This window comes from Lissotriton vulgaris, chromosome 9, assembly GCF_964263255.1.
Source record: "Lissotriton vulgaris chromosome 9, aLisVul1.2, whole genome shotgun sequence".
Classification (NCBI taxonomy): Eukaryota; Metazoa; Chordata; class Amphibia; order Caudata; family Salamandridae; genus Lissotriton; species Lissotriton vulgaris.
Genome location: NC_141697.1, coordinates 684,548,498 through 684,620,586, shown reverse-complemented (window position 1 = coordinate 684,620,586; position 72,089 = coordinate 684,548,498).

The window sequence follows — 72,089 nt, the reverse complement described above, 5'->3', positions numbered from 1 at the left end:
AGCGTGAAAGGGGTGTGCAATGGGTGTTGCTATGGGCGTTCCACTGCAGTGCCCATTTATCTTGATGCTGACCCAGATTTACAAGGAGGTGTAAATCTCATGCAGCAACTAAAAACTAACGCCATGCAAAAGTAGGCGTTAGAATGGCGAAATGAGTAGAAATACTTTTATCTCCTCTCGTTGTTGGCTTTTTCTATGTGTGTTGCATTCACACATAAAGTAACAAATCACCATTAATGATCGTTTATGTACTAGAAGGGGCCCCTTCCTGCACATAAACAATCATTCCCTGTAATGCAAGCACTGTTGCACTAGGGTGCAAGGGTGCCTGCATTAGCGCTAGACAGCTAAACTTAGCGTTAGTGCTAGGGAAAATACAGGGGTGTTCTGAATTCTTGTGAATACGGCGAATCCCTGCGTTTTGAAAATGTTGGAGCGCTGTGCTGACCAATCTAGTGCAGTGCAGTGCTCCGACATTTTCTCGTAAATATGCCACTTACTGTCTGGGCAGTTACCCCATCGACAGTGACTTGGGAGGCAGTATGGAATGATTGACCTTGCACTCGTGTCTATAATGCCTCCCACTGTGCAGGACTAAGGCAAATGAACAAGCCCTGACACTGACCATGCCTTACTGAGAGAAAAAGAAATTGAGCCAATAGAACACCCAGGGAAAAGAACAGAGATTGAGGCACAAAGCTGTTTAATATAGCATATGAAACAATTTACCCAACATCTATCCAGCAAAGGTAGAGGAGCACATATGAGGGCTTGAGGACATGCAGTAATTACCTTGACTAACCTCAGGTGAAATTCAGGGCCCATGGTTGGTGACCGCAGCTACCTGACGCCTGTGGCCTCAATGCCCCAGACTCCTTCCCCAGCTGCTCCTTGCAAGGTTTCATGCCATTGTCATTACCACAATCCCCTTTCTGGCCTGCAGGTCACACAGGACTTTCATCACCTCCCAAGATCCCTGGGGTTTCAACTGGTGGCACCTCCTGGCTTGGAAAAGTCTGCTGATCACATCCACATATCACTAGTAGCCCACATGCTTGTGCATCTCCTACACCCAGGAGTGTGGGCGTGTCAAAATCTGCACTATCATGCCTAGGGCTTCAAGGTACCCATGGCTAAGACAACTTTCTGTGCTACGGCTGAAGTGGAACATCTTATACAGTAGGACTCTTACAACGTATTAACTAAACTATTACTACACTGAGCAAAGTGATTCCATCATCCTGGCTGCAGGCACTGTGATTGTTTTCATTTCCATTATATATGAAGTGTTTATGGAGTGCTGCATGTCGGGCTAATCTTGCTTTTCAAATGCTGGTATTTGGCTTTTGAGAACTGAGATTCAGAAAGATGCAGCAACTTGCCCAGGAGCACACAACTGGGCCTCGGCATTGTCATCAGCCTATTGCTACAGTGGGTTTTAAGCTGGCCAGACAAAACGTGTTAGGCCAAACTCCGACTCATCTCAATTGTCAGGTAGTTGGAATGTGTCCAGTCCATCAGCCTTTATTCAGGTGTGGGGCCTAAATACGTGGCATGGTGCCCAGTCATCACTCAAATTTAGTATCAGTGCCAGCATGGGAGAGGAAGCTTCTCCAAAGAATGCAATGTTTTCTTTGAAAATCCAAACAATTGGATAGGCCCCCTTTGAGCAGGGCATTGTGTATGTTTTTCATAATTGAGCCTTTTCATAAAAGCAGGTACACAAAAAGGAGGGGTGGCGTTTGTTCTTCTGGCCTCTACATTATTGGGAGGGAAGTTCAGAATTTAAGAAAACTCTTCCTCATCAAGGCACTGAATCATAGTCTTTCTACTACTGCTGAAGTGGTAGGAGTTGCAGGGAACTGGCCAGCTGTCTTGACTCTCCTCTTCCAGCCATAGACATAATAACAAATCTACTTGACATATGCCACTCTTGTATGGTTGTTACCCTTCTCCTGCAGAAGAATAGAGTGACAACAATATTTTGCTTATCGGTGGAGGCTTCGATCTTCTCCATGGCAAAGATAAAATAGCCTAATGCCTAATTAATTAGTAGCTCTTGAATCTCAACAGAAATTGGTGGTGTCCTTCTGGAACACACCCTTACCCCAATGCATTTACATATCAAATTTAAGGAGCAAGTTTTGAATAACATTCTAGTTCGTGCATATTCAGTTACTACTCTCATTCCACACAACTGCTGTTCTCAGGAGATCTCCCCTTGCTTTTACAAAGAGGGGTATAGAAGCAATACAATGGAAAGAACAATATGACATTCGAGGGAAAGTGTGGAGCCAATCTTCTAATAAACAGTGGGAAAACATTAAAAAAAGAAAAGTGCAAGGAAACAGGGAAACATGCACAGAGCGCGACCAAGTCAACATCGTACCACCCACCTCTAATACCCGTGGGTAGCGACCTTCCCTTTTCTGGAATAGAAGTGTGTGTGGGGGGGGTGGGGGGAACCAGATGCCCATTTCCTGCTGGTTTCCTCCCGGCTTCAGAACATGTAACACTCCGGCCAGGAGCGCACCTCCCATCTCGCCTATTGGGTGGGGCTATCTGTACTCCCCTTCCCCTACTTCTGGGCAGAACCCCGGGGCTAGGATCTTATGCGTGCTCCTCGACTCATCTCTTAGTTATCTCATCATCTCAGCCTCCTGGTGTCCTAGCTTCTTCCTCACTAGGTGTGTCATCTCTCATCTCCAGGTCTTCCCCAGGGCCATTCTTTGGATGCTCCCATGCCACTATAACCTCAGTTTATAGATACGCTTTAGAGCGGATCTCCAACCCCCTGGCCTCTTCTCGGACCAGTGACCTTTCTTCAGCTCTTGGCCACTGGGTCCCAGCAGCCCTCCAGACCTAGACTCTCAATCCTACTGTCAATTTCCAGGTCATTTCCAGCCCATAAACCTCGGACAAACTTTTTGTGTGTTCGGCCGTGGAAATAATCCCAAAATACAAGCCACTAGAGAATGGGGGGGGGGGGGGGGGGGAGGGGGAGCACCCAAGAGTGGAGTCTAGAGCAGAGAGCATCTCTTCCCAATAGGGTTGCAGTCGGGGGCAAAACCACACCATATGAGCAAAGTCAGCATCTAAGTGTACGCATCTAGGGCAGGGGGGTGGGGCGCTTCCATAAACCACTTGGATTCTATGTCGTGTCATGTATGTCATTTGTACATAATTGGATGGGGGTATTTCAACCTCGTGTTCCTATAGATTTTTGGGGGGAGTTAATATTCTATACCACTCAGGATCCATTAGCTCTAGCTGCAGCATCTGCTATCATCTGTCTCTCAAAGTAGTTAAGGTACAGCGGACCATACCCGAGGGGATGGGTAAAACTAGGTCACTAGGTGTTAAGCTATGACCATTGAGAACAATACTGCAGGACAGTGTCTGTCACAGTTTCCTCCTGGTCTCTGGCCCACAGGTTCCGGAAAGCTTGTGTCAGTGCCTCATATGTAAGAAACTGGCCCAATGGCAAATTATCACACTCCATCAGGTCCTCCAGTGGAAGAAAGGAGAACTGCTGATGGTAGTCCCAGACCATAACCAGCCCGGCGTCTGTCCAGGCTGATAATTGGTCAACAGTAAAATATGAGAGGGGTTCACCATGAGGAAGCCCCACCAAGGGCAGTGCCGGTGCACACCGTAGCGTTCCCGCAGTTTTTAGAACGCATATGCGCCAGCATTTCAGAGCTGACTACAGCACACCTGGCTGTTGGATATTTATTGTCTGGCAAAGCAGTTTTGCCAATTGAGTTGCCATGTGCACACTCTGCCCTGTGATCCCCTGCTTGTCTTGATTTGCTCCATCCAGCTACAGCGTGATCCACTGGAGCTCGGATGCCAGGACATAAAAGTTTGAACTCCGGGACGCCCAAACCCTTTCTTCAGGAGGTCGCTGAAGGAGAGCCAGGGACACCCTATGCTGACTCCCATCCCATATCAGGTCCTGTAACAAAGTGTCCAGTTGATTAAACCAAGAGGCTGGCACTCTACCTGGCAAATTTGTTAAGACATTTAGGAACCTCTGGAGCATAACCATTTTAGAGACTGATATCTAGGCCATAATGAGCAGCTTAAGTGAGCTCCTGAAGGGAAGGCAAGACCTCAGGGAGCAGAGAGCCCTCCCTAAATTGCCCTTTTGGAGATCCTCCAATGTATGAAAAATATGGATCCCCAGATATCTAAAACAAGAGGGTGACCACATCAGGTCGGGAGGTAGACCCGGCAGTCGCTCTGCCCTGGGAGAAGCAAAGAATATATTGGTCTTGGTCTTATAAACCCCGGATGCTGGACACCACTTTAAAATCCCGCTTGAGCGTGATACTCCATGGCGACTCCAGAGGTGCCATCTCTCAGGTAGAGTATATCTCATATGTGTAGAGTGAGATAATATGTTCTCATCCCTCAACCATCACTCCGCTGCCCCGGCCCTTGTCCAAAAAGTTCAGCAAGAGACTCAATAGCAAGGGAAAAGAGCAGTGCGGACAGTGGGTATCCCTACCTTATACCCTGCATACCCAGTATTGTGGGGAGAGCATAGCGGCAGTCTTGACTCTGACCATCGGGTCAGCGTATAGCAGGTTACCCCAAGTGACCCAGTTCCCTCCCTGGCCTATGTGTGCTATTACCTCGAATAAAAAACTCCATTGCACTGTGTCGATAGCCTTTTCAAGGTCCACTGACACCTGTACTGCATTCTGATTCGAGAGGGCTTCATGATGGTACATCACATGATAAAGTCACGTAATAATTTGAGTAGTATTGTGGGTGGGGATAAAACCACTCTAGTCATCACACACTAATTCCCGCAGGCATGGGAGCAATCCGAGAGCAAACACCTTACTAAGGATCTTGAAGTCTAGGTACAGCATAGAAAGAGGGCAGAACTCAGTGACCCGGGCTCCTTGTTTCATAGTCTAGGGCAGGAGGACAACCACAGCAGCATTAGTGGAGTATGGTAGTTTACCAAGCTGCCAAGAGTCTGCATATAACTTCTCAAACCACGGGCTAAGGTCCAGGAATACATTGCATGGAACTCGGTCGGGAGGCCGTCAGGGACCTGTGTTTTGCTCTTCACCATCCTCTTGATAGCCTTTCAGATCTCCTGGATGGTTCTGGGGCTCCCAAGTCCTTGCAGTGCTCTTCAGGTAATCTATTTAGTGATATAGCTGGCAAAAAGGCAGACCGAGCCTTCACCGAGAGAGGCACAGGGGTGGCATACAAACCTTCATAGTTAAAGCAGAACTTCCTATTAATGGAGGCGGGAGAGTACAAGAACTGAGCATCCCCTTGCCGGATGTGAGTAATGGGGCCCCCATGAGATTCCAGCTTATTGAGCCATGCCAATAATCGGCCCAACGTCCCTTCTTTGTTATGGTCCTTATTAATATACCGGTTGTAATCATGTTTGCGCAGCCTCTCTAGGGTAGCATTATACTGTTCTCTCATCTCCCTGACCTAATCCAATGTTTCTGGTCAGGTACCAAGGGCATTATCCAGGGTATGCAGTTTGTCCTCCAGACCCTGGAGTTCTCTATGGAATTCATTCTGGGTACCAGCTGTTTGACCAATACAACGGCCCTATATCACAACCGTAAAGGTCTCCCATTTTATTATACTCGAGGATGCAGAACCCTGGTTATGAATGAAGTAGTCTGAGATCACCCCCCCAAGGTATTACAATAGCATGCGTCCTCCAGAAAAGCCGGGTTGAGCCACCATGTAGGGGCAGGTGGGCACTCCCTCCTCAGTGCAAACCCCAACAAAATAGGGCTGTGATCAGATAAAGTGCATCCTAAGTACTCAGAGCGAACAATGTTTTAGGTAAGTTTCTGGGAGTACCCAAAATGATCTATTCGGGTCATTAGGTTATGGACATGAGAGAAATATGAGAAGTTGTGTTCTTCCCCGTGGTGGGTCCTCCAGATATCCACCATCCCGCAGCGTCCCAACACGGCCACATAAGACCTTTGCCAGCTTACCTGCCATTGTCCCCACTAACAGAAGAGTTGAGTGGACAAGTTGTACATCCATCACACAGTTTAAATCGCCCCCCAGCAGTAGGCGATTAATTAGTAGGCCAGCTATGTGAGTGGAGAGGGAGTGAAGGAAGGTAATCTGATCCTGATTAAGAGCACAGTGTAATTTCTTTTTTCAAACAATCTGCCCTCCAGAAGGACAACTCTACCTTCCATGTCTATAATTGAGTGAGTGAGCTCAAACGGGGTCCAGGCCCTTATCCATGTCAAGGTCCCACTAAGGATGCTGACTAAGAAGTGGCATAAAGCTGGCCCCGCCATCTATGTTGCAGTCAATCTATCTCAGCCCCAACTAGGTGTGTCTCCTGGAGCATGGCCACTGGTACTCCCCTCCGCCAAAGATACCTATGGATACCATGTCTCTTGGAGGCCGATCCATTCCACTGATATTCCATGGCAAAAAGGTCAATGGCTATTGGGGGTTAGCCATGTGATAATATAAGAGTACCACACCATCCATCATCCCCTGGTTCTCCCTCCCCAACCCTCTAGGTCCCATAGCATTTTGTGCAGTCGCTGTGCAAACAAAGAGAATGGGCTAAAAAACGAAAACATGAAAAATCCCCAAAAGTACCTCATCAACCAAAGGGTAGCTAAGCAACAGCTGGCAAGCCAAACTGATGAATTCAAGCATACTCTTAGTGAATACTTCTCCCAGTCAGCCTATAGGGGCATCTCTGTGGGGGCAGGTCAAAAGGGGCATACCAGAACCACCATGCAATATCTGCCCAACGCATGTTTAACAAACCAAAGTTTCCATGGATGGCAATCTGTACTGCACACAATGTGGTGTATTCAAGGAATGTAAGAGGGTATGTGATTTAGACCTAACCCCACCCCCTTCCCCTCTACAGAAACACCACCCATACTTGTACCAGCAGAGCGACAAATAATAAAGGATATCAAACTAGGTCGTCTGTGTCTGAGGCGTCACCACAGGGAGTCCAGTCTCATCTCCATGTGAAGACATCAAATCAGACCTCACTGATTTATGTTCAGAGAAGGAATCCACCTCCGAGGCCTTCTTATGCGCCAACCCAATATCCGCCACTGCCTGCAGTGCTGATGCTTGTTCCAGTTTGGACTGCTAAGGAGATGGGCTGCTCCTGGGGCCACCACACACAACCCTATGTGGGCACCTGCACACTCTCCGCCTGGGTGCCATTGATTTCGAGCGCACCATCAGGAGGGCAGTCCCCACCTAGTATGCCTCCAGCCTTGCCCAGGCTGACTCTGTATCCTCACAAAAGTATGTAGAGTCATCAAGAGCTATCCAGAGCCTGGAGGGGAACATTAGGGAGTACTGTATATTATTGTCCAGGAGGGTCTTTTTAACCCTCCAGAAACAAGGCTCTCCTGGCCTGCACCACTGTGGTAAAATCTGAGAATATGGAGACTCTACCATTGTCTACTGTAATGGGGCCCATGAACATGCCCTATGTAGTATGACATCTTGGTAGTGTAGCAGCCTTGCCACCACCGGTCTAGGAGGCATTCCCGAGCCAGCGATCACTACGGAACACAATGAGCTCATTCCAATGCAAACAAGGAGGTCAGCAGGCCTTTAGCTACCTCTGTACGCAGTACAAAAGGGGGTGGTGATGGACGGAGCATCTGAATCAATCAAACACTCACACCAAGTCAAAAGATCTGGGTTTAATCCATCACCGTTCTTTAGCCCACTCTGCCACCCCTGTTCAGACATGGCTATATGCAAATCAGTCTAGCCCTGTGCCTCATGGGAACAGTCCAGCCCGAACTGCCAAGCCATGTCTTCCCTGGACAAGAAACAAGCTTCCGAGGACAGGTTTCCGGCATTCCAGCCATCTTCAGCCCGGCTTGCTTGAATCCAGTGGCAAAGTGAGCAAGGGACTCACGTCTGAGCATACCCTGCCACACTTATGGCAGCCAAAAGCGGTGCAAAAGGGAGTGGTGATGGACGGAGCATCTGAATCAGTCAAACACTCACACCCAGTCAAAAGATCTGGGTTTAATCCATCACTGTTCTTTAGCCCACTCTGCCACCCCAGTTCAGACATGGCTATATGCAAATCAGTCTGACCCGGTGCCTCATGGGAACAGTCCAGCCCGAACTGCCAAGCCATGTCTTCCCTGGACCGGAAACAAGCTTCTGAGGACCGGTTTATGGCATATAGCCATGTCTGAACTGGGGTGGCAGAGTGGGCTAAAGAACGGTGATGGATGCTCCGTCCATCACCACCCCCTTTTGACCCGCTTTTGGCTGCCATAAGTGTGGGAGGGTATGCTCGGACGTGAGTCTCTTGCTCACTTTGCCACTGGATTCAAGCAAGCCGGGCTGAAGACGGCTGGAATGCCAGAAACCGGTCCTCGGAAGCTTGTTTCCGGTCCAGGGAAGACATGGCTTGGCAGTTCGGGCTGGACTGTTCCCATGAGGCACAGGGTCAGACTGATTTGCATATAGCCATGTCTGAACTGGGGTGGCAGAGTGGGCTAAAGAACAGTGATGGATTAAACCCAGATCTTTTGACTGGGTGTGAGTGTTTGATTGATTCAGATGCTCCGTCCATCACCACCCCCTTTTGTACCGCTTTTGGCCGCCATAAGTGTGGCAGGGTATGCTCAGACGTGAGTCCCTTGCTCACTTTGCCACTGGATTCAAGCAAGCCGGGCTGAAGACGGCTGGAATGCCCGAAACCGGTCCTCGGAAGCTTGTTTCCGGTCCAGGGAAGACATGGCTTGGCAGTTCGGGCTGGACTGTTCCCATGAGGCACAGGGTCAGACTGAGTTGCATATAGCCATATCTGAGCTGGGGTGGCAAAGTGGGCTAAAGAACGGTGATGGATTAAACCCAGATCTTTTGACTAGGTGTGACTGTTTGATTGATTCAGATGCTCCGTCCATCGCAACCCCCTTTTGTACCGCGTTTGGCCGCCATAAGTGTGGCAGGGTATGCTCAGACGTGAGTCCCTTGCTCACTTTGCCACTGGATTCAAGCAAGCCGGGCTGAAGATGGCTGGAATGCCAGAAACCGGTCCTCAGAAGCTTGTTGCCGGTCCAGGGAAGACATGACTTGGCAGTTCGGGCTGGACTGTTCCCATAAGGCACAGGGTCAGACTGATTTGCATATAGCCATGTCTGAACTGGGGTGGCAGAGTGGGCTAAAGAACGGTGATGGAATAATCCCAGATCTTTTGACTGGGTGTGAGTGTTTGATTGATTCAGATGCTCCGTCCATCACCACCCACTTTTGTACCGCTACCTCTGTTCGCAGCCAATACTCCAGATAGGCCACCATGTCACCCTTTTCAACTCCTTCCGGGAGGCCTACCACCCTAATATTGTTGCGTCTGTTGCAACCTTCTGTGTCTTCTGCACATCGTTCAAGAAGCTGAACCCTATCTCTTAGTTCAGACATTTGAGGTCAGTGATGGAGGTCTCCAATCCTTTGACTCGATCTGCCAACTTCTGGTGTTCCACCTGCAATAGGCCAAGGTTCACGGACACTGTGCCTATGTCCTGCTGAAGGGTGGCCTTAGTATCAGTTATGGCTGCTAGGATCTTGTCCAGGTAGAGCTGTATGGGATCCACAGGAGGAACGGTAGTACCATACTCAGTTACAGCACCATGAGAGAGGCCAGGGGCTTCGGGTGTGGCCCCTGTTTGCTTGGTTCTTGTTTTCCCCATCTGCTAGGCTGAGGCTGGGCAGTGCACTTGGGGTGTCCCGTGTAAATCCACTAGTGGGATGTAGGCAAGTCGACACTATGACACCTTGCCTCCCAGTCCCACCGTTCTCTCGGAAGGGTGACAGAGAGGTCTCACGGATCGCTGACTTGGTGTAGGGTTACATGTAGCAGGAAGGTCCACAGTGTATTCCCTAGCTCAGGGCAGAACACCACCCCCTGGCACAGGTGCGGTGTGGTATGCAGGTTTCAGTCCCTAAAGGAGTGTTCTTGTGGTGTAGGTGAGAGTGCCCTGAAGCTCCACTATCCGGTGGACCCCTCCTCACAGTATGGATCCAGGGCCCCTGGTTCCGGAGCCAGGAGATAGTAGAGGTAGAAATACTTCTTGTGGCCACCGCTCGCACCCACGTAGCACGGTCGCCCCAGACGTCCTGCAACTCATGCTGCTCTGTCAATGTGGCTCTGAGAGTTTTTTGGGCCCATGTCCTCCCAGTGCTGCTTTATAAAGCGGCCAGCTCCCTCCAGGGCTCCAGACCACAATTCTATGAGGAGGTCCAAATGGCCGCCCCCTCTTAGTGGGACTGCCTAGGTTTTGCGCAAAGGGTTTGTTGCAGCCCCCGGGGCTTCCGAATCGGGATTCACAAGTTTTTGGGCTTCCTACCCCATGCCCTCTCATATACACTGCAATTCCATCCTCCAGGACATGCCCCCATAACAGGGGGGAGAAGGCACAGTCTGTGCATCGCTACTCGATTGATCCAGGCCCTTCCGGAAGCATCCCACGCTCACCAGAGCTGCATCACCCTTATCTGCTTCATCAAGGATACTCTGTACCAGGGGCAAACAGTGCGGTCTCTCCGAGCAGGGGTGTGGGGTGGCCCTGGCAGCACAGTCCCCGGCCAAGACTTCTACCAACAGCGCGGCCCAACCCAGAGGGCACCACAATGTCTTAGTCAGGTCCCTGCTCCGCCCACCGCCTGCCCCAACATGTTCTCCCCCAGGGCCTCTCCAGCATCCCGTCACTTTGTCTGGCTGGCCTTCAGTCTCTACGGGCTTGCGACCTCCAGAGGCAGGCATACCCTCGTAGAAAGTCTGCTCCACTGTGCGCGTCGCCCAATCTCCAGCTACGTTCCACGGGCTCGAAAAGGTACTCAGTCCAGTGGGCAGCTCCACTCTGCCATTTGGTTCTGCCGTAGACCCCCTGTAGGCTCTGCCCGTAAGGATAACAGCCGTCCCGGGTCCATCAAGCCCCCATCTTGCTGTGTTCTTGGCCAGCAAAAGGAGGAGGAATCCCCGCAGCAAGCAGAAAGATCAGGCCTTGGGGTTGCTCATCGGGGTCCAGACACACCTGGAGGGCCCACTGGTAGGCCAATGATGCCAGGTTACAGGATTTTGGTTGGGCCTGGCATAGAGCTTTTTCACAGAGCGTCAGATGCAGCCACCATCTTGGCATGCCACCCCCCATGCATTTACATAGTTAACTAAATTTTTTCTAGAAAAAACTTTCCTTTAATTGATTGTAACTTAAAATTATTGAAAAGGAATGCTAGAGAATTGTTGTATCTAATGTGAAAAAAGTAGACCTAGTCTAATAACGTGTTGGACAAATCATTTGCCGGATTCGTATTATTCCTGGGTTGAAATAAACAAATTTTCGGTGAACAAACTACTCCTGCCATTACCTCACGTCTCTGTGAATTGGCGTTCAATAAATTAAAATAACTCCTAGCAGTGCTTATCGTGTCCTCCCAAGTTTATGGCATTTGCTGATTTGTTCAGATGCAATATCAACTACATTTGGCAAACCTTCTACAAACAAAACAAATGATAAGAAAAAGTAAAATCAAAAAGGTGGATGCTTAAAAAAAAAAGAAAAACATTTGAAGTGCATGCTCTCAAAAACGGCAAACACCAATGTTGTTAGAAAAGGAAGGCAATCAAGGGAGGAGCACACTGTTAACATGCATTGACAAAGCCATTAAGTATCGCCTAAGCCTATTGCCTGTTCATGCTGTACAGCATGGGCATTGCTGACTTTGGCAATGATTTGTAGCCTTGCTGTATAGCAGCGTGGCTGCTGTAGAGCATGGCTAAAAATAATAACTAAAACAAGCATTTGCAATTCAATCGGTCTCACCTTTAGGACTTTAAAAGTATTTAGCCATGCATCACATTATCCTGGGTGTTATATCTACTGTTCTCATTTAGCCTTACACAATGCCCTGTACATGAAACACTGTTTGGAACTTCCAAGCAATGCACTGAAGCACCACATTTTAAACTACTTCAATGCCTTATAAGGGTAGTATATAAATACGATAATAAACTACCACATTTGAAGCAGTGGAGGCTATTGATATTGTGTACATTAAGGGAATAGAGAATTAAAACAAGGTGAATATATGGTTTACTGCCCAAGTTGTGAACTATAGAAGCACTATATTTATATAAAAAACATGCCCATAAAAAATCATTCTTCCAAAATCTCAAATGCTTTTAGGACCTTAAAAGTATTTAGAAGCTGCTGACAGCAGACACCGGCGGCATTGTTAAAGTGCGGCAATTTGCGGTTGTTGGGGAAAAAAGCGATGTTTAAAAGATAGAATTTAGAAACTTTGACCTATTGTAAATGACAGTGTCTTTTATTATTGCAGGTTGTTTACACAAATGAAAAGCATTGTCATTTACACTGCCAATAGTACAAAATCTCGCAATTGCAAGACCTATTGCATTGCAAATGCTTTTTAACTTATGTTTTTGGTTTGTAGTGAAGTGGATGTATGTTCTTTGTAGTGAATTGTGTGGTTTAAATTGGAATTGTTAGTTGTGTAATTGTGTGGTATGTAGTGTATTTGTGTATTAGAAATAAGTGGGATGGTGAATTGATAGCGGGGAGAGTTGTATAAAATAGAAAGTAAGATTGAGCGTGATAAATACTTTGTGTATGAAGTGGTGAATGAACTCTAGATAGAATAGTGGAAAGAGTGTGAGAGAAAGAATGAAGGGGAGAGAAGTTTATAGACGCATAAAGAGGATAAGCAATATGAGAAATGCTGGCTCAATGTGTTTGTGTGTAAAGGAATTATGTGGAGTCAAGTCAAGTCAAGTCATAGAATTTGTATAGCGCACTACATACCCAGAGGGTTTCAAGGCGCTTAGGAAGGGGCGGAGGTTTACTTGTCAAATATCCACGTTTTAAGTTGCTTTCTGAATGCTAGGTGGTTCTGGGTAAGGCGAAGGTAAGCGGGGAGTGAGTTCCATGTTTTAGCAGCCAGGTATGAAAAGGATCTGCCTCCCATGGTGGTCTTGTTGATGCGAGGTACAGTGGCGAGGGCTTGGCTGGAAGAACGTAGTTGGCGGGAGGGGGTGTAGAAGGACAGTCGTGAGTTGAGGCAGTCTGGTCCGATGTCGTAGAGTGATTTGTGTGCGTGGGTAAGCAGTCGGAAAGTGATCCTCTTATTGACGGGTAGCCAGTGGAGGTCTTTAAGGTGACCAGAGATGTGTTCGTTGCGTGGGATGTCTAATATGAGCCTGGCTGAGGCGTAAGTATGTGGTAGTCAGTATGTGGTATTAAGTGTAGTTGACTTATATGTAATTGTATAGTGTGCCATGGAGTGGCACGTATTGAGTGGAATTTGGTGGCACAGTGTTGATTGTGTGGCAATATTTGGAATTTAGTGGAGTGGATTGAATATATGAGCTGCGTAGTGGAATTATGTGTTGTGAAGTTGAATTGTGTGGTGTGCAATGGAATTGTGTGGAGTTGAATTGTGTGGTATTGAGTGAAAAGATGAAATTAAGGTTGTAACAAAGTGTAGATGCAATAATTATTGCAGCAAGTGGGTCACTACTAAACGTTTGGAACAACCCTTTAAAATTCACGTATGACACCAAAACTCTTACCACATATGCCACTCTTTAAACCCACGCTCCATGAACAAAGTATAATAAATTAACTAACCTTATCCAAAAGCACTTTGGGACTTTCTCAGGGGTATGAGAAACTACACAAATGTAATAAGCAGTTTGCTACACTTATTAAAAACCTCCTAATCGAGGGCTCAACAATATGAAGTTCAGAAATTTATTTTCAGGGGGACTTCAGCAAAGAATTATCACCTACTATGCAAAACCATTTTAATTATGTGGCAAACTAGTTCCAGGCAATTTTGCCTCAGAATTGAAGTTTAAGCAAATTGCAACAGAGGTCCAAATACATTTTTAACTCACTGATTCCAAAATGATGCCAAACACAATCTTCACTCTATGATTGACTGTCAACCAAACAGCCAAAGTTCAAAGATATTTAACCCTTACCCTGCTGCCATCGGCCAATGGCCGACGGCAGCACTACCTCCCCAGTGCTGCCGTCGGCCATTGGCCGACGGCACCCCACCCGCGCACGAAAACACCCGCACTGCGGCGAAATTACCGCCGCGGTTAACGGGTTAACAACCACAGACATGTTTTATATTTTCATGTGTGGTAATTTGTAGTGATGCAGTTCACATATTTTGATAGAAGTAAAACTTGAGCGGAGTAAGCAATGAAACAATATTTATGGAAAAGTAAGGACAAATTTAAGTATAAAAATATCTATTCAAATATGCAGTAGAAAATAAATTGAGTACTAGAACGTAAATGAACACCTGTGTTGGCCTTCCACACTTTATTTACCTAAACCCATATCTGCTTGACAGCATCACACAAAGAAAGATTGCCTTTCAATTATGACATTATGCTAAACTTTTGACAGAAAGACTTCAAATAAAAAGGAAGTATTTATTTACTCGGAATCTTGCCACAAAGGACCTAGGAATGGGGTACCTCTTTCACAATACTGATGTACATTCATGAACATTTACTAAGCAAGAAAATAAATATTCAGAATGATTACTCATCCCAACCCTCTCTGACCCTGCCGTTCATGATCCAGCTACACCACAGAACCAATAAACTTGAGCTGAAAACTAACCTTTTTATTGATGATTCTGGTTGTATCAATTTCAGCGAGATTTAAGGACGGGGTGAGAAGTTGATAAACTGCTAAGCAGAGGAGAGATTTCCTAAGTACTCATAGCATTATAGCCGATTGTATGTCACTTACTTCAAAACACAACTGCAGGCTACAACCACCACTTTTTTTTTTTACAACCACCACGATGCAAAAATGAATGAGTCATATATATTTGGGAATTATAGTCAAACGTTTGGACAATGTATTATTTATGAGACAAGACGATGTACTCACAATCTATAAACGCACACTGCCATGCTTCATGAACTTATGTATTAGTGGCCTGAGCTATTCATGAAAGACAGAGGCCTTATTCAGAGTCATGTAACTCATAGTAAACGAAAGCTATCTAACACATGGTAATATTGACAAAGGGCGGTGTTCTAAGGCAGGCTGATACAGACTGCGGGCCCCGTGGAAGTGAAGGTCGCAGACCAGTCTTCCCCCGGGGTTTTCGTGCAATGGCCAGAAGGACAAGGTGGGGGTGGGGTCAGAGGGGTTAAAGGAAGGGGCGGCATCTAGGAGGGCATATAAGGTGTCAGGAGAGGAAGATCCAGGCTCTTCCTGATATCTGAGCCCCACCGGGGGTAGGTAGAAAAGTTTGTCCACCCACCCACACTACAGGTCTTAAGCAAAGGGCTTGGGGTGTTTTTTTGGGTCTGAGAGTGCCACTTTAGGGCAGGTTGCGGAGCAGAGACGTTAGGGTACTTTGGAGGGGTGTTGAGTCACATACCGGCGGATTCACCCCTCGGGGGGGAGAATGGTTCACAGGTGACTGATAGCGGGGCGCAGGAGGCAATGAGCAATGAAGGAAAGTCAATAGAGAATACTTGGAGGGCAAGTGAAGGTGAGAATGTTGAAAGGAAGGAGGTTACCGAGTAAATGGGGAAGAGTCAAACAGGTGAGATGGTTTTGAGAAGGCTGAATGGAGAATGTGTGGGTATGGGATGGGAAAAGTATTTTTCTTGCATTTATGTACTGTTAATAAAGTCTAAATGATTGCAACCTTGTCCTAATAAAATGACCTTTTACGCATCAAGTAACAGCGTGGAGTATAGATATTGCGCAAACGCATCTACGAACAACTGGCTCATTGTAACAGACATAATTAAGTTTCATTATACAGAACTGTCAACTGTCCTTTTTCCAACGTTTTGCAATCATTACTTCAAATGGCTTATTTGGCATGATGATTACTCCCTGCCTTGTTTGTAGCTCTATTAGCATAAATTACTTGCTCAAAAACGGGTTAATCACACCTTCCAACCGTCATCCTTTCTGAATCTTTTGCCCCACTTTTGAAATCGTTTTGAGTGAATAAGCGTACACACCCAACCCCAACCCCCCTTCCCCCGCCCCTCCACTCACAATCGGTGCTGCTGCAGTGAATGTTGCACTCCAAGGCAGGGCTGCAAGATGGGAGAAGCATCCTGCTGGGGGTCAAAGGCCGTGGGCCGGGGCTGTGGGGTTTGAAGATTGTGCTGCGACCCAGGGTGTCATGGGCTCCGCGCTCCTTGGCAGGCTGAGCGAGAGGCAGGCCAGGCGACTGACTGGGTATTGCTGCTAGAGCTTGAGTGCCGAGGCCTAGGTTGGCAAATCCCACAGCAGGAACAGCCCAAAAGTAGTACGGAGCCCACCTGGCGGCACAATGAGGTTCCGATTGTTAGCCATCTGTGCATATTTCACTATGGCACAAGGGGAATCTCTGTGCACCTATGGAAAATTAAAGGAGGCTGGAAGGCCCCGTGTCTCTCCTACTCCCCCCACCAAAGTGGAGATGTTAATTTGATGACAGAGTTGGCCGAGCTGTGCGGTCGCCATTGTTGTTTGTTTAGGTTTGCGGTCAGCCGTGATTACATGCAGCGTCAGTACTGCATAACAAGCATTTGCAATGCAATAGGACTCGCATTTACGCAAGAGCTATTGGATTGCAATAGGGAGTGCTGGGGGCAGGGGGGCGAACAGGCACCTACAGCGGGGGGTGGGCGGACGAGGGGGAAAAATAGTGCACTAAATATCATGTACCTACGGGCGGGGGAGGGGGAAAAATAGTGCACTAAATATCACCTACCTTACAGTCTAACATTCGAAGTAAAGGGGCCAGTAGCCATGGAAGGATATAAATGACAACATGGCATAATAAGGCGGGATTAACAAGCCTCATAATCAATCAGAAGACCGAATTCACGAAAAGACAATGACAGAAGCAATTAAAAACATGGGCGAAGCTTCCAATGAGCTTTCACTCCGTTCTATATAACTGCATGCCTCGCAAAGCGCCTTTCATCCTTCCAACATGACTAAATGTATATGCACACTAAAACATAACCCAGCTTGTGGCGAGCAGTCTATTTCACTGCTGTTTATTCTGGGGTTAAAATGGGTGCCACTAAGTGCAGTAATCGAGACAGCCAATATTTACAGTGCTGCAGAGCTGTCAGTCTACGGTGGCAAGCGCTTTTCGGAACAATTAATACTTCACCTCTCTTCCTCAAATGGTGCTGAAATTAAAGCCTTCTCAGCTCATTAGCGCACCCCTGGAAGTCTGCCAGACAAGCATTACAGGGTTTAGAGTTTTGTGTCTCACTTCAGCATGGCTTAGCTGGCTCTGTTGCAAAGTTCACCGTAGGAGAGAGCTCGTCATGATAGTGGAAACAGGAAAACTGCATAGAAAGCATACGTTATGCATATACGCATACACAAAAGGGCAGACGTACACTACTCAAAGACGCACACACATTACACAAATGCACACAGCATGCACTCGCTATCAAACATACATATACCAAAAGAACAGGGGGCAAATTTACAAGCCCTTATCGACGCAGGAACATCACTTACTCTGCCGTTCCTGTGGTGATAGGGACTTTGCCTTATTTACAAGGCACTTAATGTGGCTTAACGATGTCTTGTAAATAAGGTCTCCTTTCACGCTATGCTTAGGGTAAAAGGGGAGGGCAATGCACCCATTGATTCTGACGCTGCTCCGTATTTATAAGAGAGGCGTAAATAGGAGGCAACGCCAGAATTAAAACCAGGGAAACCTGGTCTTGCCCTGGTGAAACGAGGAGAAATGTTTCATTTCTCCTTATTTTTGCTGTTTTCACGTGTGCTGCGTTGTGGAGCACGCATGAAAACAGCAACAGGCCTAATATTGTTTATGTACAGTAAGGTCCCCCTTCCTTTTTTTAAAATGCCGTTTTGCAACTTCTATATGCGCTGATTTAAGCAGCACACATAGAAGTTACAAAATGGCATTTCAAGTTTGTTTATGTGCAGGAAGGGGGACCTTCCTGCACATAAACAATCTTCCTCTGCATACAGGAACCCTTGCATTATGGTGCAAGGGTGCCTGCATTGGCGCAAGGCTGCCAAGTTTAGCGCCACCACAGGGGGAAACGCAGGGCTGCACCATATTCTTGTAAATATGGTGCAGCTCTGCGATTCTAAAGTGGCAGAGTGAGGTGTTAAGCCAGGGAGGCTAATGCATCCACCTGTCAATACCCTTGTGAATATGCCCCAGAGTTTGTATATAGCACACATACACTCTACAATGGAAAACAAACACATAGCGCATACATCTATTACACGTGCATAAGCATATAGAAACACAGTCATTCCTACATAAAAGTGTAAACTATACAAGGGCATAACAGAAGACTTTGTATACATTCACACGTGTTGAGCGTTACAACACACTTAAAGGCCCCGGACTACAGGAGCACGAGCAAACAACGAAGAGAAACAAGCACAGAAAGTACATAAATATGTGAACAAATGTGTGCGTGCCACTAGTACATTTATTTGGGGGCCTATGTATGAAATGGTGTGCATCGCTCTTGCACCATGCAAGAGTGACACAAACCTTAAGTCCCATTTATGAAACCCCGCAAGGCCACTTTTCAGTGACTCCATAAATCTGGAGTAAGGCAACGCAGCGTAAATCACTGCATTGCCTTACTCAGTCCTGGGAAGGCGTTCCATGCACATTGCATGGGTGTTCCCATGCAACTCCTAAGCTTTTTGACTCATTCCCCATTTACCAGAACTGGGAAACCTGGGAATGTGCCAAAAAGATACGCCTTCCCAGGAGAGGCATGACAATGAGAAATATCTTCATTTCTCCTTGTTACTCCCTCTTTCGATGTGGACTGTATTTTGCACAGTCGAGGCCGGTGTCAGAGGGGCGGGGGGGTACAATAAAAAAAGGAGAAAGAAAAAGAACGTATCTGCTGCCTGCAGCCCTTCGCAGCACCATCTTCTGCTGCTCTTGAGGCTTCTCTGCAGGTAGAGGCTCCAGACTTCCTTGGGGCCAATCCTGAAGTTGCTCCCATGCATGAGAGCAGCTTCAGGATGGTCTTGAGCGCCGATGATTTGCACTCTCAGGGAGTCTGGGAGCCTGTTCTTTGCTGTTTCCAACCAGGCAATGCAGCTGGGTTGGAGAGAACTTCAGTGTGGATGACAGTCTGGCCAGCCTGAGATGGCCAGCTAAACCGCCATGCTCACTGATAGCAGTGCAACCACTCTCCATTGGAGCCTGCTACCCCCCTTGCCCCACCCCCACACCCGGTCAGGAAAAAAAAATAAAAGGATAATAAACCTGAGTTTAATACCGCTTTTTTTTTGGCGCCCGGGATTCTGCAGCACTCATAGATAGAGAAATATGCCTCTCAGGATTGTGTTTGTGCAGGAAAGTGACCTTACTGCTCAAAAACAATCCTGGTTTCAACACAAGCACACTTACACCATGGTGAAAGGGTGCCTGCATTTGTGCTAGGTTGCTAAAAGGGCATCAGCACAGATTAAAAGGCAGGAATGATTCGTATTGCCTTAAATACCGCACATTCCTGCCCTTTCCCTGTCATGCAGTGCAGCACAGCTAGGTGACTTGCTGCGTTGCACTGCATTACTTTTTCATAAATAGGCCCCTTAGTCATTAACTGGAGTGAAAGGACTGACAGAGTCTGTGAGTTCGGAAAGTTGTGGCATGTAATAACACAGGAAAAATGCGCTGTGGAGGGAGCAGTAGACGGGACGGGAGCGGGAGGGTTGAAGACGAAATAGTACCTCGATCATGTTCGGAGCAGCGGACGGGCACTGATTAAGTTGAGCCAATCTGTGCTTGGTCCCTACGCCACAGAAAGAAACGGAAGTGAGAATTTGTCTGTAGTCGCTAATTATGAGGTGTCAAAGAAGGGTGTCACAGAAGCCAACACATGGTAAGCAACGGGCAGGCTGCTAGCCCTTTATTGTAAACAATAGTGTCTCGCAAGAGAGCACATCCACTAGTGCATACTCTCGCAGACGCTACCCTAAACATGAAGAATGTCAAATGGGACACATTCTGTCAAAAAAGAAGCAAAACACAATGAACGTCATACTGTCAAACTCCAATGGCATCTTGCAAACAACATACACAACCTAAAAATGAGCACTACATTTGAGGATGAAGGTAAAATTGAAAGTGTCAGCAAATAATCATAATTTGTTGATCCTGGTAAAAAAAAAAGTGTTTTAACACATCAGGTCTTCTTTAAGGGAGTTTTACTTTTCAGACATGGAATGAGTGAAATATCACTTTATTCTTCGAATACCAGTAACAGCAAGAAGTCCAAGTGAGATTTGTGCAGCATCCTGAAAGCACAACCTGCTTGGAACAGATGATCCTTTTACTGGCAGTGAAGGTTGGGAAACAGCGTTGGATACATTACAGGAGAATGCACTCAGCAACCCTTATTTGCACACACATTCAGTTTGTATAGAAGTGAGGTGTCCAAATAATTAATGCCAACTGACTCAATAGGCTTTAGGCCAGCTAATGCTTGCACAGTGTGTTCAAGAGAGACATAAGCAAAAAATCACTAGACTTCAATAAGAGAATAACCCTTCTTCACGTGGGTAGATAGTTAATGCAGAACTGGAGTCCTGACATAGTGGACACTATATAATCTACACTAAGGGGGTGATTAGGATGCAGAACAGCACATGCATGGATTGACTCCTTTCTATCCGGTCGCTCTTCTCAGGTGTGGGACGGCAACTCTCGCTCATACCCCCTCCCACTCACATGTGGAGTTCCTCAGGGGTCTTCGCTTAGTCCCACCCTGTTTAATGTTTACATGGCCCCTCTTGAAGATGTCGTCACCCCCTACGGGATAAAAATAGTAAACTATGCAGACGACACCCAACTTGTCGTCTCTCTTTCCCACCTGGATAAACACCCAGACAGCCTGCTGAACTGTCTCCAGGATATTCACACCTGGATGTGCGAATCCTCCCTGAAGCTGAACGGTGCAAAAACCGAAATTATGCTTCTGGGCAACAAATGGTCCTCCATCCCTCCATCTGTTTGGCCGGACGCCTTTGGTGATATAACCACACCAAAAACAGAAATCAAAACACTGGGAGTCTGGCTGGAACCGGACCTCACCATGAAGACCCAGGCAGCCAAGACCGCTGGAACATGTTTTGGCCTCCTGCGGTCAATTCGCAAAATTCTCCCTCTCCTCCCCCCCCTCTCCAGGAAACTTCTGGTTCAAGGGCTCATCTTAGCCCGGCTTGACTACAGTAACGCCGTCTACCTCGGCGCACCGGAATTCACCTTGCCCAAACTCCAACGGGCACAAAACGCTGCGGCGAGGCTCATTATGAACCTCCCTCCCAGAGCCTCTGCCAAACCGGCCCTCAAGGCTCTGCACTGGCTTCCTGTCCGCCAGTGAGTAGAGTTTAAAGCCCTGTGCACCAGCCATAAACTCATCAATGGTGTCGGCCCAGCCGCCCTGAAAGACTTGGTCGCACCCTACAAAGCCCCCAGAACACTTTGCTCTGACGGCGAACATCTGGCCATAGTTCCAAAATTTAAGAAGGCTCGTACCGGTGGCCGTCGCTTCTCGGTCAAAGCCTCTGCAGGATGGAACGCACTTCCTCGCAATTTGCGTCTGGAACGCTGTCACGCCCTCTTCCGGAAAAAACTAAAAACCTTCCTATTCCCCAAATAGTTCTCCCGGTCCTCCTCCTCCTGGTTCTCACAACTCTACAGCGCGGGGATGCCTACGGGTCACCAGGCGCTCTATAAATCTATAAATAAATAATAATAAAATAGTGGAAACCGGACCGCCCGACAGCCATGCGGCGGCCCCGCAACTTAAATCATGATGCGACCGCCACTGCGGCGGTCGCATCAAGCATTCTCAACATTTTGGCGGGTGCTGCTGGCTGCAGCACCCACCGCAATGGTGAAATGCCATGTTGTGCACCATAGGTGCCCCCCAAGTGCGGCCCCCGCCCCACCACATCCCTGGGGGCCCGTGACAGGCCCCCAAAGTGAATCCCCCCCAAGCCTTTCCATGGCGGCATTGCCGCCATGGAAAGGTCTTGATTTCCACACATCCCAATATGGATGGCTGTGACTGCTAGGCACTACCCCCATATTGTGGCCCAAGTCCGCCCGGCCGGCAATCAGAACGATTGCCGACCAGTGAAAAAGTGGCGGACGCACTTTGCATCTACCGCAATACCCCTGCCCCCGGGGGTACATCGGGTTGAGATGGAGATCCGCCCGCCATCCTAATCAACCCCTTAGTAGGAGGTCCTTAGCACTGAATATAATCTAATAGAATTCAGTACGGATTCTGATCACTTTCTTGTCTTGGAATTATTTCAAAGTTTCGTACAGATGAAAATTAAAATAATCTAAAAAAAGGATAATCAATTGTAGTTTTAGATTAGTCTGTAGTTATGGTCGGTTTTGCTGGTCGGTCATTCGTTATACTTCTATTTAGCAATCTAAACCGCAAGTCATATAAAAACTTAAAGAATGAATTACTATAAGGTTCTGCCTATCATGTCAAGTTATGTTAACTTTCATGAGTGGGTAAAATGGATACGCAAGGACGGGCTGCTAGGGATAACGACAGTAGCTGCTCACTATCCTGTCATGCTAAGGCAAAACTCAGCAGTTATGTCCTGCACATCGGCACTTTAATAGCACATAGTTTTGCCACTGGCACTTTATTGGTAGAATTACCACTGACCCCTTAGTAAAGCACATATATTTTGTCCCCCACTGTGGACTTGCACACAGGCACTTTACCCACTCATAGTCTTGAATAATGGTTTTCATCAGTAGAATCACAGCTGGCCCCATCGTAAAGAACACACATACTAACCAATCAGGGACTATGTCAGTTCGCGGCCAATTACCCTTGAGTCGTAGGAAGGCGTTGGGCTGACTGGTTCACCTAACTGCCTTTTATCATCTGTATTCAGCATTTTAACTCATATATTCATGAAGGGCAGCAAATAATGAGAAGATTCACCAATCAGATGTACAATGGTTGCAGCTGATGTATAATAAGTTTTAGACTTCTTTATCAATGTTTTGTACTGTATGATTTGAGCCCGTGTTTATGGTTTTAATTGACTAATAAAGAATTTATTCATTCAATTATTACACACTGCATCTGGCTAATTATCTGATGGTAGTACCTGCTGAATCGCAAGGACCTGGCCTGGCAGTTCGGGCTGGACTGTTCCCATTGGGCGCAGGGTCAAGACTGATTTGCATATGGCTGGGTCCAAACTGGAATGGCATGGTGAGCAAAAAAACAATGGATTTAGGCCCAGATCTCTGTACTGGGGTGAATGTATGACATTGTTCTGCATTCTGTCCATCAGTTGTTCTTTTTCCATTTGTCACCCCGAGTGGGACGGGTATGCCCAGACGTGGGTCCTGTGCTCTCCATGTCACTGGAGTCAAACTATCTTGGCTGATGAGGACTGAAAGCCGGAAACCGGTCCTAGGATGCTTGTTTCCAGTCCAGGGAGGACCTGGCCTGGCAGTTCAGGCTGGACTGTTCCCATTGGGCGCAGGGTCGACCGATTTGCATATGGCTGGGTCCAAACTGGAAAGGCATGGTGAGCAAAAAACTATGGATCTAGGCCCAGATCTCTGTACTGGGGTGAATGTATGACATTGTTCTGCATTCTGTCCATCAATTGTTCTTTTTGAATAGTAATATCACATTTCCATTAAAATCACAAGTTAGGATATTAATGACATTAGCATACATTTCCAAAATTAGCTCATGCCCAAGAATAGAATTATATTTAAACTCGTGTTTTTTTGTATTCGTGGGAAATAGATATTGACAATCAATTGTTGACTTTTTCTCCATCCTCCAAAGATCAATAGTTGTGTTGGTGATGGAGCAGGGTTTTGAGAAAATAAAACCTGCCTGGATTAACTCCTCAGTACCAATTACTAACAGTGTGTCTGTGTAATTAACGTACACATACACGAAAACATGGGGAAATGTTTTGCGCATGCATGCACTAATGCAAAGACTAATGCGTGCCAGACCAGGCCGCATTTGCGTTTTGCTTTTCTAATAAAATAAAATAATGCTACTTTTGCACATTACTGCTCTTGCTAGGAATATAACGTGGGATAATGCAATGGTGGGTGGTAAATAGTGAGAAGTGCATTTTGTGAAATTAATAATGTCTGTGTTTTGTTCATCATAGTAAAACAAGTATGGGACTACATTTCTGCATGCCAGTTGTGAGTTAAAGAAACAAATTCAAATATATATTGATACAAACACTGTTCTAATGTTATTCACAAATACATAATGGAACTGGATGTGGTACAGTGACTTTATGATGTCAATAAAGAAATTTTCAAAAATAAAGAAACAAATTCAAATAAATAAACTGAAAATCGCGCTCTGAGAGAGAATGGAGAAGGCAAAGGCTGATAACCTTCAAGGAATATGTATATCTACCAAGTAATGGAAGGATGGTCATGAGAACGAGAGGAAATGTACAAACGTCTTTCGCGGAAGCGGCAGAGATGAACAATGGAAGTGTAGAGACTTTCAACATGTTACTTACTGGAGGAAATGCGTATTCATAAGACGTGGTCTAACGTAATATGAAACGAGTAAGACAAAGAGCGCCATGAAATTTTGAACGTGACTATGGTGGTGTGATAGAACCCCCCCAAATCAACCAAAATTGAGACTGAGTTTCTGTAAATGTTTCAACAAGTGTGGGTTGGACATGTAGGTTTGCGGGTATAATTGAGGTGCTCTAGGTTGTGTGGGGGTCAAAGGCTTTAATAGAACATAGAGGGGGATCATCGATGTCTGTTGGTTTGCTGAAGCTTACCTGTTTCCTGTTCCTGTCCTGTATCCAGTAACCTGATAATCTTTGTACCCTTAAATCTGTCTCAGGGGACCCCAGCAATCCTCGTGGCCACGGGGTGGTATTTCTCTATATTTCCTAGGTTAATATTACCTAAATGATCCGTACTTTGCCTAATAATTTGCAAATGTATTTGTTCTTTAAAACTACTGTTGTTTCGCCTATCCACTCCTTCATTTGCATTTATTCCTTTTGATATGAGTTTGACACTGTTTGCATTGATAAATATGTCTCCCTCTCTTTGTGATTAATGCATGATTTGATTTGTGAATATGTACATGTTGAGCTCCTATTTTCTACATTATTTGGTGATAAACATTATTAACCTTACACTGAGTTTGCTGACTTCGGAACACAGGGTTCAGGGTTCGATACCGCCTCCAGCGGCAGCTCAGCTCAACTCAGCACCATGTGACTCTGGACAATAGCTCACTTAATTTCCATGATGGCCCCCAGCGCCATGAGACCCGTAAGGGTGAGTAGTTTGCGCTTTACAAATACGGATTTATTTATTTATTTATAGATAGATAGTAGATGTTCTTACCTTCAACTTCTCAACTTTAGGTCCATCGACCAGAGGAAAGGAGTTGAGATGTAGGCTCAGTTAGGTATTTAGAATGTTAGATACAAGCCTGTAAAATGAACAACTGATTTCAAGTGTTCATTATTTTGAAACTCACAGCGTCTTTCAGTGAATATCTGCATGTTGTTTGGGTAAATGTGAATGGGTCTGTATTATTGTGTTATTATTGATTATTGGTCCCTGATTGGCGCTGGATCATTGGTACTGAGCTAATAATGGTACATTTTATGTATATTATATAATAAAGTGAGTAAACCTTTACTTGAGTAAACTTTTTGTTTTAAATTTTGTTCAAAGGTCTTTAAGTTGATTAAATTAAACTACAAATTCTTTAGGATTTTTGTAAGTAGACCACACAATGTTCATATGAGAAAGTAAGGAAATGTTCACCACTAGTTTTAATTTGTCTCTCTATGCAGATCAAAAGCTCTTTTTCCTGGATCCTACCTGTGCATTCATTAGTGTTAGGCATTATGTGAAAGATTTCTATAAATTAGAATTGAAGGACAATTGACGTAAATGCATATTATTCAGTAGACAAGACTTTATTGATAGTAATTTTCAAGTTAATAAGTTCATTTGGTATTAGATGTTCAGGTCCCTTGAACTAACGCCCTCTCAAGCAATGTCGTAATTCTTGACTAGTTATAATCTTGATCCATTTGTCTTAGTTTATTGAAACATAAATATTTTGCAATCAGTGACTTTGTAAGAACTATGGGCCCTATTACGAGTCTGGCGGTCCAAGGACCGCCAGACTTGTGGTGGCGCGGTGGTACTTGATCCAGCCACCACTGCACCAGCAGTCGGACCATCCAATTATGACACAGGCAGTTGTACTGCCCTGGACCCGCCGCTCTGCCAGGGAACCACCGTTTCCTCGTGTAGTAGTGGCGCTCAGCGGCAGCAATATGCTTGGTGGGAATGGCACGGTCCTACCAAGAATATTACAAATTTCCTCTCAGCCAGGCTTTTCATGAAGATTCCACTGCCTTTGAAAGGGCACCACAGGGGGAACCGCCAACAGCCCACCTATCAGACCACTGAACAGTTTTAATCTAGCGGGTGGGCGGAGGTGAACTTCAGTGGAGCGGTGGGCGGCAGATTTTTGATGTAGGACGTCCTGTTGTCCAAACAGTACAGATAAAACCCTCATTAGGGTAATGACCTTCACACTAATGAGTCCACTAGAGCTGATGTTCTTTAATTCAGAAAAATGTCTTAATAGTTGTAAGTTTTTTTTCTAATTTGTACATTGGATATAAATACAACTTCGTGGTTTTGAGATCATAACATTGCAACCAAAATGGTAATTTAGTTGTTATGTGGAGTATGTTCAAGTGATCCAGATATCCAAGTTGTTACAAAACGGAGTTTTTTTATCATGACAGGCAGTTTTGGTTTGATTCACGTCATCATGTGTGCTTTAAATTGGTTGATATATTATAGTTTCATTTTTTAAGACTGGGAACCTAGGTCTTCAGGTATAGAGCCTCTTCGCAAGGAGTGCTGAACAATCTGCACTCATTCATAATTTCCTTCCCAGCTGCATTTGTTGTAACAATGTTTTCTATAAAAGCTGTTTGGAGAAAATATTCAATGAAAAATATTGAGATACAGAAATGTTGTTTCACGAATACTGGGACTTCAAATATATCGTGGGCAGGCAAATCAAAGGTAAGACTATTTTCAGCTTGTAGTGTTGCTTTTGTTATCGTTGTGAAAAATATCTATGTAGGAAATATTGTACAGAATATAGTTTTTTAGTGTTAATTAGTATGTAATGTATTGTATTTTTTATTGTATGTGTTAATAATTTAGTTAATTATTTTTATTAATGATACGTTTTGAAAAAAAATTTAAGTTCACTTTTTTATATCCATTCATATTTTTAAATAATTTTTGAAATATTTTATTAGTAGTAGGATGTTGCATAATTAAGGGATAAAGGTGGGGAGTTTTATGTATTTAAATTAACATTTTTAATATATTGTTTGAAAAGATTTGTAAATTCATGTTTTAGAATTTTGAAATGTATTTTATTCTACTGGGCTTTAAAAAAAAATGACAATTTAATATTAAATAAAAATATATTTCTATGGTATTTATTTCATTTAATTTAGATTTTTAAATAAATATATATATATATTACCTACTGGCGGTCGCCAGTAGGTATATATAGTTAGGATTTTTTCTCTATGGGATTTTTGAAAATTCTATGTCTAATAACTTTGGCGTTTGTGGACGGAATTGGCTGCAATTTTCAGGAAAATGGAACATTTTGTTTCTGGGCAGCCCCTGACAATTTGGGGGGGTTTCATCAAGGGGGGGCCGAGAAAAAAGGGGGGTCCCAAAACGCGTTTTTCCCATGTTAATTTCCATAGGGCGGTTGGCCTCACTTTTAGCTCGAACGGCTGAATGGATTTGCACGAAACTTGGCAAAATTGTAGGGACTGTTAGCCCGATGTGCCTTTGCTAGTTCTCAATATATGTGCTCCAGTGGATTTTGAGTAATTTAAGTTCAAAAAAAGATATATATCTGGGCGGAGCCTAACCACACATCTGATCTGATTGGCTGTCAGCACTTCATCCAAGAAGTGTTGGCAGCCATCTTGGGACTAATATACATGATAGCACCTCATTAAAAAGCATTGTAGTTAATGGAGGGTTTTAGGACTTTAGTTACATTATAAATCATTTGTTGATGGTACCATACTCGTTTTAGGAATTGTGGTGGGTTCTAAGGTAATTTTACCATGTGAAAAAACCTTCTGCTGTGATATCATGAATATTGTTTGAAAGAAAACTAATATCTCATGATTTTCCCACAGTGGTTTGGAAGGGGATCTATAAGCTAAACTGAAAGCATATTTTCTGTAAATTCACATTATCTTTCTCAGTCATGTGAAAATGAAGTCTGACATTCTCAGTAAAACATGTACATCCAACAAGGACAGAGACTGTCAGTTGATTCCTTTGTGTTCTACTGCAGCCTCCTAGAGTGTTCTAAAGAACAACTAAAGCGCTAACAGTCCTACTTATTACAAAGGTATGGCACACCTGAAGCCATCTTGATTGGAATAAAGTGGTAACTCTTAAAACATTTAATTTAAAAAGAAACAACATGAGGGGGTATATTTTGCCATAGAAAGTATGATTAGTGCTGCAGAATGAAAAATTAGGGCACATTTTGAGTGACTTCTCAAATCCTTTTCTATTTCATTAAAACATTCTGACATGCAGTCTCCCAAAATGGCCACCAGAGACAAAAGAGCCCAAATGTAGCCCAAATATCACCCAGATGTAGCCCAAGTATAGCCCAATGACAGAATGTCCCAGAGTGTTCTAAAGAACAACTAGAGCGCTAACAGTCCTACTTATTACAAAGGTATGGCACACCTGAAGCCATCTTGATTGGAATAAAGTGGTAACTCTTAAAACATTTAATTTAAAAAGAAACAACATGAGGGGGTATATTTTGCCATAGAAAGTATGATTAGTGCTGCAGAATGAAAAATTAGGGCACATTTTGAGTGACTTCTCAAATCCTTTTCTATTTCATTAAAACATTCTGACATGCAGTCTCCTAAAATGGCCACCAGAGACAAAAGAGCCCAAATGTAGCCCAAATATTACCCAGATGTAGCCCAAGTATAGCCCAATGACAGAATGTCCCAGAGTGTTCTAAAGAACAACTAGAGCGCTAACAGTCCTACTTAATACAAAGGTATAGCACACCTGGAGCCATCGTGATGGGAATAAAGTGGTAACTCTTAAAACATTTAATTTAAAAAGGAACAAAATGAGGGGGTATATTATGCAATAGAAGGTATTATTAGTGCTGCAGAAAGAAAAATTAGGGCACATTTTGAGTGACTTTTCAAATCCTCTTCTATTTCATTAAAAAATTCTGACATGCAGTCTCCCAAAATGGCCACCAGAGACAAAAGAGCCCAAATGTAGCCCAAATATCACCCAGATGTAGCCCAAGTATAGCCCAATGACAGAATGCCCCAGAGTGTTCTAAAGAACAACTAGAGCGCTAACAGTCCTACTTATTACAAAGGTATGGAACACCTGAAGCCATCTTGATTGGAATAAAGTGGTAACTCTTAAAACATTTAATTTAAAAAGGAACAAAATGAGGGGGTATATTTTGCCATATGAATTATGATTAGTGCTGCAGAAAGAAAAATTCGGGCACATTTTGAGTGACTTCTCAAACCCTCTTCAATTTCATTAAAACATTCTGACATACAGTCTCCCAAGATGGCCACCAGAGACAAAAGAGCCTAAATGTAGCCCAAATATCACCCAGATGTACCCCAAGTATAGCCCAATGACAGAATGTCCCAGAGTGTTCTAAAGAACAACTAGAGCGCTAACAGTCTTACTTATGACAAAAGTATGGCACACCAGAAGCCATCTTGATTGGAATGAAGTGGTAAGTCTGAAAACACTCAATTTAAAAAGGAACAACATGAGGGGGTTAATTTTGCCATAGAAAGTATGATTAGTGCTTCAGAAAGAAAAATTAGGGATCATTTTGAGTGACTTCTCAAATCCTCTTCTATTTCATTAAAAAAATTCTGACATGCAGACTGAAACATGCACTTTGAATACCAGCAGCAGACGTCCCTGGTGAGCAGTAGCTTTACTACAGTGATCTAATGTGCAACTAGAGTGCTAACATTCAGAATTTATGGCAAATGTGTGACACATCTGAATGCCTTCTTGATGGAACCAAAGTAAACAAGCATTGAAAATGCAATAGATCTCGCCCTCGTTTAAGTTAAAGCCATTCTGTTTGTAATGAGGTGGCTTTTTAGCTTTGCTTTTATTAGTGTTTTTTCAACTTTCATGTAAATAACATGCATCTGTATGCATATCAGTATATGTATGCATGCATTTAAGTTTGTATTCATATAGATATACAGATGATATATGTTTATATATGTATGTATATATATATATATTCACTGAAAAAACCATAGGCTATAGACCATATATAGTTAGGAATTAGCATTTACAAAACCTTGAAAATTCACTGAATTCACTGACTTTTTGTGTAAACTGGCTTCAATTGCCTGGGATGATGAACTCCTACTTATTACCATGGATGTATCTTCTTTGTATACATCAATCCGACATCGTGATGGTATTAAGGCTGTTGAACACTACCTTGGTAAACGCCCCATTGAATGCATACAACATAACAAAATGATTGTTGGTATGTTAAAGATCTGTTTGGAACAAAATTTCTTTGTTTTTAATAACCAAATATACCAGCAAATGAGGGGTGTGGCCATGGGGTCTTGCTTCTCCCCGAGCTTTGCTTGCCTCCATATGGGGCTTTGGGAGGAGCAAGTCCTGATGGGTGAGCACATGGAAATAATGCGACACAAGGTTGTGCTCTACCTAAGGTATATTGATGACCTGTTTTTCATTTGGAGGGGAACACATGATGAGGCTACTGAGTTTGCAAACCTGTTGAATGTAAATAATCTGAACTTGAAATTCACATCACACATTGACAAGGAAAAGGTTACTTTCCTAGATGTGGAGGTATATGTCAGGGAGGGAACTCTGCAAACTAGACTGCATAGAAAGGCGACTGCTGGCAATACGGTTTTACCCGCCAGCAGTCAGCATCCCCAACACCTGATCCGCAGCATCCCCTACGGGGAGATGCTAAGATTGCGGAGAATTTGCAGTTCCGATTTGGAATGCGATCTGGCACAACAAGCCAGTAAGGCGAGATTCCTGCAAAGAGGGTATAGTAGTACTCTGATAGAAGGAGCTATTAGGCGTACCAGGAACATCTCGAGGGAGGATGCACTCATGCCAAAAACAAAACCCAATGCAGAAGGGGATAACAATGAGCGTATTACATCCAGAGCCATTGTGACCTATAGTAACCAGCACTCCCAGATTAGAAAGATTCTGAACAGAAATTGGAATCTGGTCAAGGGTGACCCTATCATAGGGGACCTGGTACCAGACAAACCAAGCATAACATTTCGCAAATCTCCTAGCCTTGCTAGTGCCCTAGTCAATAACATGCTAGAGCCCACCAAGTCCTGGATGGATAACATCACTGGCTTCAAAAAGTGTCTTACCTGTAAGGCGTGTCGCCACGGAGTCAACAAAACCCAGGTCCAACGTCCCTTCTCAGATAAACCCTTTGTTATCAACAAAAGATTAACTTGCAAGACAGAATATGTTGTCTATGTCTTGCAATGCCCTTGTGGATTGCAATATGTTGGGAGCACACGCCCACCTTCACACAAGCGCATATTGCAACACTTAAGGGCAATCTCTGGGAAGGATCAGGCCTATCCAGTGGCCAGACACTTTGAAGCCATGCATGGAAGTGATCCCAGTAGCCTACAGTACTTCCTGGTTGACACAGTGTTGCCTCTGAAAAGAGGGGGTAACCGGGACGCAAAATTGCGCCTCCTGGAAACCAGATTCATTCTTGAATTCAACACTAAGAGCCCGGGAGGTCTTAACAATAGCGAGGATCTTTATACTTGCCTCTAGTTGAACATAACATATTCTTCCCCCCAAGTACCTTTCTGGATGTATATAGTAAATCCCCCCTACACTGAGTCTTTACGTGCTTTTATCTGACTCTGCTACCTGCTGTTAACTGTAGCATGTTTTTAATCATTAGTATAAACACTAAATTCCCTTTACAAACACTTGTTTGCTCGGCAGTAACTAAAAGAGGTTGCTTTATAAAGTGCACATTTTCATTATGACCACTTTGTGAGATTGCTTTATATATGCCCACTTGGGCACAATATCTTTTCATAAGTGAAGGCTGATGCGTGCAGTGATGATAAATGAAGGTTCCTTAAACTATATGTGCCATATATACTGAATTATTTTTTTAGGTATATATATGTAGGTATGGTCATTGAGTTTACCAATTATGGTCTAATATTTCTTAACCATGTGTGTATATATATGAAATATGACTCATTTACAGTTTAATTAAGACTTATATTTTTGTAATCATGTATATATGTATATAGAATGAAATCTATTTATATTTATATAAGACATTATAGGAACAATGACTACACTCAACCATTGCGTTTTTTGCACATTGGAACCTTTCGGCCACTATGCCCTTTATCTTGACCTGAATGAATGAAGTATGTCTTCACTTTCCATGATTTTTTGAAAAAAATGCAATTTGCACAGATGTAATCAATTATGTACTTGCACTTTAAAACCCTCGTTTGTGTTCATGACACTTTATGTGAGCAAGCCTCTCTCGAGGTGAAACGCATCATGGCGATGTTGCAGGCTTTAACTTTGGCACTGAATAAACCACTCTAAGAAACTGCACCTACTTTGTGGTCTCGCTTCCTTCGTTGTTCTGCAGAAGGCGGAGTATACTGCGACCTTTGGACGTATATATATATATATTCACTGAAAAAACCATAGGCTATAGACCATATATAGTTAGGAATTAGCATTTACAAAACCTTGAAAATTCACTGAAAAAACCATAGGTTATAGACCATATATAGTTAGGAATTAGCATTTACAAAACCTTGAAAATTCACTGAAAAAACCATAGGTTATAGACCATATATAGTTAGGAATTCGCATTTACAAAACCTTATTTTACTCACACAAAACCATTGAAATTCCATATATAGTTAGTTGCACTAACTATATATCGCGCACCCGCAATCCACTGCTGATGATGTCACATATTACATCATTCATGACATGGTCAGTGACATCACTGATGACATCACTGATGACAACTTCCAGTGACTGTATGTTTCTGTAAAGTTAAAATATGTCTTACATATTGAAGAATGAGTGGATGTATAAGTGTCTGGATGAAGGATTTAGTAGGTGCATGACTGACTGTATGAGTGAGTGATTAAATGTGTCTCACTGAGTGCATGGGTTAGTGACTAAACTGTCTTAATTTGTGCATCATTATGTCTGTTGTTCTGTAAACTGTTGCATGTGTTGATAAGTAGCTGTATGAGTAACTATATGGGTTATTGATTGGTTGCCCACGTATTTGTATGGGAGACTGAGTGTGTGTGTGGGTGGCTGGGAGGTGTATGACTCTGTGCATAGATGTGTGAGCAGTTGATTCACTAGATGTATGGTTTCAAAAGTGCATGTGGAAACAGCTGTATGGGCGGTTGACTGTGTGCAATAGTGTATTGGTGAGTGAATGGATATCTCAGTTCTACATGTCAAAGTAAGTACATATGTAAAACACAGTACATGTGAGAGTTGACATATATAAATAACTGTGCATAAGAGCCAGTGAATGTGTGAGTGGCTGTATGGATCATTGTGAACTTGTATCAGGGATTGTATAAGAGAGTAAATATGTGTTAGTATATGTTTGAATAAGTAAAGTTTGTATAACTGTATAGTTGAGGAAATGGAGGTGTGATTGATTCTTTGCATGACTGACTAGGTGTGTGAGTAACTCCATGGATGAGTGACAGTCTGTGAGTGTCTGTTTACACTGATTGTATCTAAGGTCATATTAGAGTCTGAAGAGGTTCATCCTATTATCACATGAATGATATCATCAGTGATGTGATCAGTAATGTCAAATGAGATGTCATCAGTGATGTCATCAGTGATGTCATTTGAGATGTCATCAGTGATGTCATTTGAGATGTCATCAGTGATGTCATCAGTGATGTCACTGACCATGTCATGAATGATGTAATATGTGACATCATCAGCAGTGGATTGCGGGTGCGCGATATATAGTTAGTGCAACTAACTATATATGGAATTTCAATGGTTTTGTGTGAGTAAAATAAGGTTTTGTAAATGCGAATTCCTAACTATATATGGTCTATACCCTATGGTTTTTTCAGTGAATTATATATATATATATATATATATATATATATATATATATATATATATATATATGTATATATATATATATATATATATATTGTTTTTTTTATTTGTATTAAGCAGTTTATTTGATTTAATTGAATGTTTCAATAGAAATTAGAAAATCAAATATATTAGATGTTGATGATTGTAAAAAAAATCTAATATTAAAACAAAAATTATACTTATGAATTCTAAAATGTAAAAATAGAAAAAAAATGTGGAACTTGAATCAATAATTTTGTTATTTCAATCTATTTAATTGTATTTTTGAAAGTGCATGAAGGGTAGGAATTTGTTTTACAAATTAAGATTTTACATCAAATTCATAATATACATATTTAATTTTGAAGTTAAAACTTTTTATATAAAGGTTAGTATTTGAAAATCGTGTTTTTGATTTATCTTTTTTTGTAATTTACTGAAATCTTAGAATGTGTAGCAGTAATGTTTTATTTTTAAATTTGAATAAAACATATTTTAGGTGCATAAGCATTAATGTGTATTGCCGTTATAAAATTTGAGGATTTTAGTGCCCAATGTCTTTTCTCAAATTAGTATATTTTGGAGTATGAATAATAAATATCACCCTTTTTATGCCCAACACTTTCCCTAAATTGGTTTAAATTGGAGTGGGAATAGCAAATGTTACCCCTTTACAGTCCAACGCCGTAACCAATTTGGTTTAGATAGGAGTGGGAATAGTAAATGCCCCCCCTTTATTGTCCTTTTTTCAAACAACAACGGTCCCATGCATTCACAAATAAAAGAAAAAGTAATAAATATAGAGAGAATCCGTTCTATATTCTGAGTGACATGTCCAGCCGGACAGAGGTCTATAATTTTACTGAATACACAATTCAAATCCAACAAGATATCTTCTACTGATCACCTGTGTGGTACACAAGCCTGTGCCCAACACTAACAGGTCTTAATACAGAAGGTAGGTTTACAAACAGGGAAAGGCTTTTAAGGCAAACAAACGTTTTCTGTGTAGTAAATGCAGTTATACAGAAAAATCAAGGGAACACCATTACATCACATAGCAATCACGTTTTGTATAAGGTGTCACAGAAGTCGACGGCGTTTCGGTACCCCCGTTAGTTATAGGTACCATCATCAGGACATTGGAATAATGCCTTAACTTTGTTAGCCTCTAATTGCCCGGGCAATCATATTAAGCCGGCAAGAGGAAGTACCCGGAATAGAGTACCGCAACCCAGATTGAGTTGCTCTGCGCGTCGCGGTTAATAACCAAATTCAACGGCGCCAGGATACTGCCGGATGAGTCGGAGTTCAGGATCTGCCTGGCGTGCTCAGCGTGATTGCTATGTGATGTAAAATTATAGACCTCTGTCCGGCTGGATATGTCACTCAGAATATAGAACGGATTCTCTCTATATTTATTACTTTTTCTTTTATTTGTGAATGCATGGCACCGCTGTTGTTTGAAAAAATTCAAGTTCCCCGATAGTCCCTTGTTGACTTAATTGGGGCCCCTTGTTGTTATAAATATACCCCCTTTATTGTCCAACACTTTCCTGTAGTAGTTTTAAATTGAATTGGGAATAGTAAATGTCACTCCTTTAGTGTGTAAGATTGTTTTAATGTAATATATTAAAAGGATAATAAAAAGATGTCACACATATTTTTAATTTTTCTAAAATAATTTTCATTACATTTCACAGTTATGCATTTTAACAACTATATTATAATGTATAAAAATGTAATTACAAACAGACGAAAAAAATAATTGTTGTTAATTTTTAACCATAAACAAACAGGTTTAAATTTTTCTAAAAATGTATTACATTTTTATACATATATTGTCTTTTTTAATTACATTTTTTCACAATAATGTAAAAAAAATTTAGTAGTATATATTAATTAAAATATTTAATTTATACTTTGCAATTTTTTTGCAACATTGACAAGTTTAACATTTTAATTTTTTTAACATTTAATAAACATTTTTACTATGTTCCTCATTGTTTTCTATGGCGATGTAGTCTTTTTTTAAGCTTTATTTGATGGGTAGCTTTTTTACTGCTACCTTCTATTTTGTAATCTATTTGTGTTATTTTGGGTCATTTTTCCAGGAACCAAGTCACGGGCAGGTGTTGCTGTTCGTCAACACAGGTATGTCCTAATTTTAAGGATTTTGAGGCTGTGGGGATATAGGATGCATTTTAAAAGTAGGGTATAGTGTTATTTTAGTGTTTGTTTTATATTTAAATGTGTTTTTGACAGTGTTTTGCACTGTTTTGTCATTTAGCATTTATTAAATGTGATGTAAATGCATAATTTTTTGTTTTTTTATCCTCATTTGCCTCTGAAACACCAATTCCAATGCCTGTACCTGGAATTTCCTGCCCTTTAGCTATGAAGGAAAAGAAAGAGTATTCGATTGGTACCACCGTTATCTTATGAAAACCCTTTCTTCAGACCACAATTCCTCCAAGCAGGCTCTGCTTAATAGGAATGTAACAGCCGAGGTAGAGTAGGCTTAATCATCGGACCTCTCACCTGTCCTTCCTCTTTCTGCACCTACCCACCAAATAAAAGGTTGCCAAAATCCATACCTTTTCTTTACATTGTCCGATATGTCCAGTCTAGCAATACTCTTAACTGATAATAACCAATCGTCTTACCGGGGCGGGTTTGTGACAACCCACTTTTTGCAGATCTCCCTGCGTGCCAGCAGTTTTGCATGAAATATCAGCTTTGCATGGCTCTTATCGATGTGTAACAGTGAGTCCAAACATACGTTTACCTGAATTTGAACCTTCAGGATATCAGATAAGAATTTACTCAGATCCTCCCAGAATGACTGCAATTTAAGGCATTGCATGAATATGTGCACGTCATCCTCTTTCAATTTATCACATTTCGGACAAGCCACCTCTCCTCCATTCCCGAATTTCGATAATCTCTGTGGGGTCCAATATGCCCTATGGATTGTAAAACGATGATTTCTCCTAAAATAGGCAGGTTTTACCATTTTATAAAGCATAGACATATATACTTGCTATAAATTCTCCAACAAAGTCTCCAACAAGCATCTTCCCCACAGCTCTGATGGCAGTGTGAACTCTGTCTTCCAAGTCGAACATCAGCCAGTACCAAATAGCTATTTCTTTCTTCACAAATGTTCCTGACATCAGCCTCTCTTTGAGTTCATTTGGGGCCCCTACCATCATATCAGAGGATTGAGACTAGCTCCGAATTCGGAGGAATTTAAATCTTGACACCCTATTTGCGTCCTTTCTCTGCATTTCTACTATGTTATCAGGTGTCCTTCCTGTATTAAATGTTCCCATCTCAGCATGCCAGCCTCTCTTAATGGAATCCCCAGCTTGTCTTTTGTCCAGTCCGGAGAATCCCGAATTGGGGCAAGATTTCTGAAATACGGAAACTTTAACATCATTTTGATCCTATACCATGTCTCTGCCATGCCCTGTAGATATTTTCAGTCTGACGTTTTTGAAGAATTTGGGGTCAGCGTATTTATGCATGAAGCTACCTCTCCTCCTGTCACACACTTTAACATCTTGGCCAGTAATCTACCTATTTCTGAATTCGCAGGTCTGTCTAGTAGCATTTTCCCGTTTTTCAACAATAATGCCCAGGAGTAGAATAATAAGTCTGGTAAAGCTAGGCCTCCTTTATCTACCTCTCTTCTCAACTTCTTAGAGGCTTTACAAGGACGTTTAGAGGACCAGATAAAGCCACTAATCTGGACTTGCAGCTTCCCAAACCACACCTTTTTGAAAACTAGAGGGATTGAATCGAATAAGATAGTGAATTTTGGGAAGATAAGCACTTTTACCAAGTTAAGTCGGCCAAATATGGTGAGTAGGAGATGTGACCAATTCCTTATCAAGTTACACACTTCCTTTTAGTTTTTTCATAGTTTTCCTTGGTTAACTTGGTGATATCTTGGGTTATCTTGATGCCTAAGTTCCAGATGCTAGTGCCTGAGCTCTGGCCACCCCTCCTCAGAGGGTGCTGAGATCTCTGAGGATAAAAGCTGATATCCAGTTAGCCATGTTAGCCATGTCTGGTCCCCCTGCATTGTCCAATAGCTCCTTACTGACCGGCTCCTGCCAACCTCCCTTCCTCGCCAAATTGCTCACACTTAATATTATTGTTTGCGGTAGGACCTTAAAGAAAGTCCTGAGGGAAGGTGTAATCCTGATCCTCTCCTCTAGATTTTTCTGTTTTAATTTTATTATTTTCCTATGGCTTCTAATGTTTTAAAGAAGCACTAGTCTGTAACAAGCTAGAAGGTTTATGACTTCCTCTTCACCTGTCTTCTCTCCCTCCTCTTCAGCAATTGATATTGGACCCCCTGAACCTGGTCCCAGCAGCTCTCTCCTCTTTCCTGCGCTCCTTAACATATACCTAGAGAGCTCCTTCTCCCCCTCCAGAGGTCTATTCACTTGCCCTTCCCTACTCCCATTCTTTTCAAATTCAATGCCTGCTTGGTATTTTGTCCCGTGAGTCACTCGTTGATGGTACCGGTACATCTGCGGTGATATCGCCCGGTCTGGTTCCTCTAAATCTTGGTTCTTGTTTCCTCTCTTCTCCTCACTCCTGGTACTATCGCAGCAGCGGCTGCCTCCTCTCCCCTGAAGGAGATCCTCAAGACCGCGCGCCGACCTCTGTGCACCTCCAGCGCATCCCTCACCCATGGCTGATTGGTCTCGCCTGCAGCTGTTGCTCTGTAAATTATTTCATTTTTCAATGCTGGTTGTCTGTATCTAATTTCAGTCTCCTTGAAATTGACGTTGTATACTCCTTTTCCCTTAAAACTCCATTAACACACTCCAAGCTCTCCCACGACCTGCCCCTAGCCGACCGCCATGTTCTCCTCTGTCGAATGTACTGTATGAATGTTTTATGTTAAATTATGTGATGCTATTTATATTTTGATGATCAAGGGCCTTATTACGATCTTGGCGGAATCGGTCCTGCCTTCACTTTTTTGACATGGTGGCCTGCCCACCCGATTTAGATGTTGGCGATTGCATAGACAAAAAAATGCAGTGGTCCAGCCGTCACCACCAGGTAATCTCGACCATGTCAAGAGCGGGATAGGCTAAATCAGCTGTCGAAAGTAGGACCACCAGTTTCCCCACCAGACCAATCATGATGTGCCATTCCATCGACGTCACTATGGCGGTACAACCTCCACACCTGAGTTGGTGGAATGGAATCAATATAAGACACAAACTCAGCTGTGCCTACCTTCACACTTCCTATATTGCCATTGATTAGATGATACAAGTCCTCCTGCTGCTCATTGATAATGTAGAAAACCAACACCAACGTGGACGCAACTGACTGTCAGCCCCACTTTTACCTGTTCCCATTGGCTTGTCACTTAACATATGCACAGGACTTGTGCTTTTCAAAATATCATACGCAAGCAATAGCCTATCAATGTTCAATGCATATGGGGGTAATGATGAAGTGTTAGAAATTCAAATGAACACACCTGTAACATCACTCGAATCGTAGATAAATTTGGTGGAAGCTACGTACCTACAAATGGACTCATGCACAAAACAGGACACAAGATATATGTCAAAAATTCACCCTAGAGGTGTGCATAAATAAATATCTAACTTGCACACATGAAAAAACATATGAAACACACATCATAGGGATAAGTGCAGTGAAAGATGATGTTGATATTGCTGTATAGAAGGTGTAATTATTACCGTTGGAAAGACCAGTTAAATCAATGTCGGTCCAAAATGTTATTCTTGCAACAAATCCATCCATTTAACATTTCCCCTTGTATAGTGCAAGCCCTTCACTGATCCAAGTGCAATTGATACAAACATTTTCATACTGATCAGCAATCAAGGTGAAACCAACATATCTGTAGTAACACATCCAAATAAACAATATCACATCAATTAGGTGGTGCACATGGCCTCTACAATGACAAATGCCTGCTCATAAAATCAAATGACTATCACATAGCATGTCAACCAATGTATCCACATAGGAAAGTAGACTATGTAAAATATGTATTAAAACCTGCCATCATGTACAACAGAAATAAGAAATTCACATCTAACTCTGCAACCTTGCCAGGAATCAAACAGTAGCGGAGAAAAGGTAATGCCAGGACCAATTCGGTCCAATAAAATAACGTATTTATTAAACAACAAGAGAACTGTCTTTAAATAAAGTCCAAGGCCATTGGAATTGGTTGTCCTGAAAGGAAAGTGCACTGGGCTTTGGTACAAATTTTGAGTCTAATAGACTGCCAAGGGGAACCTTCTCAGGAAGAGGCATCCAGTGGGCACCTCACAGATCACACATGGAGGGGGCATTGTCTTTGGGGGTGTTCTTACGTTGGGAAGGGATGGATTTTAGTTTCAAGGGGTGGGTTGGGAAGGGGAAGGGGTGGTTTTCTGTTTGGAAGAGGTGCATTGGGAAGGAGTGGATGTGCTTGTTTTGAGGGGGGATTTGGAAGGGGTGGGTTTGGGTTGGGGTGTGGGAGTGGTAGAATACCATTTGGTAGGGGGGGTTGGAGGTTTGGGAGGGATTAGGACAAGGGAAAACCTAGAATCTTCTATAGGTAACTTGTTTTGGGACTTAATGGGTTTCGGGAGGTAGAGGGAGTGCCAGTGTGCGATCTGCCTGTGTCTGTTGAGGGAGCCTGTGGGTCTGGTGTATGTTTTGCAAGTATGGGTGTTTTTGTGTTATATGTTTTTGTTGTGTGCTTGATTGTGTGTGTGTATTTAGATGTGTACTGTAAGGTAGGTGTGTCAGTGGGTGGGTGTGCTGTGGATGTGCTGGTTGTGGGTGTTGTGCATATTGACGTAGTGGTACACGTGGGTGCAGTGGTGAGTGTGGTGTGTGTGGTTGTGATGAAGGGGTGGTGCATGTAAATGAGGAGGTGTCAGTGGTGTTTGTGGATTTGATAGTGGTGAGGGTGGTGCATGCAGGTGTAGCAGTGTCTCTAAATGTGATAAAGGAGGCAGTGGTAACTGTGGGTGTGGTGGTGTCTTTGTGTGGTGGTGCCTCTGGTGTGTGTGTATGTGATGGTGGTGGTAAATGTGGGTGTGGACGTGTCTGTGCTTTGTGTATGTTTGAATGTTTTTTGTGATGTTTGTGTTTCTGTGTGGATGTGCTGCTTGTGTCTGTATGTGTGGGTGCATGAAAATGTGTGTGCTTAGGACAAGTCTGGGACTAGGGAATTATTGCCATGGGTAAGGGACAGGAATTGGGTTACAAGGTTCGGATAAATGGGAAGCTGCAGTGAATGAGGAGGTCAGACTCTGAAACGACCTCATTAGGCTAGACATTGTGCTATGAATGCCTTCCGGGTAGGCTACCAATTCTTGCATATGGCTGGCACACCCCTGGATGGCAATCAGTAGTGCCATCTGGGCTACAGAGATATTCCTGAGGAGGGTAATAGCCTCCTTAATCAATGCCAACAGGGGGGACAGGGATAGGGGAGGTGCCTGGAGCAAAGGAGATGACACCTCTCTTAGGGGTGAGTGTGTGGCCAATTGGGTGGGGAGCAACAGGGAGGGTGGAGATGGTACTGGTGGTGGCAGACAAGGTTGTCAGAGCTCCTGTCTGGTCCATCTCTGCTAGGGAGTGTCAGCTGGATGGTGCCTCAGAAAAAGAGATTGATGAGCTGGCATTCTCCATTGCACTCTCCTCACCCTTTTTGCCACTGGGTACCTAGCTGTCATTGGTCTCAGCACCAGAATCACTATGGTCAGCTGCTTCCTCACCAATGTTGGCCCTTTCTCCTTTGCTTGCCATGAATGATGCTAAAATGACATATACAATAGGTTAAAGAAATCTGTGTAAATAGAACAGTTCATGACCTTTGTCAAAATACATATTCAAAGTTAACAGAGTTAATCTGTGTCAACGGTCTCAACATTTGCTTCACCATTAGCTTGAACACATGCATCTATGCAACAGAATGAGAACAAATGTTGGTCAGTTATATCATACCCTCTGATAGCTCCTATATCGTGTATATTCTTATCTCAAATCCATCAGTATGTATCGCCTGGAAGTGTTTGACACCTCTACATCTTTGGCCTTTGTAGTTTAGAAACGTGATCTGATGTCACCTAAAAGGACATTACTCAAGAATAACTTTGTACAGTGTCTTTACAAGGCTCTACATTCTTCATACTGTTCAGTTCCAAAATGTATTTTATGAATAGATGAGAGTCCATAACTTCTGCACTGTCTTGCCATTATTAGCATGTACTGAAATGATGACACTTCTGTATAGACATTTCACAATGATAACACTTACTACAAAACACTAAAATATGTCAACTGTCAAAATCGATTAATGAACTCTTTTTGGGGCGGAATGACAAATAACATCAATAACATATGTAAACAATTGGCCCTCTAAACTTTCCTAATACACTTCAGTCCTGAGCAAAAATAATATCACGTTTCACTCCTAAAGGCCTCTAGTCAGTTTAAGTTTTTAGTGTCTCGGTTAAATTGTTCCAGTAAATATGTTGGTCTTCACTGTAGTCCAATGTATTATAGACCACCACAGTACATTTGTCCCATACATTAGTTTCAATGTAATACTTACTTCGTACCTCATTTAAAATTCAGATTAGCAGCCGGCCAACTTCAATAAAAACCTCACCATGTGAGGAGGGGGTGGGAACTTGGAGGGGCCTGGTCCTTGTGCCGAGAACTACCTTAGAGGAACTTTGGCCCCCAACCCGCCCCCAAACCCCTCCTCCAAATAAAAATAAAGCTTATCAAGACAGGTGCCGATGTCCTGGGGTATTTTCACACCCATTAATGTACGGCAGCAGTTCAAAGCCCTGGAAAACATGCTGGAAAACCATCATTGACAGTGGTTTTCAGCTCGTGTTCCCTTCCTCCGTATCGGTTCCTCACTGGGTGACCATTTGATGGGGGCCGATATTGTGTGTTACACGGTGCCACCATGTGAGTTGGAAGGTCTGGTTTAGGCAATATATTACACCTTGATAAATGTCAACAGTTGGGTAATGAGTCATGAACGGTGCCTGATTTTGAAGTTACCTGGTTGAATACACCTACACATATGCCATGGAACTTACAATCTTGAGAAATCCCTGGACGTATGCCACTTATCTCCCTCATTGCTTCATCATCTGTAAATGACAAAGGACATTGAGTAATGCTTTAGGGTGTGTGTTTCTCTGTCACCAATGTTTGCACATTCCTGTCTATATATTCACAATAGCTGTATACCTATCACGATGTTTTGTAAACAGACAGACTGGCTTACACACACATATTTGTGAATGAGTTCGACATCATGTTAATATGACACTTTTAACAGGAAAAAAACTGATTTTGTCATGCAAAACACCATTTGGGATATGTTTAGAGTCTAAAATATTGGCACTAATTCTGATGTCAACCGGTGATTTAGTCTCACATGCTCACTCATGTTTGTGTAAATCCCAACTTTGGTACATCCACTGCATTAGAAGTGCAAACAATGACATGTCACATGTAATAGGGCTACCATCACATAATCCACATTACTTAGGAAGCATTACACCTGACACAATAAAGACTAGTGCCATGTTTGATACAACTGTCCTCCATTACATCAAACTACATAATGTATATGTGAAGTGTCCGCAGCCATATGTCTGCTCAGGACAATGCATTGGTAATGGACAGGAATTAGATGGGATCCTGTTCAAAAGCAAATGGACACAGCACATCAACATACACCTTGTACAAGAATGAAACCATCACAAACTCTTCTTGTGCATTGGACATGGGTCCACCGTAATGTTGAAGGGAAAATTAAGGCCTGTAACAAAAAATGGATCATTTAACATGCCAAACTCAGTTTAGAACTTACCCCCTTGTTATTATTGTCGGACCCTCAACTGCCCCTCGAACTCTGGATAGGCCACCACAAGAATGCGGGCTATTAAGGGGATCAGGGTGCGGCGTGTGCCCCTCACACATTGGGAGGACTTCATCAGCTGGACTTCTTTGATCTTCTGAGTCCAGCATCTTAGGTCCTCCCACCTCTTGTGACAATGGATGCTGTGTTACCTGTAAACCCCCAGGGTCCACACCTTCCTGGTGATCGGCCTCCATATATCCAGCTTCTGATGGGTGTCTACCTGTATAGGTACAAGGAAGGCAAGAAAAATCAATGGGATTGTGACTTTTAGTTTGTCTTTATCGATGTCACAAAATATATCTTCAGCTATCAGTAGCATAACTCATGAGTTGGCATATAAAATGTGTATTGTCACATGCTGACCTACTCCTATATACTCATACAGACTTTGGTAGTGACCTGTTGGCCATCCTCAACACCTGTCATGGTCTACACACACTGTTATGTTATGTTAAAAAGTACTTATCAAACGCACGTTCACTGGACAGTTTCTTGGCGCTGGAGTGGAAGTAATGCAGCATCAGAGGGGAAGCCTAATTGTCATATGCCTGAGAAAACAACCATGTTTTCACCTGTTTCCTGAAAGGTGCATAGAAGGTGACCGACCTCAGCGACACGGGGAGTGAGTTCCAAAACTGAGGAGCTAAGACTGCAAAACGGGAGCCACCATGTTTATTACGTTTAAAAGTAGGAGTGACTAATATATTCAGATGGGAAGATCGTAGATTATGAGTGGGGACATAGCATAGAATCTTGGACGAGATAAAGACTGGGCTGTTGCCGTGAAGAGCCTTGAAAATCATGCAACCCATCTTAAACAAGCCACGCCTAGCCACAGGGAGCCAATTGAGGCTTTTCATCAGTGGTCTAACACAGTGCCATTTAGGTTGGTGAAAGATCAGTCTAGCGGCCTGATTCTGGACTAGCTGGAGGCATCTAAGTTGGTAAGCCGGGATGCCCACATAGAGTGAATTGGCATAGTCCAGTTGGGAAATAACAAAGGCCAAGATCACCAAGGTCAGAGCTTCCCGGGACAGGAATCTGCTGATCTTCTTGATTTTACGTAGTTGGAAAAACCCAGCAGAACCCATCGAGCCGATCTGGGCCTTCATCGACAGGTCATTGCTTACCACTATACCCAAACCTTTGGCTGAGCTAATTTGAAGAGGAGGGTTGCCCAGAGTAGAAGGCCAAAAGTTGGAGTTCCAAGGATTAACAAGTCCTCAAGTGAGGATAAGCTCGGTTTTATCAGGGTTGAGCTTCAATTGATTTTTGTTCATCCACTCACTTATGCAGGTCATAGTGTCTTGAAAATGAGACAAAGAAGATAGAAGGAGATCAATGTCAAAGACCAGTTGAAGGTCATCAGCGTAATTATAGGTCCCAACGTTCCTTTCCTGCAAAGAAGAAATTAGAAGAAGGAGATTCAAGTTAAAAAGAAGCGGGAGAGGGAGGAGCCACTAAACCAGGTCTGTTACATCCGCAAGTACAGGGGCCCCTACATAATCAATGATGTGATGAGGGCGTGGCTTGGCCAGCAGTGATGGCGGACGCGTGAGCAGAGCGCTCCACAGCAGCATCGCTATTATCCTGAGAATCATACAGCAACCAGAAGAAGTAACACCAGGCTGAGAAACTCCCATCAGCCCACCCTCATGGCGGAGCATCATCATGTGGGATTTAGATGGTGAATCCAAACCTCGCCCAATCCATAAGTTGATGGTGCAGAGATGGATATCAGTAGGTTAACTCTAGCCAAGCTGTGTCTCAAGTGGTGCTAATGAAGTGCAGTGCTGTGAAAAGGTGTGAGTGAAAATCTAAAAATGGCTACTGGGGCAAAAAATAAAGTTTAATGATTAAAATAATGCCCGGTAGTTAGAAATTATAACTACACAGTGGCGTAGTGCAGAGAGGTCGACATGTTTCAGCCAAAACGGAAACTACTGTCCGGCTTTCTTCAGGACCATAAAGATGGAAAAGCTACTGCAAAAGTGAAAACGAGTTGTGTGATAGTGCATTTATTAAAGTTCACTTTATCCTACCAGGAACTTGGATCCCCAATGTAATCTGGTGATAAGGAATAGGTTGTCCTTTCCTATAAAGGAAAAAGAGACAATGCACAAATACATAATATAGTTGCTTACATGTATCCATGTGATCATAAAGAAAACAGTACAGAGAAACACACAAACGAATAGAAAATACACTTCGATAAACAGAAGCATAATTAACTCCTGTTGTCATTAATCTTGTCGATTTACATACATTTATGGAATAGTATACTTACTCAGCATTGTGTGGGAGATAACCTCACCTCACCCGGCAACCGCTCGGGAATATGAGGCCCGCTCTATTATGTAAAGAATAAAATATGGACACAATCAATACAATTTGTTATTGTGCCCAGCATAATCGCTCTACTTTTCTTCGCATTTAAGTAGCCCAGTTGTCTGAAAAAGGCACCCTAACAGTGACCAAAGAGACTGACTGGATATAGGGATTGGCTAAGAAGTGTAGAAATATCTACACTTTAGATGAGAAAAAGAGTGTCTGGCTGTATTTTCATTGCTTCGCTACTTCGCTACTTGGGAGAGAGCTTGAGCTGCTGGGAGGCACAGAACCCCCTCCTGGCAGGCGTGATACTGATCCTGCTGCTCCCCCAGACATGCTGGCACGGCTTGAACGAGAGCCGAAGGAGGGACCGCCCCCCCACCCCGGATGGTGGTCTGTGACTGAGGTTGATTTGGTGAGGATTATGACCTATGGCCTGTGACCTGCTCCGTAAACCCTTTTGCATCTACTGCGCTCGGATCCGTGCCGCGCAATACAGAAAGGTGGTCCCTGTTGCATGGTGAGGGATACTGAAGCTGGACCTGTGGGGTCCTCAGCAGGAAGAGGGGAGTGGGGCAGTGGAAACAGGAGGAACTCTTGCAGCTATGGGCAAGCCTAGAGGCCATCAGGCGGGGATCCCCCAGGATCAAGAAGAAGGTGCACAGGAAACATTGAAGAGCGCCCTACACTACCCAGTGCAGCAGCAACTGCAAAAGATACTGGCTGCCAAAGCTGACACAAAAGTGACCCTACATCAGGACTTTAGCAAGGTCATAGTGGGTCTGGGACTATTGTGCGACGAGCACAAGAAACTATCTGAGAGGGTTAAGAAGGCAGAACTCGACATTGCGGAAATAGCTCCAGTGCAATAAAGATGTGGCGCAGCAAGTGCAGGTCTTAACGGATAGGGTGTCAGCGCTAGAACATTAGGGGCGAAGATGTGGAGGGCAGCAATATAAGGAATAACGTACGGGTCGTAGGCCTGCGGGTGTGAGCGGAAGGTGGAGATATGGTGTCTTTCCTGGAATTATGGTTTCAGGACGTAGTAGCGCCAGAAGGGCTTACAACCAGTGCCGGGGGGGGGGGGGGGCAGAGACCGGTGGTGGCCCGCCTGCTCCATTTTCGAGATAGGGACTTGTTGCTACAGAAGGCAAGAGCGGATGGCCCCTTCGCAGTGGACAATGCCAAGGTCACGCTATTCCCGGACTATATGATGGCGGTACAAAGGAAGTGTGCCTCTTACATGGTAGTCAAGAAGGCTTTGCGTAAAGAGGGACTCCAATACTCCTTAATGTTTCCGTCCCAACTGCGCATTATTCTGAATGGCACTACGCATTATGTGGATTCTCCTCAAGAAGCATGGGACTGGCTGGAGAACTACAGGAAGGAGACTCTGAGGGAGGGGGCGTCACGAGAAATCCGGGATCAAATGCCCAATAGGTCTGTGCAACCGAGACAGTGTGTCCGCAACAGAACTCAGAAGAGGCCCACGCTCACTCAGACGGCACATGGACGAGCGGTGGCGCTACATGCGGTAGTGGAATTGGAGCAGAGCAGTGCCCCTGCAACTGAAGAAGAGAAGGGCACTACCACAGATGTCTCTGTCGGACAGGACTCGGACTCCTCTTTGACTGGTGAGGACCAGATGCCCATGGTGATACCGCAGATGGCAGACACCATAGCTTGATGAAGATAGATGCAGGATGGAGCGAGCTTGAAACCTACGAACTATTGCTGCTAGCGAGGGACTGGCTGGAAGTTTGGGTCTGATTTAGAAAATTTGGGACTGTTGGGTTTCATTAAGAATTTCTTGGGCTAGCTACAGTCCCCAGTGCCTCTATATTCTTCAGAGGCTTTTAAGTGTGTTGTTTATATGGTTTGGATGGGTACTAGTCCTATAGTAGCTGTCCTGGGGAGGGGGAGTTGGGGTTGTTTATTAGTCTTAAGGGGTCATGGGGCCAGGCATGTCAGTACTTTAGATAGCAGGTGTGCTGTCCAGAGGTTATCACGATGGGGTCTACCAGTCATTTGAAATTTTTATCTTGGAATGTGCGGGGCATGCACTCAATGTGGCGTAGACAAAAGCTGCATGCGTATTTAGTGCGAAGGGGAGTTCACATTGCGTTATTAAAGAAAACACATTTGCAGGTACAGGAAGGGGCAGCGCTACAGCGACGTTGGCGTGGTCAATTGTATTATACTGCTTACTCTGCCTTTGCCCGAGGAGTGTTGATCTGGGTGCGAGCAGAAGTGCCTTTCCAGTGCAGAGAAAAGATTATTGATCCAGAGGACAGATTTGTAGTGGTCGTTGGGAAACTGGACGGGCGGGACATTACCCCGGCAGTATCTATGCACCCAATACGGAGCAGCCGGCCTTTTTCACGCAGTTATCCACAAAGCTAGCACCTTATCTTACCGGGTCGATGCTGATGGGGGAGATTTTAACTGTATAGCTGATGTGATTTTGGATCGTTCCCACCCCCGCTCACTAATGCTCCCAAATTATAAGATAGCGGAATCCAGGAGAAATTGGCAAGCCCAACGGGGCCTGGTGGATACTTGGAGGGCCCAACATCCGACTGACTGGGATTATTCTTATTTCTCTGCGTTGCACGATCTTCATGTGCGCCTGGACACATTGTTGTGCACACTGGATGTGCACGCTGGTGTGCTCTGTACTGTATATCATGGCGGAACGCTCTCGGATCATAAACCGGAATTTCTCCAGATGCATTGGTCACGATCCCGGACCCGGACACCTACCTGGCGGCTCCGCCTCAAGGCTTTGGGCAGTAGGCACGACTATCACCCACTATTTTGGGGATGTGGGAACTGCTTCCACGCCGAATGTAGAATGGGATGCATTTAAACTAGTGCTTTGGGGGCGCTGCATAGCTGAGATGGCGGGGGTGCGCAAAGTGGTATTGGGTGAGGTAAAGGAGGCTGAGCGACGCTTACGTGCGGCCTAGCAAGATCGTCCTGGCAAGCCGGATAAACAGCGAGACCTGGAAGAGGCAAGGGAGGCACTGGCAGTACAGGTGGAGCAATGTTTTGATCACAAGGCGTATATAACACACACTCATGTTGAAGGGGACAAGTCAGGGGCCTTGTTTGCATGGCTTGCTAACCCGTTGCGCAGGGGCTCGCTGATATTGAGGGATCGTAACACCCAGGGGGACGCTTGCTTCACTCAGGAAGGCATAAATGGGTTGTTTTGTGATTATTAAGGAATTATACAGGAGCAGGGCAGTCACGACCGGAGATGAACTTGAGGGTTTAACGAGTGAGCTACAGCTCCCGCAACTAGAGGACGATCAAGTTGAGGCGCAGGCGGCTATTAAACACATGGCGTGAAACAAAACGCCAGGAACAGATGGCCTCCCGAATGAGCTATATGTCACTTATTCTGACCAGTTAGCACCACGGTTAGTGACTTTGTATAATGGAGTGAGACGCCTGGGTCACCTCCCTGTGTCTACAAGAGAGGCGGTTATTGTCCCGCTTTTGAACCCTGGTAAGTCTGCCTGGGACAGAACGGCGTATCAGCCGCTGTACATGCTCAACACGGACTACAAGATACTAAGTCATATCTTGGCCACCCTTCAGATGCCCTACATGACTACTTTAATCCATCATGATCAATCTGGTGGGAAATAGATGTGGGTAAAGAGATTCCGGACAGGGCCTGGGCTGAGGTGGTGGAGAGAGCGTGGAAAAGTACCAGGAACTACAGCTTTCAATTGCTTCACTTTTATATTTTACATTACGCCCACCTCATGCCGGCAAACATTAAAGCTTACTTTAATACTGACTCTGACAAGTTCCCAAGGTGTCAAGGAGAGGGGGCGGATTTCCCTCACAGGTTGTGGGGATGCCCGCCACTAACTGGCAATTGGACTGATGTATCAGCATTATTGAAGGAGGTAACAGAAAGAGAGTTGGAGCTATCGCTAGGGACTTGTTGTATACTGCATTGGTTTCCCATACTACTAGAACTAAGATCACCAGCAAGTTTATAGACATGGGACTGGTGTTGGCCAAGAGGAAAATTATGATACATTGGAAGGCAACTGGGCCCCTGAGTTTAGATCGGTGGAAAAGGGACTTTGTTACATGGGCGGAATGTGATGGCACAGTTAGGTTACAATTAGCTAAAAGAGTTGGGAACACTTGGTGGATTATTGAGGAACCCGGACGCTACGAGCAATGATGAAGCAGAATTGGGTGCCCCAATACGGAATAAGCTCCTTAAGGCTTGCAGATGCACTTGCTCGACCATATTCTATAAGTATAGGTTGAGTGAGACCGGAATGGTGTCCAGCACACACTTGAATTGCTTACGACTAGGGATCCACTGGCTACACACTTCTATTGGGGCTTGATAGCTCCAGGAGCATAATGGATGTGACATGCCTGGAGGGAGGGAGGGGAGGGGTAGTTAATTTAGTTTAAAATTTATTGAGATTATTGATGCAGCATATTACGGGATGTGTTGAATATATGACAATGTGCCCCTGATCCTAGAGTATGGTCTTCAAGACCGGGATAGAGGGGGAACGAAGAAGTGTACTAATTATCCATAAGCAATTGACCTGGAAATATTGGAGGGGGGGTGCTTAAGATATATATTGTATTTTTGATTGGAATTATAAACCTAATAAAGATTGTTTAAAAAAATATTCTGTGATTTGATCCACTTCTGATCAGTCAAAGGGATTGTGAACTACTGAGGGCTAAGCAATAACATTCATGGCACAGTGAACAGTGGCCACTGTGAAGGAGGGACCTGCAGTTTGGACATGACATATTTTGACATGTGGTTCTTTGGAAAACAAATGTTAGTGCAAGAAGTCAGGAATATCTCCCTTCCAGCTGTTGTCCATTTAAAAGCAAACAGGGGCGTATCTTAAGCACACCAAATAATTGGAGTTGCAATGAATATGGTTTTTACATCTGCACCTTAATGCTTCAGTTGTCTGACCCTGTGACTCAAGCCCAGCCCGGCCCATGATTCTGACTGGGCACTGCTCATTTGTCAGGACTTGCTATAAGTCACATGAACAATGCCTTTCCCCAGATTTTACATTATACAGGTAACCTTATGCCCATCCAATAGGTGATCTCAAGGCTGTGTGACACTCTGAAGGTGTCTGGGAGCTACTGGTAGATCCCTAACAACAGTTTGGAGAGCCCTGATCTAGGCTGAGGGAATTGTGGGACTATACATGTAGCTAACATCATTTGCAATAGCATTTTACAGAGTACATACAAATCTCCAGTTGGAAGGTGCATATATTTGGTTTTCCTTTTACCATGACGTCAGTTGCTGAATTAACACAAGTACAACACATATATACATGCATTGATATCTACGTACACACCTAATATGTTTTAGGGCTTTAAATACACTACACATTTTAATGGTGATATTTATTAGACATTGTACAGTGCTTACAAATCCCTGACATGAGTGTCCTATATAAAGACCACAATATGCAACACTTAACACTAACCTCACTCCGGAACTCAAAGTTACATTGTAGCCTGTGTAAATGAAATGAGCCAGTTACACAGAATCACATTTTTATTTCATACATGTCCCTTTTCCTCTGGTGAACCATAGAGATGGCCACACAGGGAAAAGACCTCAGTTGTCAGCAACTCTAGCTCCTCTGCTGAGAAGGCAGTGGCCCTCTCACCTGCTTGACCTGGCATGGTTGCTCCCAGAGGAGAGAAACAGCAGCAATAGTGGAGGAAGTCTTGATCGCAGCAATGTTAGGAAGCAAGTGAACTATTTTTCCAACTGCCACGTACAGGTATGCGACGTGCACGATCACCAGCATAGACAGGCATAGCCATTTGCCATATACTGTTACATTAGCCTATGGGTGTGTCCGTTGTGAAGTTTACCGCCCAATGCACTGTCGACTTCCTTGCCACCGTCTGATTCCATATGTCCTATCGGCGAGGTCAGGGGCCCATCATTTTAGGATTTCAACTAGTTTGTGACTGTTAAGTGCATCATCACTACCACTCCAAATGGGGCCTAGTATGTTCCAAATAATCACACTTCGATGGACACTTAAATGTTTGATACATTTTTTTTATTGGAAGCGCATTACTGTGCTGAAATGCGATATTAGCGCGCTGTTGTGTACACTTCCATTGACAGTTTATTTTTTACAATAAAAAAATATTTAAATGTGTTGATAATACTTTTGAAATGTTTTTAGTTATACATTTTTTGTAAAAAATCCCATCAAGGCCACAATTGTCATTTATGATGGATAAGGGACAAGAAGCAAATGTTGGTTTGATTTATGTATCAAACCATATATATATATTGGCAAATTACATTACTCTTGTGTTACTCATCAAATATGTCGTTGTGGATGGTGTAAGAAATGTTCAAGTGTTTTTCCATGCACATAAATGAACCCTGTGAGATTGAGGTGAACTGCCTCTGGTGTACTGCCCATTTCCAGATCTGGCCACCATGAAAGAAAGGGATATTATCAAGAAGTTCAGTCTTAATAAGCAAACCATTCTGGATTTACGTCACCAGCTGAGGCCAGATCTTCAGCCTATCAACTGGAATCCCACATCTAATGCTCCAGCTGTCAAACCCATGCTAGAACTTTATTGTGTGGCCACAGGTTCTTTCCAATACACTGTGGCAGTATCTGGTGGCATGTCACAACCAGCTTTCTGTGGTATCTCCAAGAAGTTCTGTCTGCAATGATACACATCAACAGCATCATCCAGTTCCCATGGTAGATGGATGCAAACAATGTGAAGGGCGACTTTTACGGGTTAGGTCGCCTGCCAGATTTGGTTGGAGCACTTGATCAAATACACACAAATAATGGATTGAATGTGTAGCAAATCAAATATTCACCCACAGTTAAGAGATCTAGGTTAAATCCATAATTTGCGGTATCCCTTCATCGCAACCAGCACTCTGCGCTTTCTTCGAGGGACTCCATTCCCCAACTGTCTCTGCGCCAGGAGGCGCCAACATGCTTTCCCTGCACCAGTAGGTGCATAAAGGCAGCTCCAGGCTCCCACAGCGGGGACGAGCACAGGCGAGGCCCAGGCCAAGGGTGGGCCCATCTGCTCCCGTCAGAGCCAAGAGGAGGCCGGGCCAGGCTACCCTCCTAAAATCAGCCCCCTGGAATTTAGAGCACACAAGCGAGTCAGAAGCAGTACTCTCCTTTCATGGGAGGGGGAGTTGTTCAACCATAGATTACATTGTGGCTTCTGCCCATTGTTTCAAAACATAACGAAAGTGAGTTTATCCTGGACCAGTTACAGTGACCACAATCCTATCATTATTGAATCTAAGGGTTTGATGGTCTTTCGGGGAGCTGAGCCAGTGGCCCTCGAGAACAGTGAATTTTATCGAACAGGCCAGACCCGTAAAATAAGGTGGGGGAAGATCATCCCAGGGTGTTTTTCAAACCAGATGTATACCGAGGGAAAGGAAGATATTGAGCAGTGCGTTGACACTCATTCTGAACCCAATGTGGTATTAGAAGAATTTGATAACTTGGCTAAACAGATTGCAAAAATCTAACTGGTAAAGGAATATCAGATGACAACAAAGTGTTTAAATGGTTTAAGACAGATTGCTCCAAAACCCATTAAGCCCTCATTGACGCACTAAAAAACAAGCCTAGGAATCAAGTATTAATTAAAGTCCACAGGAAAAAGTATAATACGGCCATAAAATTAAGGAAAGATGAAATATGGGAGCAGGCATGGGAGGAGTTAAATCAGGCCAGTACCATGGCAAATAGTTCTAAATTCTGGAAGATTGTAAATAGACCCTTTTTAAAAAATAGTATGTAAAGAACAGAGTGTGTTATTCTGGCAGACAGATGGGTCAGCCATTCTGAGCAGATTTATACTGAGGTGGCCGTAGAACACACTGACACTCCCTGGGAACCCAGTATGGAATCGCTTTCGCAAGGCTTTAAGGTGAATGAGTACAGGAAGCTATAGTGGCCACCTCAGCGCGGAAAGCCCCAAGGCCTGATGGGATAACAGTGGATCTTGATAAATAATTTGCGTGGGCAAAGGTTTTAACAAGCTTTTTTAATGCTGCTAAAGTGGCGTGCCAGCCTCATTAATGGCCTATGGTGGTGATTCTACCTATCCACAAAAGGGCGCTAGAGACGACCCAACATGCTACTGTCAGATCTCGTTATTAGATTCAGCAGCAAAAATAATGGGTAAGGTCATTTTAGGTGGTATAAGCAATTGGTTAGTAGGAAGGAATGTCCTATCGGACTTTCAATTTGGTTTTAGAAAAGGCATGGGAACAGTGGACCAGTGTATGAATCTGCTCATGTTGACTAATAAGTTCACACTTGCCAAAAAATGTTGTATGTTTATAGCATTCATGGACTTAACATCCGCCTTTGATAGAGTGATGGATCAAAACTATGGCCATTTCTGCTAGAAATAGGCATGGGTGTAGATTTGATGTACTTTTTGCACTGGTCTCATCGAAATGTTTCCGCCTCAGCTAGATATGATAACAAGCATTTGCAATGCAGTAGGTCTCGCATTTGGGAGAGTTTAAGCTATTGGCATTGTAAATGCCAATGCTTTTTATTTATCTGCTTTTATAATTAACAAATAAATAAAAGGCATTGTCATTTACAATTCCATAGCTCAAACTCTTGTAAATGCGAGACCTATTTCATGTCAAAGAAGCGGCAAACATTATCCCCGGCTGCTTAGAAAGTGAAACTGTGCATGGCACGCTAAATGTTGCAGAAAAGCATGTGGTGCCTGCAGTAGGAGAAACTCAATAAAGAAAAATAGTGCTTACAGACTAAATAAGACCTACTTGTTGGCTGCCTGTTATCAATATAAGCAGGAACCCAGCAAGTACAATCTAAATAATTAAAAAAATACTGAAAAAACCTTTGGAACACTCCTTATGTTGATATAATAGCATCTCGTAGACTGGCCTTAAGATTATTTCCGAATAACCTGAAAAAGGAAATCGGCTGCATTCTGATACCTGAAAATGTGACACCTTATTGAACCTTGCTGCTTTAAACAACATTTGTGTAAATGTACCCAATGTAAGGATTAATCTGACCTAATTAAATCGTCAGCCTTAATCTCTCACTAACAAAGAAACACTAAACTAACATGCATCCTTTGTTTTGTTTACAAACTGATCTCACTATTAAAAACAAGCATTGGCAATGCAATCAGTCTCACCTTTAGGACCTTATATGTATTTAGCTGTGCAGCACATTAGCCTGGGTGCTGAAACATCTAGTGTTCTTTAACATGGAGCGAAAGTAAGCACCAAACTGCGTGACACGCCAGGCATGGGGAGACGTGGAGAGAAATATGGCCTTTCAGCGGGAAATTATTTAGTCCAAAGCTCTGTTTTTAATATAAAATCAGGGCCTTCGATGGTCATATCACTGAAAATACAAGATTTGAAAAAAATATTATAGTCTGCGGGTGCTTGTGGAAGACAAATTCTATGTACTGGAATCTAGAGAATACTAAAGTGATTCTGGTATGTTACTGACCTCTGCTGGTCGTTTTCTATCAAGAAAGTTAAATAGAGGCAGTTGCCAGAAAAAAAAAGAAAGTCTCTTAGCAGAAAGCAATTCTTGTATTTTACAGGCCTCTGCTGGTTTTTATCAAGACAGTTAAATAGAGGCAGTTGAACAGAAAAAAAGCCCCTAAGCGGAAACAGACAAGTCCTAGGGCTGATCTCCAAGGCCCACATAGTACATACACATATAAGTATATAATAGGTATATGCTAAAGTGTATACAAGAGGTCTTGAATGCTTGACTTAAAAATGGCGGTGTTTATATATATATATATAAAAGTTATCTAAATCTTTTTAACTTTTGTATCATGGGTTTTTTATCTTTGTCAATTTAACATATGGATTTTAACCTGTTAAATGAATTTTTCGAACTGTTGTTATTTCAATACTGTTTGGAAAACAGACTAGGCTACCATTCACCAGTAGTTTGTCCTCGCTGTTTATTATCACGTGGTGTACTATGAAAAAAAGAGGAAAAAAATGCACTTTTTTCACTGCTCAGTGATTACTATTTAAAACGCATGCATTACCAACTCTGACTGTCTGTGAGCAAGGGCGGATGCCCGAAACGCGTCAGATTGCTTGGTTCAGCTTTTGAATAAAAAACTGTGCTTACAATTACTGGATCCGCGTGGTTTCCTGGGTCGCTGTGGTCGGAGCTCGGGAGATTGCATTTGTTTGATATATATATATATATATATATATTCACTAAAAAAACATAGGTTTCAGAGACGTTATAGTTAGAAATCAGCATTTAAAAAACCTTAGAAATTCACAAAAAAAACATAGGTTTCAGGGGTGTTATAGTTAGCTGGACCTTTCACTCGTGTAAAACGATAGAAATTCCTATGTTATAGTTAGTTCTGCTAACTATAACTTGTGCGCCCGCAATGCACTGCTGAGGATGTCAGATATTACATCATTCATGACATGGTGAGTGACATCACGGATGACATCTCAAATGACATCACTGATGACATCCTCCACGTGACAATCTGATACACCTCATCATGCACTAGTGTAACCTTTCATCATTCACTGTAAAATACAGAGTACCATATTTGAAACCATTGACACACCAATACCAGTTACTACATACCCACTCACTGATTCCTAAGTCTACACACACAACTACCCATTCAACAACAGAATCAATTATACATGCAGTCACTAATTAATAGAACATTTTCAAATGCACTTATACACATATATAGACATTGACACATCAGCAATCATCTTAGTCAGTTATGCAGTCATTCTACTCACTCATGAAACAATTAATCACACTTACATTTACTCACACAATTATACACACAACGCCTCATTTATTCAAACACACAGTAACTCATAGTTAATATGTTAAAAGAAATCACCATTACAATTATACACTCATTCATATAGTTACTCTCACAATCACTGACTCTTACATATACTTATTTATATACACCAACTCTCACATACAATGCCTTTTATTTTTTACTTTGTTGAAGATGTACAACTAAAACATATATTCACTCACCAACACACAAATAAATACACTCAGTCACCCAAACAACTGTTTCACACCCCATCCAACCACACACAAACTCAATGTCCCATACAAATACTCACCCAAATAACTAATATACACACTCATGTAGTTAAAGACCAACTGATGCAGCATGTTATACAACAGAGACAGTGATGCACACATTCACATAGTTTCGTTACTAATCCATGTATTAAGTGGACACTTTTAATTACTCACTTAAACAGACAGTCAGACAGCTACTAAATCCTCCATCCAGACCGTTATATATCCACTCAATCTTCAATATAGATTGGTATATATATATATATATAATACATATTTAAATTTCAAACTAAACCACATTTACTGGATGATGTCATCAGTTATGTCATTTGAGATGTCATCAGTGATGTCACTGACCATGTCATGAATCACGTATTATGTGACATCATCAGCAGTGCATTGCGGGTGCTTGAGTTATAGTTAGCAGAACTAACTATAACGGAGGAATTTCTATAGTTTTGTACGAGTGAAATGTCCATCTAACTATAACACCCCTGAAACCTATGTTTTTTCTGTGAATAAGTATATATGCTAGACCAACTTTATCTGAAGCACAGTATGGAAAAGACTTTGCTAATGCACAATAGTTTTTTTTAGAGGATGGTAATATCCTGAGGACATGTCACTGCAGCCGCCTCTCCCAAAAGGCCTGCCCCTAAATTTACACACGCCTATCCATCACAGGCATCACCAGTCGGGTAATATTGCCAATAAGTTAGAACTAGGCGCAGATGCCCTAAAACCAGTTGCAATCCAACACTGTATCTCTATGTAATCCTTCACCTTAATGCCTGGCTCGGGCCTGTGGCATTACAGTGATGACAAGGATAGGATTAGAACCAGTCTGCTGCCTTACTCTGGGAATGGAAAGGCTCACATTAAACTCTGATGCTGCAGCTGCGTATACCCCCTGGCAATATGTTGGTTTGCTGCCCATGCTGACGCATCTGTCCCTCTACCAATGTTTGCAGACATGGAGTGAGTAGCGCGCACAAAATTATGGCCCCATGGAAGAAAGAAGTCTCATACAATGTTGCCACCAACAGGAGAGGGACCAGATCTAACCTGCTGGTCCCATTAACCCAAGGCCTGCACCCACCCCCATTCCTCCGCAGCACTCAGCACCAACAGTGCTGGCCCTAGCCAAAGGATAATAAGCCTAGCTTAGTGAAAGAGCCCTAGCTTAGTGTTATCTGACCTCAGCACTCACAGTACTGAGGGCAGCTCTTATCCTGTTTGTTTTGGATTCTGAGGACCCGGACGATGCTGTAGAGCAGGGGTGTAGCTTCAGGGGGGGTGTTTGGGGAGTTGCACCCACCCTCCCCCAATACATATATTTTCTGGAAATTAGTTGGGTACAGGTGCTTTCAGTGGGGTATGGTGAGGAGTCTGCCAGATTTCACAAGGATGTTTTTTGCATAGAAACAGACAAAAAGGCATGCACACTCTCTCCCTCTATCTGTTTTTAAAGTCTTAAAATGTGTTAGTTATATTACCAAATATTGTGTTTTATCCAACGTAGCATCCCCACCCATCAATATACTTCACCCTTTCCACTGCCCCTAATGTCCATCTAATGTGTCTTGCTTGTCTATCAATCAATCAATCAAACCAGACTTATATAGCACTGCTAATCACTTGTGGGGTATCTAGGCACTGAGGATCTTGCTGCGGATGTCTGTAATGTACTTTAACATTCCATGCTAGAGTAATTGTTGGAAAATCTGAAGCTGGAGTCTTAGTGACCAAACCACACCCCTGCTGTAGACGCTTCTGGACTCCTTAATCTTCACTGCACTGCTGCCTCCCTTCTCCACCACTAGAGGCATATTTGGCCTTTGAAGGGGGAATGATTGAGACACATTACCATTTGAGAGCCTCTGGTCCTACTTCCATAAATTAAATAGAAAATGATAGGTCTCTGGCTTCCATGCCATATAAAGAGGGCTGCACCATGCTTGCTCACCTTTGCTGCTGAACAATGAATAGCCCAACCCCCAGAACTTACTGGCTCCCCGCGATAGACTACCTGCACGCACCACATCATGGTGTTGGCAGATGAAAGAAGAGATATTAGTCAGACAACTGGACGTGAGGCCTAAGATCACCAGTACGCTCCCACCTCCTCAAAGAATGACTTGCCATCTCTCTGTGCAACACCCAACCTGCAGATTTGATGCCCCCGGGGCAATAATGGAACTGAGACAACTACTGTACTTGTGAGGGATTAAAAAGACAGGTCCAAAGTAAAATAAAATGCAAATAAGACGTAAAATTACATGAATAGAGAACTGGTGTGGCAAACTGTTGCCTGGAACGGGCCTATGTTAATCCTATCCTAGGCAGCATGTGCCTCCCTTCACTGAGACATGCAGTAACAATGAATAACCAGATTCACGATAGCCATCACCAACTTCCCCCTGAGTGTGCAACAAGCGGCTAGGCAGTTACTCATCATTGGCCTTTTCGTAACCCACACGTGGTGTACACAAAATTCCCATGCATCATACACCGAGTACTGTGGTTGCACATACAAAGTGCCTTCTCATTTGAGAGCTGGCAGTGGCCTTGTGCTGTTGCACTGCCGGATACCAGAGTTCGAGGTGGCCAGGACGTAGAATTCAGACGCTCAAGTTTCTAGGGGCTATATGTAGGTAATCCAAAATTTCTGATTCTAAAATACCGAATTTTACCAATTCGGTATTTCAGAATCGGTAAATGATATGTAGGTATTGATTGGGTAAATTTTACCGAATTGGTCAAATTCGGTAAATACCAATTCGGTATTTACCAATTCGGTAATTCCCATTCCATTCATTCCTATGGGCCTGGAGGCCCAAAGGAATGAATGGGAATTACTGATTCGGTAAATACCGAATCGGTAATAGGGGGAAGACTTACAAGGGTGGCAGGGTGTCACATTGACACCCTGTTGCACCCTTGAATAATGCATGGGTGCACATGTGACACACATACATGCCCTAAGGGCATGTATGTCAGCCACATGGCAGTTTTCGAAAAGCACAAATTTGCTTTTTTAGAGGTTTTCAATATTTACCACCAACTTTTAGTTGGTGGTAAATACCGAATTCTTAACTCAGAAATGCACTCACTTGAGTGCTCCCTACATTAAGCATTCAGTAATTTACCAAATCGGTATTTTAAGGAATCCGTAATTTACCGAATCCTTAAATTTGGCCCCTACACCTCAAATGCCCAATACCGGCCGGTAACGGCCAAAATTCAGTAATTTTGGCCGTTACCGACCGGTATTGGGCTACCTACCTCTGGCCCTTAGTCTCTTAAAGATCATCTTTAGAGAGTCATGTGACAAACCAATGAAAAAGTAAATGTCGGATTGGACTCCACATGGCTGTAGCAGTGAAGCGCAAGAGCTGCTGATTCCCAATCGGCGGGGCTTGCGGTTCGATCCCCGACGCCGGCGGCACCTGAGCTCCGAATCACGTGACTCTGGGCAATATCGCACTTGATGTCCCCAACTGCCCCCCAGCATCTGGAGACCCGTATGGTGATAAACCATGCTTTACACATCTGGAATTTAAGTAATCTCTCTTCTGCATCTTTTTAACTTTAATTTAAAAAGAAAGGTCCCGACCGAGCATCAGTAAGGTTGACCAACTCAGTGATCTCCAGTTACGATCCTACCACGTATGCCGTCAAAAGATCTAGACTTCTCTGCATCAATGTTTGTGTCCTAACTCACATCAGTTTAAGTTCTGAACTCGTGGTCCTCTTGTAGCCGGCACCATCTGTCCACCTCTGTTCTTCAGAATGACTCTGAGACCTATAGACTCACCTGTTTGCTCTGTTTTTCTTTCCACCATTGGAACTTTTCTTTGTTATTTTTCTGCAACATCACTCCATCCCTGTCTTCTATTGGGCTTTTCCTATGCACAGGCCTCAGACGTCATGTGACCCTGCCATATATTGGTTCTGGGCACACATGGCTCCCTCCACTCCTGTCCCAATCCAGGATACTGATGCAGAACTGGGGCCCACAAGGATAAATTAGGCAACGTGAAACCTATTGCATTGGTAAACACTATTGCAAACAGTGGCCACCACTTCTAGCTGCTTGATGGATGCCATTGATTGTTGTTTCCTCTGTTGTACCAACCAATTATTATGACTGAGCCAACCACATAGCTTCACGTGGATAGATCACTCCGCACACGCTGCAAGTGCATGTTCCTCTGGTGTTAGTTTGACATCGTTTAGCAAGCACTTTTTAGCCCATTTTGAGCATCAAATGAAAATGAATTTCACAAATTTCATCTTCTTACCCTTCGGATAAAGTGCCATTTTTGCCAAGCACAACCATGAAATGATAACATATCTATCAGCAAACAATTCTCTAATGCAATGTGAGGTTTGCTCACATTCACTTCCCTGGAGCAGTGAAAAAACACAAATAAAAATTACACACTGAGTCCTCGTTTTGGCAAATAGCATGAATTGTGTCTCACTGGATCCTGACGCAAGACAGAAACTATGTTTTTTTATATATTTATAGAAGACATGATACTGATTTCTGTCATTTCCCATATATCATCCAAATCTAACATTATCAATTAACAAGCAGCACGAAGCCTGGGAAGCAGCGGCCCGTTCTATGGCCGCTCACAGACGATTGTTACTGCCCTATATACCACAGTTGTGTGATCCTGCGCAAAACAATGGTGATTATCCGACGCTGAGGGCACCACTCAAAGGTGTTTCAGTGGCGCGCGCAGCCAGAAGTCCATGTATGGCGCTTTTACCTTGCGGGAGCCAGCACAATAATTACTAACAGATCGTGCTGCTACTGGCTCCCACGAGGTTAACGCCATACATGCACGAGCACTAATAGGAAACCGTGCAAAACATGCACGAGTTTCAACTGAAGCCTGGAGCGATTCCAAGAGGTCCCTCTTAGCAGTGCTTGTGCACTGCCTAGGCGAGACCTAACTAGGGCAGCACAGCTTGTTTACATACCCTGACTTTACTCGGTGGACCGTGGATGGCTAGCAGTGCCCAGCCACGGCCGGCAGTGGGAGTACCTGCAGGGCAGTGACGTGGGGAGGGGGAGGGGGAGGGGCAAGGTGGGGGGTAGTAATGTATGGATTACGGAGTTTTACAGGTCAGTAAACATTTAAATAAATAAATCGAATTTTGTTGAGTGTACTGCATCCCCAAATATGATGCAGTGCGCGCAACAAAATTTGTTTTATTTATTTAAATGTTTACTTACCTGTAAAACTCAGTAATCCATACATTACTACCCCCCACCTTGCCCCTCCTCCTCCCCACATCACTGACCTGCAGGTACTCCCACCTCCGGCCGTGGCTGTCAGTGCCTGCACAATATCTGATGTCCTTCTCCCGCCTGAAGTAGGCACAAAATCAAGACAGGTATACAGGTACACTGACATAAAACATGCATACAGGAACAGTGGAAGCACAGGCTCGTGTGCATTAGAGGTGCATACGGACGCACAGGTTTAAAACCTGCAACAGACACACAAACCAGACATGAGTGCAGAGGTACACACATAGGCCATGCATACAAACAGTGGTTAAAGTGGGGGAAAAAAAGTTGGGGAACTGTGGGCAGAGACTCCGAGGGCGGGGATAATCCAAGGATTGCATGAGTTGGCGGAGTAAAAGGTGTGGCCAGAATGTCCCAAACATCCCAATTTTTTGTATTTGTTTGGCATTTCACCAACCAGTTACAGCTTATTGCGTTATTTAATTCAACCAATGGATACCCTTGATTATTTAAGGTTTAATAGGAGTTATTAGCATTTAAATACATTAACAAAGTGGGATATATTTCCAATCACACAATGTCCCAATTACACTTAAAAGTGGAATCACAAGCCATTTGTCTCCAAGCCATGCAGTTTCTCTCATTAGCACTTCTCCTCCCTTCTTCCACAAGAGCAGTTTAAACATGAATAGCAAAATATCCTAGTTTGCAAATGTTTTCAGTGTAATTATGGCTCTGCCATATTTGCCACGTAATACATCATCCACTGTATAATCTTACAGTTATAACTAATAATTTTTGTAGCTCATACGTATATAAAGTTACTAAAAAAACTTGACTTGAGTTGCTGCAAAGTGAACGGCCCTTTGCAAAGGTTGACTATCATCTTTCTCACTGCTGCATTTCTATGTTAAACTGATACTAATGAGGCAGAATCTTTGCAGAGACTTAACATGTGGACAAATGTCTAAATAATAAAGTATAAGAAAATATATTGCATTACGCTGCAGCCTTTTTATGTTGCATAATTTAGTCAACACTGCAGCATCATTTTGTCTCCCATTGCTGCATAATTCCAGTGGCTCCAGAGCAGGTAGCACATGTTCAAAGTGCTTGTGTATGAAGCAGAGAGACTGTGAAGTTTTCAAACTTAAGGGGCTCATTAGGAGGGTGGGGGGTGCACATGGGGGGTACCTATGGTACCCCCCTGCATTTGCGTGCACAAAGCAGCAGGCACCGCGCGGTGCCTGCCGCTTTGTGCACGCAAATGCCGTGCATGCATTTTTAACATTGCGGTGGGTGCAGCTTGAAGCTGCACCCGCCGCAATGTTAAAGATATAGGATGTGACCGCCACCCTGGCGGTCACATCCTAATCTGCACTGAGGGAACGCCGCAGCCCATGCGGACGTTCCCTCCTACTCAGGGGTCCTAATGAGCCCCTAAGTTTGGTGTGCTTGCTGATACTTGGTGAGTTTCAGCTACTACTGTTGAAGCAAGGCCAATGGAAGTACCAATGGGTGAGGAGGACTAGCCTTGATGGCAGGGTCAGCTATAGAGTGGGACCCTGTGCAACAATGTTTGTTGGTTCCCCCAATGATCACCTACGCCTCGGACTCCCTCACTACCACCCTTTAACAGTCCCCCTCAGGTCTCTATAATCACACTTTTTCTCAGATGCATTTAATTTGATTTACAGTGCCACTCATACCAGTGTACGATGTCAGAACACTTTACATCACACACACTACAAAGAGACAATCATTTATATGTGTGTAAATCACTGTATAGGAAATGTTACATAAGACAAAGGACTACAAGGTTTAGAAGCTACATGACAACCATTCTAGTAGGCAGTATAGTTTAATAGCTCACTGTTCTATGTTAGGATTTTAAGTTATAAACTGCAAGTAACAAAAGGATCTCTCTGACAAAAGCAGCAACCTACTAACCTAGTTAACATTATGTGAACTTTGTGATCTGCATGGTACATGTTCTTTGCAGAAGGCACATTAATCCTCTGTGCTACCTTTCCAGGAGTCAACCCTTCCACTAGACAAAACTCTGATCTCTCTCTCTCTAGGAAGAACATTAATCACCAAAGTTATCATGACATTTTTATTGTTGCTGAAAATTGCTGGAGGCCAGGAAGGAGGCAGCAAGTTTATTTGAAACCATAATATACTTGCAAACACTACGTACCCACCCGAAATAGGTACCCAGTGTGGTCACACCGTTCGCACCGCCCTAGCCTGCTCGAGGTTCCTGTGACCTCAGTGACAGAATCACAGTGAGTGGATCACTGTTGCTCTAGGGTGTGCTGCTTCATAGGCCTGCCCGCAAGACAGGAGATGAACTTCAGGGATGTATGACGGTACGACGCGGGCTATTACCACGCGTACCAATACAACGCGTGTTTTACAATGCAAGTCGTTACCACGACTTGCGCTGTAGGGTGCAGACTTAGGAATAGTTTAATTTACTATTCCAACACCAGTCCCCGTGGATAGTAGGGAAGGTGTTGGAATAGTAAATTAACTATTCCTTGTCCTTGAGTGCCCTCCAGCGCAAGTCGTGGTTACGACTTGCGTTGTAAGAGACGCGTCGTAATGGTCGGGCGGGGTAACATCCGCGTCGTAAAGGATGTTCCCCGAACTTCAGTCTTGATTGTGGTTCACAAGCCTTCAAGGTTAACCCAACTTGCCACCACGAGGGTCCACTTGTTGGTGCTAAGACACCAGAACTTCTTAGGTCTAGCAGGGCCTTTTAAGGTCTAGCATGCAAATATGCTCCTTCAGGAAAGTGGTCTGGTGGACTGGTCATGAAAGCAGAACCTTGATTCCCCAGTTTCAAATTCAGCAGCTCTGGCCATAGTGCGACATCCTCTCTCCCACCGAACACCACACTGCCCCAGTAAGAGAAACTCGCACTGCCTTCAGCTACAACCTAATTGTGCCCCTCTATAAACACCTGGATGTGGCTCAATTCAAATTACGCACTAGACAAGAGTAATATGCTGCCTAGAAAAAAAAAAAAAAAACAACATCCCAGAAAAATCAAACACTCATAGGGAATTCAAGATTAAGTAAAGCATGTGAAATGTAAGCAGAAACAACATGGTTACCATAACCATTTCTCACTCACTATTTAGAAATCAGTGAGTTATTTTACCTGAAAAGATAACAACATGACTACAGGGCCCTGAAGGGAACCGTTCCAATGTCCATTGCTTATATCCATACAAAACCTAAGCAGTATGGTTTTAAACAAACACAGAGCCATGGTACACATTTTGTTTTCCAATACACCCATCAACCAGATATTGCACTATATCCAGGAATGGGGCACTTCCCCACCTAGGGACAACAATTCTGTTCAAAGAAAGATGAGAAAATAAAAGTAGCGCTTCACTGCAAAGTATGCAAAGTGAGGCTGATGTGTTTGGATGTGAATAAAACCAATCTGGCCACTTTGCATCCACTCTGTCTTGCTTTAATTAGTTATGTATTTATTTTTCATATTTAAAACCGTTTATTGATCTCCATCCCGAGGCTGCACTTTGGAATAGAAAAATGTCAGAAAAAGGGCATTTCCCTGCAAGAGTGTTTTTCTTTTTTGGATCCATTTCACAGGGAAGCAACTAAATGAAAGAAGGAAAGAAAGGTTGTGAACCGTTTTTTCAAGTCACGGTTTTCAATAGGTGAGGAGCAAGACACACAGAGAGGGAATAATAGGAAGAGAGGGAGGCAGCTACCAGCACAGAAAAGAAGAGGACATTGTACTTGTCTGCTTTGGGCAGTAAGGAAGAGACAGAGTACTTTTCCTTCTCTGCCCGTCCCCGAAACGTCCACGAAAGCAAGTCGAGCCTTATCTGAATGGACACAGAAGAGCAAATAAACGCATGCAAAGAGATACAAAGACATAAAAGAAGCATACAGACACACCACAACAAAACATGCTGACGAATACACAAAACAATGTACCCAGGCACAGAGACAACACTTACACACGGAGAACGTGCAGTCACAGAGTACACAGAGACCAGTGGCAGGGAGTAATAGCGTAGAAGACACACGTTACTCACTGATTCAGCGCTCCTGGGCAGTCTCCATCGAGGCACAGCTCTGGAACGTAAGCCATCATTCTTGCTAATAACAGAAACCTGCACAGCACACCCGGACACCGATAGGAACTCGGTGTGACCAAATCACCAGATGGTCTCTGTACCACACATGCAGCAGTGTGCAGCAACGTAAATGAAACTGAAACAGAGTGAGAGGCGGAGAATGCAGACCTCTGCCCTAAAAGCACGGTTGGCAAATGTTAACCTTTAGATCGCAGAAAGGCGGCTTAGAATTATGCACTGCGCTCAGCATTAGAGCCTACACACCTACGGATCTGTCCGTGAGTACCGCAGTGGAATGGACCTGTGCACATCAGGAGGTGAATACGGAGGCCTGGGTGTGGGCTTCTCGGTCTGGGGATAGTTAAGAAAGTTCCCCTCAGACACAGATCAATCTGAAGAGCGGACAAAAACTGTGGTTAGGCGGTGCTGCTTCCGGAATAAACAGAAGTGAAGCATGGCCTCTGCCGCCAATAATAAGCCTGAAAAGAAAAGCTATGATAACGTTAAACGAATGGGAAGAGGCAGTAGAAATTAAGCGTCAATAGGCAGAGTTTCTCCCAATATACAAATTACTTAATGCCTAGTAGAGGCAGCGCATGCGCTGCCCTATGCGAGACCTAAAAATGGCTCCTAAACCAAATAATGGAAGGTCAGGAGGGGATTGAGGCAGGAATGTATCCTTGCTCCAGTTTTATTTACACTTTATATCAATAACTGTGCGGCCAGGTTATCGATGCTAGCAGGAATACTCAGAGAGTAGGTTTAAAACTAGGGGTGGGCGGCCAGCTACGCTCCGTGCACGGAGTGTGCGTAGTGCCGCCTACTCCGCATTTTGCGGAGCGGGCGTAGCCAGGCGGCACAACGCACGCTCCGCAGACGGAGCGTAGCTGGCCGCCACCCGCCTCCCTCCCGCCCTCCCTAAATACTTTACATTTAATACTTAAATTTAAATTAAATTAGTAAAGAAGACAGAAGACGGAAGATAGCGAGCCCCGGGGACGCGGCGGGCAGCGGCGGGCAAGGTAAGTGCGTTTTAAATTATTTGACTCCTTTAATTTAAAGTATTTAGGGAGGGCGGGAGGGAGGCGGGTGGCGGGGCTGGCGGCCAGTGGTGTTTGCGGAGTGGGGCTACGCGGAGTGCGGAGGTGGGCGTAGTTTCTCGCCCACTTCGCGTAGCTCCGCGAAGCCCCACTCCGCCAACTCCGCCCAGGGTTATTTAAAACCCAGCCCAGCCCGTTTATATGCTGATGATGCAGTTTTACTTGCCAGGACACCAATTGGGTTAAAATGACTTGTAAATACTTTTATGATCTTATGGTCTTACTGGACCTCTCCACTAATTTTATAACATCTCATATAATGTTGATGAAGCGGACTTTCAGAATAAATGTAGAAATAAAGCACGCTGAATTAAAACTCCCATAATTTTAATCTACTAATGGGTGTTGCATGTTTTTTATACTGATTCAACCTAGAATAATGTGCACCTACAAGAACTCGCGGGTTTAATTATATGTGCTCTTGTCATGTTTGTCATTCTGTTTTAAATAATACATTTACTTTGTCTATTTGTCAGTCATTAATTTGCGGCTGAATTAAATAATAGCATGTGCTTTCTTTTAAATGTGCTTTTGTTTATGTTGTGTCTTTTCATGTAACAGTGCTATGTTTGTCTTTTGTATGCAAACATAGGTAACTTAAACTAATGGGTTAACATTAGCAAAGGGGGTGGGTAACAGAATAATTATCATTTCTTGAATTAATTATTGTCTTGTGTTTCCTTGCATACTAGAGCCTTGCTAAAAGAGGCCTGTAGCCTATTTCTAAAATGGATGTCCGAAGTCCTGTCAAAGTTGGGCTTTGCACAGCAGTGTTTGGAAAAGGAAAAATATTTTCTACAATAATTCTTTGAAAGTCGCTCGAAAAAGCAAGGCTGTGTGGAAGTATTGAATGAACATTTGATTCAGCTTTCATGGTCAAGGACAGGATGTGCAGCGGCGGAAAAGCTTGGATGGAGGAAACTTTGGATATTTTACCTAATGTTGCGAAGTCACGGAAGAGCCAGTGATACTCTTAGTCTATGAACAATGCCGCTCTTGACAAACGTGGTTTCTGCTATGTGAAAGGCGAATGACTTCATCGGACGACATTTCTCGTCCAATCATACTTCGTGTTGCTTGAATACATGTATTCTTTTAGTTAGTTTTAGATAGGAAAAAGGTATAAAAATTGCCCCCTTAGAAAGAGCACTGCTGGCTCGTTCCTGTGCTCCAGAGATGCTGTCGGACATTCGTTTCAAGTAAGATCCATTAAGATTTTACTTTTCCCTTTAGGTTTTTCTTTAGCTAAGTTAGGGAAATAGGGTTTAGGGAAATATCCTAAATGTATGAGCACTTCTCATGCTGATTTTGGTTTGAACTGTCAGTCAAATGTGCCTTTCTAATAAATAATTTTGCTTAATAAAAATTGCTAATAAAAGAATTTATGCTTTAAATAATAAAATAGATTTGAAATGACAAGCTGGCCTTGTTTGTTCCCTTGAGTTACCATTAGTTAATCCATTAACTATGATAGTGACTTAATTAAATGTATTATATAGTGTTTCTGATTAATTAGGTCATATGATTCTGTTGGTCAATTCATGTCTCAGTCATTTATGGGCCTAGTGTTAGATTTATGAATAATGGTGAGTATCGTGGTGTAGAGTTGTACATATGAGACTGAATTTCTCTTGGCCCGCTGGGTCAAACCCTTGGTAGCAGAGTTTGGTTACTATGGTAACTGACATGTTACATGGTAATTACATAGGATACATGTTTAACACATGTTAAGTTTGTCTAGTTGTTATTTGTTGTCAAAAGGTTTTTCCAGCAGTGGGAAAAATCCTAGGTGCCGGCAGAGTAGTGTGACAGGTGAAGTTACACAGTTAATTTGTTCTGTTTCAAATTAGTGGTACTGAAATATCACTAAGTGTTGTGGACGTACAACACAAGTTTAGGGATTTTAGGTATGTTAGGTTGCATGAATAGTGAGGTTTTCCTATGAAATTGTAGCTCTGAGTATAGGGTCTAGGAGCCGGTTTTAAAACTCGTTGCGAAAAGAGTAATAGGATCTTTCGGAGCTTGTGTGAAGGGTGAGGTAGCGTTGTCTATTCTTACTGGCGTTTCTGGATTTCTATTGGTTGGTTAAAGTCCTACCGAAGATTTCATGTATGCATAAGTAGGTTTTTCCGTGTGAAAGTTGTAAAACTGTTTTTGTGAAAATAGCGTCGTCTATTTCACGAGAGTGGAATCTTGAATGTCTGGTAAAACTATTACTTTATTACTGAAACAGACAAATGGTTTGTTTTTCTGTAGTTATTAACTGAAATCCATTGAAAAGGATTGTTTTAAAATGGCGTTGTGAAAATATTTTGTAAAGGAGGGGTGAGTTTACGGAGTGACACTGATACGCGCAGCTTCGCTGCAGCGGCAGTATACGTCACAGGGTTCGCGCTGTGATTGGTTGACATACGTCACAGCGAGCGCGCTGATTGGTTAAGGTGACCGAAACAAGCTGTTAGCTGATTGGTCATTTCTGAAAACTGGTTTCTCATTGGTTCAGCAAGGTGGTGACGTGGCTTAATCTGATTGGCTTGTTGGTGAGTTTCGCGCACGGATTGGTCAGAGTAGCGGAACAACAGAAAAATATTTACGATCTTTTCTAAATTATACGGATTAGTCTAAAAATATGAGTTATTGGAATAAAGAAGAGAAAAAGCCTTCATGGTTTCAGAAAATTAAAAATGTATTCAACCCTGACAAGAAAATTGAAGCGCGTGGTGGAACACCCGCAGCATATATGGAAGGAGAATATGGTTATCATACTGTTCTTTGGTTTGAAAATTGGATGCAATATACTAAAAATGATGGTGTTTTAGCCTGGCCAGAAGATGAATCATTTAATGTTAAAATTTTAAGAAACTTAAGAGATAAAATGATGGCTCTTTCACCAAGACCCAGACCCACTCAATTTGAAGCTTTAGTTGAATGGGAAGTTGAAATGATGGAACTTGAGCGAGAAAATCGGGGAAAACCGAGAGGCATAGATAGGGAAACCCACCAAGATAAAGTGCGTCGTTGGAGGAAAGGAGACATGTACGAAGGATTATATCTGGTTTTAGAAATGGTTATAGAAACAGGTCAAAAGAATTCTCAGAAAAAGGTCATCTTGATCAAGAATTAGATGATGCAGTTTTAGAGGATATGTTAAATAGTCCTCCACCTTATCAGCCAGATTGTTCACATTCTACCCCAAGGAGTCTTCCAGGTATTTCTCCTAGTGCACCTAGGGAGAGTGAAGATTCACCTAGATTTATGAGATTACCTGATAGGGCGAGATCGAGAAGCAAAACAAATACCCCAAGAGAAAGTTCTAATTTGAGAAATAATTTCCCGAGAAATGATAAAAGGACAGAGTTGCCTGGAGATATACCAAATATTACAGAATATTTTAAAGCAAAGGGAGAATTAATTCAACAGTTAACAAAAGGCATGGAAGCAGTGACAGTTCCAGTTACAATTGGTCCTATTGTACCAGTTTTTGATCAAAGTGAAAATAGACATTCTGTTATAGCAAATTCTTTAAATGCAGAAATTCAAAAAGTGGCTGAAAAATGTTATTCTGAGTGAACATAAATACACAAAGATAAAACAATGCTGAATCTAACTTTAAATCAAGGTTTGTCAAATGTCACACCATCAGCTGCAGAATCAGATTCTGGTTCCATAAATAGAACAGATTTACCACAAGTTCCTGAGTCTAAACAACTTGATGTTGCAAAATTAAAAGCA